Consider the following 72,089-nt stretch of genomic DNA (forward strand, 5'->3'; position numbering starts at 1 on the left):
CCTGTGTGGCGTTCATGCTAAGAAAAATATTGCCTTTGTTATGGCTGTTAGCAGCATCCTCAGATTCTTTCATTCTAACAAACTCACTCAACATGGTGTGAACCCTGCCATTAACCATATAGATCGTGTTGAACACATGTAGATGTTTGTGTCTGATCCCCACCATGTTGCTCTGTTTTCTTCACACAAGTTGTCTGCACATGCCCAATGTTTTTGCATATTTCTGAGCCATGAATTGGCTCGGCATACCTATTACGTTCGCAGTAATGCTGCAACTTCTCATGCGACCAACCATTTCTTCTTATTCATTTATGAAAATTTACTATGTTCATCTTCATGTGGACAGAGTCTTTGTTTTTAAAGAGTTTGTAGTGAAATACACTAATGAGACCCACAATATTTAGTGGAAATGTTAAAGCACAGACTTCTGCTTACAAGGTCCCCCCAAATATGAAACATGGAAAAACGCTAATGAAAGGAAAAACTTTACAGAAATTTTTAACTGTTAAATTAAAATATTTTTAAATGTTGTGTTCATCTTCTGAGATACTAACTAAACTGATCCTGACTGTCAACGATTATTGATTATTCACCAATTTAAGGTTTAAATGAAGCATAAGCAGCTGCGGTGTGGGTACTGTTGTAAGATAAATATTCCCAACTAATTATTGAAAGCCTTTTCTGAGTTAAGTGATGTTGTCTGCTTTAGATCTTTAAAGTTATGACACGGTCATACATGTTTTCTTTCAACAGCCCATTGTTATTCCAATCAAAACTCTTCTTGTTGGGATTGGTGTAGTTAATTTAAATTGAATTACCTTATTTGTCCCCCAGGAGGGAAATTACATTGCACGGGTAGACAGGTGACTGAGGCTGCTGCCCCAATGCGTGGCCTTTTAGCAAAGTAGTAAAATACATTAGGACAGACACACAATTCTCCACTGCTGCCTGGAGTCTAAAGTGTATCCAGCTGTAAATGTCCCATCAGGGCACAAGGGCTCCCCTTTTCCTGGTCTTCTTGTTTAAAACCCAGTCTACCAACAGAGTTTAACACAATTTTCTTCTAATTACTTTTAAATCAAATTCACTCCATTGTCTCCGTTTATCTGAGATAGCATCTTATAGGTAACAGGTCCTGGAGGGACTCCTAGACATCCTCCTGCTCATTCTGGGGGATCCCACACCATTCCCAAGCCAGATATATAGAGACGATATATATATAGTCCCTTTAGCAAATTCTGGGTACTCCCTGGGGTCTCCTCCCAGTGGGATGCGCCCTGAAAACCTGCAAAGGGAGGTGCCCAGGAGGTATTCTGGCATCACATAATCTTACTACATTTGATGAGGAGAAGCAGTGGCTCTACTTTAATCTCAACCCAGCTAACAGAGCTTCCCTCCCACTCTCTATTGCTGAGTATGCTGAGGAAGCTAATTTTGACTGCTTCTGAGATCTTGTTCCTTTGATTAGAATTCTTACCTCAAAGCCATACGTGAGAGTTGGAATATGGATGGACTGGTAAATCGAGAGCTTTGTTTGTTTGCTCAGTTCTTTCTTCACCACAATACTCTGTGGTTGGTCTGCACATCTCTCATTCTATCGGTGAACAAGCCACCAAGCTACTTCTCCGCTTTAGGCAGAGACTGTTCACCAACCCAGAGGGGACAGTCCACCTTTTCCAGTCGAGGACAATGGTCTAAGACTTACAGGTGTCTCTCACCCTGGCCACTTCATTCTGAGTGGTGTATTGCTCCACTGCACAGTGGTGATCATGTCCTGAAGAACCCAACTGAATCACATCATCCAGAAAAGGCAAAGATGAGATCCAGAGAGTGCCAGACACCGTTTCCACCACTACACCTTAATAACTTGTCCATGAAAACCACAAACAGGATCCTACCTGTGGCAGACTACAATGTGTATTGAGAGCAGGCTCAACTTTTTTCCCAAGAATGGAGATACAGATCTTGCTTTGGGCATACAAGGATTATGTGGCCCTCAAAAGCCACCAAGATTCCCCTAACCCCCGAAGGAATGCCAGCGTTAGATACAAGCTTGTAAGCGAGAGGACTTTACTGTGGAAAATCTCACCAGACACCTATATGTGCTCTCTACACTTATCAGTGGTAAGGAGCCAACAATTGAATGTCCAGACCCTAGACCAGTGACTGGCAGCTTCTTTGCAGGTAGGTTACGTTTATTTGGCTTTTTCTCAGCAGAACGAAAACATCATACAGTCCACAACATCCATCATTATTGTGACCGTAAACACACCACACACTGCAAATTTGTACTGAAACAGTATATGAAATGGGCTAGTGGTCTATTAGGTTGTCAGCAAGGGTGTTTATGTGAGCTTCAGTGTTGACTAGTCCGCTTATTATAAGCAACTTTGGGCTTGTTTTTCTCTAAAGTCAATTGCAACTTGGTGAGTCACTGGCTGGGGTTTTGGGCTTGTTTTTGAATGTAAAATCACTTTTTGGGGCTAGTTTTTTCCCCTGGCAGACTGTTTTTTCTGGTTATCGCGCCTCGCAGCAGGAGCTATTAGAATATCTAAAATAAACCCCTCACCCTCCCTGACAACAATTTTGCAATGAGAAAAAAAATCCTGTATAAATAACAGACTGAATAAATGCATTAGTAATTATTAGAAGTGGCCTCTGTATTACCATGTGATTGTGTACTTGGGCTGCTTTGGGACTCGTTTTCATTGATGAACTTGCTTGTTTCTCTTGTAAGATTGGTAATCTTGTTTGTGTGTCTGAGAAGGGATATGCGTGTGTGTGTGCGTGAAAGTGAGATGGGATGTGAGTGATTAAAGCGGGATGATTGATTTTACAGCTTTAGAAAAGACGCAGTTTTTAGGTATTTTTTGCAATAAGCCATATAAACAACTACGTCCAATAACCAAAAGCAGACCAAAAGCAGTGACAGGCAAAACTAATAACCAAAACAGGGAACAGGTTAACTCTAAGTCAGGTGGGCTCAGAAAACCGGAGGCAAGTCGGGTCAGATCTACAGGCATACACCGGAAGGGAGAATGCTGGACTAGACACATCAGAGTACGGAATATTCTAGCACTGAACAGAAACGGGTAAATCAGAATCAGGCTGGCTCAGATATCCGGAGGCAAATGGGTCAGATCGACAGGCAAACGCAGAACACGAAATGCAGTACTAGACTCATCAAAAGGCACTACACAAGGACACGGAATGCTCTGGCAACGAACAGTGTGAAGAGTGAAGCAGGTATAAATAGTGGAGTGAGCAGGTGAACGGAGAGGAAAATAATTACAGGGAAACAAGTGGAACTATTCAAAAGAAGGGAAGTGACTGACAGAGAACCAAACTGATAGGTTGGTGACTGAAGACAGACAGGTGAACAGATCTGACTGGCTAGTGACTGGTGACAGAGGAGTGACAAACTGATTGGAAACAAAGAAGTGAGCTGGCAGGTGAACAGAGCTGAACTAAATGCTTGCTGAACACAGACTAATAAAGTAAAGAAAAGTGCAAAACTAAAACTAACACAAAACCCAAATCGTGACACCTTTCTACTAATAATGCTTTCTTTCCACTCATTTTGAGACCTTTACATTTTAACCAAGATTTAAGCTGTTCTTCGCTGTATCTGTTGAATGAAGCTAAAATGAAGTTCCTGGGACATCTTCCAACATGATTGGTGTTGTCCTATTACACACTGTTTAAAGTTATTTAATGTTTGATAAATAACTCTCTGTTAGGTATTGTCCGGTGAATATCAACGCAAGGACATGTTGAATAGTTGAAAGGAATGATTCGAGCACTGACGTTCTTTTACCAGAAAACTCTGCACACATACAGAATAAATGAGTGACAACTTCTCTTCAAGTTGAAAAATTTATTAACAGAAATAAAATAAACATCCAGAGAACATCACTATAAAATGCTGTTTATCTGAATTAACACCATATTTCAATCAATAAATCCTCTCTACTAGGCTAGTGAAACTTAACTAAAACTACTACGCAAAATGAAGATAAAAAGAAGCTAAGGAACTATATACACACAAAAGAAACAAAAGACAAATAAAATGGTTGATGATCATCAGAATAATTCAGCGAATCCTGGTTCACTGCAGATCTAAGGTAAAGAACCAAAGTTTAATTACATTTAATTTATATAGCGCCAATTCATAAAACATGTCATCTCAAGGCACTTTACAAACTCAAATTCAATCATATTATACAGATTGGGTCAGATTATACTGATTGGTCAAAAATGTCCTATATAAGGAAATCCAGTTGATTGCATTAAAGTCCCGACAAGCAGCAATTACTCCTGGAGACGCGTAGAGTTACAGGGAGAGTCGTCTGCATTGTCCATGGCTTTGCAGCAAACCCTCATACTGAGCAAGCATGAAGCGACAGTGGGAAGAAAAACTCCCCACACTGCATGAAAAGTGAGATTTTCGTCACTATGCGGCACTGTAGATTGTCGTGGAAGTTCAGGTTAACGGCTGTTCACGGCAATTTGCAGGCAACACCGAAAACTGCCGTGAATTGTCAGAAATTGACGTGGGCCTACCTTGGGAGTTGTCCCCCCATGACCCCCCTCCTCCTAATTCTAGGGGAGGCTTTAACATGTAAATGAAAATGCTGTGAGCTAAACAAATGTAAATCAGGGTTGCAGGGGGAGTTTTACCCCAAGTGACATTTCTCTAAAAGGTAAGAAAATCTCTGGTACAAATAGATCAGGCTCTATATAACCTAAATATAGACTCTTACATTTTACCTTGAATTGATTTATTTAATTAAAGTATGCTAGATTACTGTGTATGCCATTAGCAATGGCAAATGTTATGTAAAAAAAATACACAAAATAATTTATTTCAAAAATTTGTTTTAATCAGAATCAGTTGGTAAAATGTGAATCAGAATCAGCAAGGTAAAATGTGCATTCCATGCAAACATTAGAATCAGAATGAGAGGTCTGCAGAGATCACAGTCTCCTAGAGCTCAACTACTGTGCATAGTGGCATGACTACAGTGACCTTTTTTTTGGTCTTACTTAAATGCACAGAGGATGTATTAACTACACATCTCCCAGCAATGCGCTCAACTGGCAGAAATTATGCTGGGTATGACGTGTCTGTTCCCTGCAAGCCCCAAACTTCTATTGGCTTTCGTTCTGCTGACACCAAAACACTGTGCTTCACATAAAGCATATCAGCTGTGTCATTGCATGACAAAGTCCCAACCATTTGTCTTCCTAAAATACTGGCAAATTCTGCACCATATTCACATGTCCATGGCATATGAAGCTGTTGGCTCTGCTGAAATTGCCTCATAATCTGGACTTCAATTGTCCTATTGTTGTGATTAAACTTTCCCAGTATTCCATTAAAACGCTCAAATGAAAGCAGGGTTAACATGGGGTGCAAGTTTTGAATCGCATAAAAATGTGTATGTGTCACTAATTAGGTCAAGAATAGATTATGGGAGTGTGGTATATGGTTCAGCGGCTAAGTAGGTTAAAAAAAATTTACGTTATTCAAGCTAGAGCATTGAGAATTTGTTTAGGGGCAGTTAAATCAACTCCAGTATGTGCTTTACAAATAGAATCAGGAGAAATGCCATTATGTATCAGAAGGCAACAGATAATGGTTAATTACTGGATAAATTTAAAAGGACATAATGAAGATCATCCAGTTATGAAAGTATTAGAAAGTTGTTGGGAAAGACGAAAGGGTCAATTTAATAGTTTTGGATGGATTGGGGATAAAAGAGCAAAAACATTTAATGTATATAACAAAGAATTCAGTCCAACAGTATTGTGGGCTTTGAGACCTACATGGATATGGAAATATATTAATATAGATAGATCATTATTAAATATTAAGACAAGAAATATAATAGATATCTGCCAAGAATTTTACAATCAAATACAGATTAAATATAATGATAATTTGCAAATTTATACTGATGGTTCGAAAAATCCAAAAAATGAAGCAACTAGTGTAGCTGTAGTGATTCCTGAATTAAAAATTAATATTTCAAAAAGAACATCTAATTATTTTAGTATATATGCGGTAGAATTATGTGCTATATTATTAGCTTTAGAATGGGTGGAGGATACAAATATAAATAAAATAATAATTTGTAGTGATTCATTATCTGCATTATTAAGTATAGAAAAGGGATGTACAAAGATTTTTCGTTTTTTTTTTTTTATTCTGGGATCATAAGGATTTGAAGGATATATATTAGGATCCAATAGATGGCAGTAATGCAACAACTATGGATGCAAGCTGTCGTTAAATCCTAAAGAAGAAGAAGAAGAAGAAGAAGAAGACGACGACTTTACTGTTTGGATTTTACTGGTATGCCGGACAACGTCTCGCGTTCAACTCTTCTAGGACGCAATCCACAACTTTCAGCCAGTCCGCAGACTGACGAGAAGAAACTGCTGATTGCTATCAGTGGACTGTCTCGTCAGCTTACTCAACATACTGCCGACATGAATGAGAGGTTCACTCAACTGCAGAATTCGGTAAACTCCAGGTTGCTGTCCATAGAGGACAAGATGGCGGCTCTGCAGTCGAAGAACTGTGCGGGAGAGACTAACTCCAAGAAGAGAAGACGGATGCACAAAAGCTTGCGGTAAGAATATATTTGACTGGTGGCTAAGCTAAAAGTAGCCTAGCCATAACCCAAAGCTAAGGGTGTATTTTTTGTGATTTACAGTACGCCGTCTTCACAACTCGGAGACAAATTGCAGGCGCTATGAACCGGCGCAAGGGTAAGATTTAAAGAATATGCTTTCATTCTGCGATAAAAGGAAATAGATACGGATAGATACCGATCATAACTGTACATTTTGTTTTCACAGACTAAGCACGCCTCATAATGAGGCAGTTACCTCCTATCTGCTCGGAGCAATAACTGCAAGCCTCGATTTACACTATATTGATAAAGACGACATTGTGTGTAAGGGACTTGTTTTACTGTTTCTCCCTTGTTTTTAATGTTACTGTGACTTGCGTTTGGTTTTTATTCATACCACTCTCATTTGTTTTCCAGCCGCCTGTAAGACGTATTACGAGACGGTACGCAGGAGCTTCAGATATACGCAGCCAGAGAACTCAATGCGGGCGGAAGCTGCCAAGAATTCAGCTCGGAGTCGAGCGAGAAGAAAGAGGGTAAGACTTTATTTGGTGACTATTTTTCAGGTGCATTGATAGATGTGTTGTGTCCATACGCAGTGCATCCCATCGCATAATACTGATTCATTGTTTTGTTTTTTACAGCTGCAGGAATCGAGGCAGAGCGTGCTAGCTGATGAGGAAGTGGAACTCTGGATGTCCGCCACCGTCGACCTCATGTCTGACGAGGAAGATGGCGTCGTTGGCGGGGTCTCTGGATGGATTGTACCGCCGTCATTTCGTAGGCCGGATCTCTCTGAACTCTGTGTGAAGCTGCAGTCCCGGTTAGAGGCGACGCCGAAGTACAAAGCTATGCACAGCAGGCGTCTGCACATCGGACCTGCCTCGGAAAGAACGCCGCCAGCAGTTGCCTACAACCCCGAGGAGGCAAACGGACAGTTCACGGAGTTGTAGTTTTTTGGATACGCATGTGTGGGAAGATCCTCGCGTTGTATATAGTTGTGTGTGTGTGTGTGTGTGTGTTTTTTTTAATAAAGCTCTTTCTTTGCATAAACATCTTCCTGGCAAATGTTAATTTCCTGTATAAATTCATTCATGTCCTTGAAGGTAGCCTAATGATAGTGTAGTAGCCTACATAAGATAACATGAATATACAGCATTTTTTTATATATATATATATATACCAACCAATCACGAGTGATTTTACTAGTTTGAAAATAATGGTTTCAGCCAATACTGAGTAAGAACATTCTGGCCTGCCCTGGCCACGTGTGGTTTTGCTGCCAATCAGGAGCGATTTTACTTATTTAAAAATAGTGGTTTCAGCCAATACTGAGTAGGTTATTCAAGCCAGACCTGGCCAGCCGCGCGGGTTCGCTGCATTCATATGCTAATTAGGGCCATTAGTGCAGCTGATCGCTCTCCACATACGTCAGAGTCCGGTTCCGACAATTTGTGGCACTGAAAACGGCGACAAGCACGGGTTGCAAATTGTCGTTAACTGCCGAAAATTAGGGAGATCTGCGGTAGTTTACGGGGACGAAAATCTCACTTTTCATGCAGTGCCATTAACGGGAAGGATAAACCTACAACAGAACCAGGCTCAGTATGAACTGAACTGTCATCTGCCTCGACCGACCCCAGTCAGTCGAGGCAGATGACATTTACATTCACATGACATTCACGTTCTTTAAGTTCATCTTAAAGAATGTGAATTGAGGTTAAATTAGCTTAACTAATTCAGAACAACATTTGGGCTGTGTTTCATACGATTCACAATGCAAATCCTAAGTTAAGCAAAACATTATTTGATGAAATAACATTTTTAAAGACAAATCAGTACTTATAGAAGGCTCAATTTTATTAATGTGATTATACCTCTGGGAGGCTAAGGGTTGCTGTAGCAATCGGTCGCTAAAATCGGTTAATCCTAAAGTCATACAAAAACACAATTAAATAGACATTAATGTTCCATATCAATGCAGCAATAATGCTCATATTACTATCGAACGATGGTGGAGCAAAATGAAACAAACCTTATGTTTGAAATGAACCGTAGTCGCGTATCTGGGAAGAGCAAATGTTACCGCAAGCTAATAGCATTAGGCTAGCGGACGTTCGGCGCTAATTTAAAAAGAATTTCGGCTTTATTTTGGTCGTGATGAGCAGACCGGATAACACAAACTTTAATATCCCATCAATGTATAAAAGCCTTGTGGGGATAAAGTTTGTTATAACCATAAAAACACACTTGAATTATATCAGCTGGTCTCCCCACCGCGGACCCTCTCCTCGAGAATCCACAGGCAATAAGAAAGATCAGTGAGGTGTAGCCTGGTTTCATAGCAGGGAACCCTGCTGTGAGACGCAGTGTCATGTTTCAACTTGTTTATACTGTGCTTGTCCGGGCAAAAATGACACGATTTGAGAAAAGTTCTATTACCATATGGATTTCTTAGCACTTGAAGCAAATTTTCCAACGATAATTCCATAGGGTATTTTTTATACTAGAATGATAGCTGTGATTATAGCTTTTTACCAGATCCTGAAGTATGTCAAGGTATACAAGCATCTTTTCTGGGACAAGGAGGAAAGGAACTGGACTGTTGCTCAGTGTTTTTGTTTCTTTCTTTTGTTTTTTGTATGGTATTGTGTAATTTCTTTAAAGCAGCACTGTATGGATTTTTGCATTTTGCTCACCATTTATTTAGATTTATTTGTGTAGATGAGCCTGTAAATAATATTACTAATCTTAAACCTGTTTCTTTGTTTAAAGTGTAACTCACCCCCATGTGAAAGCATATTTCCTCCCCAAGACAAATTTGAAAAACAAAGTGGGCGTGGGAATACACAGGAACGGGAGGGGACTCTGTTTAGCACGATAGGGAAGCAGCTGCAAGGTTGATTTGCCATATTGAATCATGGAGAGTGAGCAGAGTTATGCTGGTAGGTGCTGGTTAGGGGTGTGCAAAATAATCGTCATGACGATGCATCGCGATTCTAATTTTCACGATCTACTGCATCGATTCTTGATGGCAAGTATCGATTATTAATTTAAAAAAATGAATAAATACAATAGTGTACCGCGCACGTGACATCAGCGTCTCAAGAGAAACGCCCCTTTTGCCGCTTTGGTAGGGCATACAGGTAGAGAACGCCTGTAGCAACCAGCTATTACACGCGCAACAGAAACAGCGATATGACCGACTTTACACCCGTTAAACTTTCCCAAGACGATGTCCCAGGCGCACGGATTACTGGTCGCACTGTCGAAGAACACACCAACCTTCAGCTCAAACAATTGGCTTTAGCGTCGAGGGCTAAAAAAAACGGAAAATGGGCCAAGTTGATCGAATGGTAAGCTTTGTTTTTTTTTCCTGCGCGGCGGTCATGGCGTCGTCGGCCGTTTTTTTTTTTAGTTTGTAATCACCATCCAGGAATCGTGTTTAATGCTTGTCTTATTTGAAATGTTTTTGAGTAGGCTATCCTGGTAGCAGGTTATTATGTTAGCGCCTGCTACCATGATAGCCTATATGCTGTCATGGTAGCAGGCGCTTCATTATTAACATGTCGGCCACCAAAATACTCTTACCTGTTCACTACTTGATGTCGCTGGAATTGGGTCAGAATGTTCTTCGGTTGAGCCCTTTCCTCCGACAAAATGCTTGCTACATATGTACGTGAATTTGGTAACTTTTTCCGGGTTGAACTGTTGTGTAGGCCGACCGCACCGGTGTACCCAGCGCACACATTTCTCCTTGGCAGTCTTGAAGAAAACATCCTTCATATGCGGCCGATCAGCGTACCTCGAGTCGCTGTTGCACGTTCCATAGCAACAATGTTTAAAAACCATGGTCTTAGATTTGGAAAAAGCAGTCGTTTTAACGAGTAAAACCAAGGGTAACGTACGTCTCTTTTACAGCGAAACAGCGGCGGACTATGCAAGTTTGCCCTACTGCGTACCACGTGATGTGACGTTACGTTTCTAAAAATAGCTCGCTCGCAGTACGCTATTGCATGAATGGTTGGCGAACATCTGGAAAAAACAAGTTGAATACAACTTCATTGGGTTAAAGGACAGCTGAGGCCATCTAAACGGCACTTATTAGCCTTATCTTGTTATTTTAAGTTTTATAAATCCTAAGCACTTTTTGTCAGTGTGTCCAGTCCAGTAATAGTAATTGTTTTCATGGCAATACCTCCAAATGTCGTTTCAATAAATGCAGCTATGTGTGAATTCAGTTGCTTTCAGTTATGTATCAATTGAAGACACTATCCAGATCATACACAGCCAGTCAGCCACCGGTAATGGCTTTATTTTTTTTTATAACAGTGTTCAGTGAAAATATCGCAATGCATCACGATAATTCAAGTATCGTGATGCATCGTGATAGAATCGGATCGTGGCATGTGAATCATGATACGAATCGAAACGTGACTTCTTTGGCAATACCCACCCCTAGTGCTGGTTTGCTCTGACTGCAGCAGGCAGGTTTCATTACAAGGGAAGGCAGAAAGGGAAATTCACAGCAACCATGGTGATGTTAGTTCTAGGTTGGACAGTGGACATTCATGCTCTGCCGCTTCCGCAGCGTCTGCCTCCTGTTCAAGCCGATACAGTGAGGCTGATCGTGAGCTGACACTCTCTGTCTGCTGGCTGGCTTTTGAAGCTGCGGAGCGCGAATATAGAATGTCCAACCCAAAACCATCTTTGCCGCGGTTTCACACTACCCATACAACAGGTAAGGACAACGGGAGCTCAGAGACAGAGGGCGGGCAGAGAGACCATGAGTGGGGCAGATGCCACGGCTGGACATGTACCGCTATCGAGTTCAGAGGGAAAGAGTAGAGCAAGAAACTGGGCAGACAGAGCACCAGAGCCGGCCGCAGGACAAAAAATGGACCCCCCAGTAACCCCAACAAGGTGCAGCATTCAAGAGTTGATCACTCCATTCTGTTAGAGCACTGGAAAACTGGGTCAGCCTCTGGTACAGCAGTCAACTGGTTTAATTCATACCTAAAGGACAGGGACTAACCTCACAGTAGAGACCACAAAAATGACATGCGGGATTCCCCAAGGGTCCATCATCAACTCAGATCATAAAAAACATCAGTTACCATAACTATGCAAGCAACACACAGCTCTAAATCACCAGCATGGTGCCATTTTGGCATCATTTGCCATTGTGATGCAAACATTTTCGCCAGTTGAATAAAAACAAAACTAAAGTAACAATGGTGCATTCCTTAAATGAAGGCAAATTACTAAATTTAGAACAGGCAGGGTAACTGCGTCGCGGCCATCTTGTGATCAGACAAGCTACGTAGAGTGGTGAAGCACACTGCTCTCTCCCGAATATTGCATCAGGAAATATAATGGTAACAACTGTGTCTTCGGTGTCTGCCGGAGTGACTCTCGATATGGCCAAGGTGACAATATGAGAATGCCGAGAAATTCCATTGTTGGATATGCCTCCCATCCTACTTTTAGAGACTCTAGGAACCACCAGCAGACCTGCAGTCTGAGAGCGAGGTGCTCTGTTAGGAGCATACGGGGTAATCAGAGCTCTGATATATGATGGAGCTTGATTATTAAGGGCTTTATACGTTAGAAGAAGAATTTTAAATTCTATTCTTGATTTAACAAGAAGCCAATGAAGGGAAGCTAAAATTGAAGAAATATGATCCCGCTTGTTGATTTTCATCAGAACTCTTGCTGCAGCATTTTGGATCAGCTGAAGACTTTGAACTGCATTTTGTGGACTTCCTGATAGTAAAGAATTACAATAGTCCAGCCTTGAAGTAACAAATGCATGGACTAGTTTTTCATCATCACTCCCAGACAGAATGTTTCTAATTTTGGCGATATTCCGGAGGTGAAAAAATGAAACTCTGCAAACCTGTTTAATATGGGATTTAAATGACATGTCTTGGTCAAAAATAACACCAAGATTTTTTACTTTATTACCAGAGGCCAGGTTAATGCCACCCAGATTAAGTGATTGGTTAAGAAGTTTATTTTTTGAGGACTCTGGCCCAAAGATTACAACTTCGGTCTTGTCAGAATTTAGATGCAGGAAATTTAAAGTCATCCACCTTTTGATGTCATCAAGACATGACAGCAGTCGAAGTAATTGATTGGCTTCATCAAGATTTATGGATAAATATAGCTGAGTGTCATCAGCATAACAGTGGAAATTAATCCCATGCTGTCTGATAATTTTGCCGATCGGAAGCATATATATAGTAAAGAGAATTGGTCCAAGGACTGAACCCTGTGGTACTCCACAGGTGACCCTAGAGTTTAAGGAAGATTTATTATTAACATGAACAAACTGGAATCTGTCCGACAGATAAGATTTAAACCAGCCTAATGCTTTCCCCTTAATCTTCACAGCACTGAAACAGATCTTCACCAGAGCTGTTTCAGTGCTATGATGAGCTCTGAAGCCTGACTGAAACTCCTCAAGTAGGTTATTGCTTTGTAAATGTTCACAAAGTTGATTCACAGTTCAGCTGTAACTTTCTTCAGTGTTTATTTGATCACAAGGGATCTGTTTTATATGATCCATTCATGTGGGCCTATAGCAATAAAAAATACATGAACAAGCAGACAGCTGTGACGGACTCAGGAAGGGGGATTTTTAGTTGGAGCAAGCAGACCCGTGACAATCTAATAACACAAAGCAAATATTATTTTCGTGAGACATCTGCAAATTAACATAGAGGTTATTGAGGGATCAATCAAGTTTAAACAGACGTGATTATCCTTTAGCCAAACATCCTCGATCTGTCCGAACAACCCAGTGCTGATGTGTTAAATCTTCAGTTTTAACCCACTAACGATAATGTAATGACCCTCTTTTTTTTCTCCACTAACAAAAATAACGTGTAGATGGTTGTAAATGAGACGGAGTGGGATGGATTCACTCTCCATGTTGCATGCACACTCCCGACATGGGGGACACACAATCTGGTGAGGATAATTCAGAGAACCAGTGTGGTGAAACCACTGAGATTATTAACATTAGATGGAATGTTTAGGTTTATATTTTTGTTTGGAAGAACACTGCAAATGGCTTGGCTAGCTCACATAATGCTGGAATGTGTTAGCTACCACACAGCCCAACCATACTTCTAGCAAAAGAAAACCTTAACTTTCCACTAATACAGCTTTCTTGCCAGCAACTTTCAAGCCTCTGCATTTCAACCAATGTGTCAGTTGTTCATTGCTGTGCTTTTCGATTGAAGCATGTTGAAATGAAGCTCCTAGGATATGCTTATCTCCCAAAATTATTGGTGTTGCAAACATTGCCATTTCTCAGTTTGTAATTTGCTTGTCCAACTGTCTGGGGAACTGGAGTTGATTTCCGGGGGTGGAGCTATTCTGACTGATTTGAGAAATGCCCTATTTTTGGACAAATGGAGAAGCTTCAGCGTCTATAGCTAGTAACCACTGATCAGGCCCGATATCCAGGTGTAGATTACTGGACTCAGATCTCAACCTTCAAAGACATCTAAAGACAATAACAAAGTTGCTCTTCTATCAACTGAAGAACATTTCCAGGATTAAAGGACTAATATCTCACCAGGATCTCGAAAAACTAATCCATGTGTTTACCTTTAGTCAAATTGATTATTATAACAGTATTTTCACAGGTCTGCCAAAAAAGTTTATTAGAGAGTCGCAATACACTGACAGAATGCTGCTGCCTCACTGAGACTAGGACAATAGGACACATCACCCCGATTCTAAAGTCCTTACACTGGCTTTCTGTAACTCAAATAATAAACTCAATGTTTCCCCCTCCTCTGTCCATAACTTCAACATAATCCTGGACTCTTCCCTGTCATTTCAAACACATATCAGCCATATCACCAAATTTCTTCCACTTCTGCAACATTGTCCGCCTCCGTTCATCCCTCTCCCAGTCTGCAGCTGAAATCCTCATACATGCCTTCATCAGCTCCAGACTTAACAACTGTAATAGCCTCCTCTATGGTCTTCCCTTCAATCATCTCCAAAAATTACAATACATACAGTATTCTGCTGCCTGCCTACTCACCCGGTCCAGAGATCACATCACCTCTGTCCTCCAACAGCTTCACTGGCTCCCTGTCCAATATCGTATCCAGTACAAGCTACTTCTCCTCACCTACAAGTCTCTTCAAAATATGGCCCCTCCATATCTGACTGACCTCCTGAAACCCGACCGCCCCTCCAACCCCCTCCGCACTGCAGACACCAACCTCCTCACACCCGTCACCCGAACCAAACACCGGACCATAGGGGACAGAATAACTTATATCTTTACATGCTGCTACTATTCCACTATAATGTGCTTTTCCTCTGTTTCAATGTCTTCTTTTTTATGTTCTGTTCATGTACAGAACCTTGAATTTTCTTGTTACTGAAATGTGTTATACAAATAAAATTGCCTTGCCGTACAGCACTACATAAAGTAAAAAGGCTAAATTTGCTTATGACAGACAATTAATAGCTGTTGGAAACTGTTATAAGTTAAAATGTGTGTGTTTTCTACTTAATAAAAAATCAAAGCTTATCATGAATATATTAAAGCTTTGTTGCTATTATTTTTACATACATTTTATTCCTTTGTAAATTATTAGATTTATAGGTTAGAATGAACTGTAGATGCCAAAGCAAAAAAATGTCACTTTAACACAAACATTTTCATCTAAACCATGTCATTTTGCAATCTACAGAAAGTTATTTAAACAATGTTGAATTATGGTTGTATATGCATTTTTCCAAAGATCTGTCCGAGTAATAATAAGATGCAAAGTAAAAAAAAAAAAAAATAGCAGTAAAATGGTCTTGCAAGTGACCCTAGGGAGCATCTCACTTTGGATACCAAAGAGACAAACATTTGAACCAATGAACACATGCAGATGAAATAATAAATCTAACGCCAATATGCTGCTCAGTCATTAATAGATTAAGGATACGCAAATCTCCACGCTTATTGCTACACTTAGAATGACACAAAAACTGCGCTAAAATCATCACTGACTCAACAAACTTATAAAAAAGTGCAATTGTGTCTTGATTACTGATATTTTTTCAACAGAATTGATGATATGATTGAAGACCAGCGTCTCTGCAATGAATCAGCAGAGCTGCAGCGACAAACTGTGACCTCTTATGCATTAAGTGTTGTTGTCGTTACTTTGTCACTTCTGATAATATGTGGCAATCTTCTTGTAATCATCTCTGTGATTTACTTCAAACAGCTCCACACTCCAACAAACTACCTTGTCCTCTCTCTGGCTGTGACTGACCTGCTTGTTGGAGCTTTAGTTTTGCCTTTCAGCACAATATTGTCTATGAGCTCCTGCTGGTATTCAAGTTACTTACTCTGTAAAATGCGAGGTCTGTTTGATATATTGCTATGTACATCTTCCATTTTAAATTTGTGCTGTATATCAATTGACAGGTATTGTGCAGTGTGTCATCCTCTAACGTATAGAACTAAAATCAATGTTTTTGTTACTCTGGCCATGATCCTGGTGAGCTGGACTCTTTCAGCTCTTCTTTCAATTGTAATCACTGTTCGTGGGAATGATGAAGAAAATCTTAGCTGGAGATGCAAGGTATTCGTAGCCACAAAAGAATCCATCCCTGGACCAATTCTTACATTTTATATACCAACTGTTATAATTTCAACAATCTATCTTAAGATTTTGTTGGTGGCCAAAAGGCAGGCAAGAAACATCCAGAAGACGATAAAATCTGAAGCTGCTCTGGAGAATAAGGCCAACATAACTCTGGCTATAGTGCTGGGAGTCTTCCTTGTGTGTTGGACCCCTTACTTTTTATCTTTGGGTTTATACCATATGAGAAAATTCACAATACCAGATATAGCAATCGAAGCATTTAAATGGCTTGGATGGTCAAATTCTGTGTTAAATCCATTGGTTTATGCTTTCTTCTACAGGTGGTTCAGACAGGCTTTTAAAATGATACTTTCTGGTAAAATATTTCAAGGAGATTTTTCCCACACAAAGTTATTGTGATATATAACTAAACGTATGTAGTGATATGTTCAAATCAATGTTTTTCTGCCTGGTATTTTGATCAGATATTTCATAATAGTATGAATATACTACTTATAGACCAAAACCAGTAACCTTTAAAATATATCTCAGATATAATAAAAATCTGTAAGCTTTAACTAAAGACCAGACTAAACAGATACATATTTTGTTTATTCAAAAAAAATCCAGAATCTTAGCTGCTTTAAGGTCATTAAGTTGTTGCGCAGTTGATAGGAGTAACATAAAAAAGATGCCTCACTATAAACTTTATTTCCCTTTATAGGTACCAAAAGAAGAGACTGAAGTAGTTTTATTAGAGCTACAGTGCTTTTAGGAACAATAGAAAGTAGAGCATACCGACAACCTATTTTACAAGTTACAAAAACATGAGGTAAAGTCTACATTTGACTAAGAGAAAAACAGACACACTCTGGCAATGTTGTTCAATTGATAAAACCATTTTCATGACATTTTAATGTAGTTTGTGAAAATTAGGTTTAGACGAAATAAATCAATGAGGTTTTTGACCCAATCTTAGGGGCTCATTGCCAGTGTTAAAATTGGGCTAAGAGTTTATATTTTTGAATATTTGTGCCAATAACTTTAATTCAAATCTTTAATGACAAAAATAAAAGTTTTTATCTGACTGAGCAGACAGAAGATTCTGTGATATCCATGGAATAATCTGTAAAATTAAGTTAAAAGATGAAGCTATAGGCATGGGGTCATTAAATGGCATAGCATTATAAGTCCCATTTCCACTGCCTTGGTTTGGCCGCTCTACTCTGCTCAGCTCGTTTGCGAGTGTTTCAGGAACTGCTTTTTTTTTCCAGGGTCAGCCCAGTTTTTTCCGGTCCTGCTCAAGAGCAGGGTCAAACTGAGAGGATTCGAGATTTTGTGAGGAAATAATGGACAAAAAATATTTGGCATATTGTGAATGTGTAACGTTCTGTTGTGGTTCAGGTTATTTTCTTTCAGTTTAGCCACTTTTCTGTCTTAGGTTTTATTTCTGTTTTCTTGTTTTGCATTGGATTTATCCTTAGCCGGTTCTAGTCTTTATAAGTTTTTATTTCAGCTAGTGTCTGTTCAGTCTTTGTCTTGCTTTTTACCTTAGGTGTATTAGTCTGTGTGCTCCTTTTATCATTTCCACCTGTTTTGGTTAATTAGTCCCGCCCTGCTCTCCTGTTCCGTTCACCTATTTAAGCCCGCTTTAGTTTTCTGTTTGTTGCCAGGACGTCTCGTGTTGTCCTCACGTGCAAGTTCCCTGGTAAGAGTACCTACCCTTGACTGTCTTAGTTTAGCCTGTCTGCCCGTTTTGCCCGTTTAGCTTTCTGCTCGTCTGTTTTTGGAGTTTGCTTTTTTGTTTTGCCTGAAGCCAGTTCTTTTGTCTCCTGGACCCTTTTGTTAATAAACCCCTTTTTAAGCTTCAGCTCTGTGTCCGGCTAACATTTGGGTTCTCCATATACAATTCATTACAGAAGTGCTCTATTTAAACCTCCCTCTGCCTTCAGTTCAGCACTGTGCCTTCTTCTGCTATCCATCACTCCATGCCAGTCCCTCTGTAAGTCTTTGTGTTCTACTGTTCGTTCCTGGAGAAGCTCTGCTCTTTGTTCAGGTGTCTCCTGAGAACTGCTAACCTGACTAGCCGCCATGAGTCCTGGTGTTGCTATGAGGCCTGCTAGCCGAGCAGCATCTAGCGAGTGTGGACTCTCTCTCTCCGGGCCGTCAGCTCCTGCCATCACATACATCCCTGACGTTCTGCAGTCCTGCACCTCCGGTCTTCATCACTCACCACCCAGCAGACTTCATTTAAATAAAACTCTTAAACTTTAGTCCTGTGTGCGCTTCCTGAGTTCGTCAGTAAACAAAACCCTGACAAACACAAAAAGTGGTAACTCTATATTCTGAAAGACCATGTAACTGTGAATTGGAATGAACACAAACCATTACTATTCCACAAGTTGTTGCTTTTATTGAACCAAAAGCAATTCCCTGTTACACTAATTCTCTGATTCAACAACCATGGAACTCTACTCACTACTAAACCAAACATGCAAAATATATGTGGAAATAAGAGTCAAATGTGTTTAAATTAAGAGGCAGCAAATTTTAGTTCACTCAGTTGTTTAAATATCACATTCAAGATGTCGGCACTGATGCGGCAGCATTAAAAGACAAACAGCTTTGAGAAACCAGCTAGACGCTTCAATGTTTTCCAACAGCTAGCTACAGCTTAGCTATGCTGCGCCTCCCCAAGATAGCGACTATGACAACACGTGACCCTTTACGCATCACCTTGCGTGATGCGTAAAGGGGGAGGTCTTAATGACGTAATCAACGCTTACGCTGATTTCGGGTGGCACCTTGATTAAGAGGCGGTCTGAAAGAGAAATTCGAGTGGAGACAGCGGACTGAGGTTTAACAAAGGTCTGGTTCAGCTCAGCAAGCCATACGTCGGACAGCAGGGGAACGGGGGAGAAGTCCCTTCGTCTCTCTCTCTCTCTGGGCGTTTGGACGCTTTGTTCAGCCAAAACAAAAGCGTGGTCCCTTTTACGATCACCAGGAGATAAACGGCTCTCAGTCTTCGATCGAAGTGGGTTAGGAAAAGTATTTTTTTAGAGTCGACCTCCTGCATCAGCAGTACAGGGGTTGCTTCTGTAAATCTCGGTCCAGCGAGAAGTTCGAGCATGTGGCGCGTGGGGTGGATACCCACGGAGTGAAACAGCTGTGGTGTCTTCCCAGGCTGGTGGGGCGCCAAGTATGAAGAATGAGCGCAGCGCATCCATCGCTTATAAAACCTTTCCCATAGTAACGTTTGTTGCTACCCGATCTGTACCGGTAGCACGATCCGTACCATCAGCTCATTTGCGCACGCGCGAACAGAATAACTTCCAGGTCGCCAAAAAAATTATGTAATTACGGTACTGAAAATACTTATTTATATACTTAAATCATTAAAGAATGCTAAACTATATTGTATAGAAAATATCTAAGATTTTTCTGGAAGAAATTGATGCGTTTTACATTCTGTACGTTGCAATGCTTGACGTCATCATCAGATATGCTCAGAAGTCCGTTTGTCTGTATTGTCTGAATAAACTCTATAAGTTATATTATTTGTTCAAACAGGACTGGAAAAAATATTTTTTTCCTTAATTATAAGGTGAATTTTGTTATTTAAATAATCTTGTACTAAAAATTTGTTTTATTAGAAAGTTAAAACCATATATTAGGAGTTTAGCGCCCTCTGGTGTACAAATCATAAACAAGAGAAGACCCCGTCATTAAAGTATCTGCATTGTTTATTTTTTACAAAAAACGAACAGGGAATAGAACAAAGAACACATAACAAAGCCAAGGCATACTTTTTTTAAAATGCATTTTTAAGTACAAACTACACAAATACATACGCAAATCAAATAAATAATAAAAAAAACCCTGAAGAATATTCAAAATAAAATGCGTTTCTATATTCTATATTCTATATTCTTATTAAAAAAAACTATATATATATATATATATATATATATATATATATATATATATATATATATATATATATATATATATATGCTATATATATATATATATAAAGCCTATATATATATATATATAAAGCCTATATATATATATATATATATATATATATATATATATATATATATATATATATATATATATATATATATATATATATATATATATATATATATATATATATAGGCTTTATATATATATATTTACGTATTTCTCTATTTATTTTTAAAATATGCAATATTTACGTAAATACAAAGATATACAAAAAGAAACACCCGGCCCGAAAAAAGACAAAAGAATGAAAAAGTAAGAAAAACGAAGTATTGCCTACCGGATGTTATTCAGTTCGCGCATGCGAAAATGAGCTGATGGTACGGATCGTACTACCGGTACGAATCGGGTAGTGACAACGTTATCTGTCATCCATCGTTAGTGGCGGCGGCCATTTTGGGCCGTGTTGCATGATGGGAGTTGGCGGCCATTTTGACCACATTGCATCATGGGAAATGCAGTCTGTCACATCCCGAACTGGTGTTACACCACCATCAGTGTCTGAATCCAGGAGGCAAGACTTGGCTAATCCTAATTCTAAAATTAACATCCAAGGTCACAGACATTCACAGCTTTCCCATCTTCTGCCGGGGTACGAGCACCAAAGAACTTTCTTATTTTTTTGTTATTAAATCTCTCTAATTGCTTCTGTCTATGTGAGTCTCTCCAGGTTGAAATCAGTTTAGCCCCACCCTCTGAGAATTAAGTGAAAGGTTTCTTTGCTGATTTAACCTCAGTGTTTACATGTTTCAAACCTGACCTGATATCGAATAATAAATTCAGTTGACATTTTAAAAACATGTCAGGAAGTCTTCATTAATCCTTTGCCACTAAACAGGAAGTGCCAACTTTAGACAGGAACATTGGATTTCAGCCAAATTTTTAACACTTTTCACCAGAGCACATTCTAGCTTGGTGGAGGGTAATGTCCAGGCTTGCTCATCATTCCCTCTAGCAACTTTCGGGATGGCAATTGAGTTCAGCATAGGCGTATAGGTAGCAATGCTGTGCTATAATTGCGGCTTTAATTGTTTTAGCATTTTCTTAAAGGGGCCATGACAACAAATTACATTTTTCTGTGGTTATGGGGTATATTATGGTCTTTGAGGCTGTGTGAATATCAAACGTGGGTCCCAAAAAATCTGCTCATGGGCTGTCAGCATTGTTGCTTTGCTCAAAAATGTTGTTATCAGATTAGAAATAAACCCCCTCCTCCATCCTTTTCTATTTTGGGTTAAAGTTCAAACTAGCTAGGGTTCTAAAGACCTCTGAATCTAACGAGTATTACCCTGTTTAGAGGTCCTGTGAGACCTTTTTAGCTAGATAAGTAGGACATGACTGATCTACTAACCACATCCGTCCTAGGACCACACCCTGTTTCTGTTATGATTTGGGTTTTTGTTATGGTTTATGTTGGTCTTTTTAATTAGTTCACTTTCCTGTCTTAGTATTAGCTCTGTTTTTTATTATTTGCTTATGTTCTGTTTAGTTTTAGGTTTGGTCTTTATGTTGATTTTGGTTCTGTATTAGTCTAGTTTAATGTCCGTTTTGGTTTAGTAATTCTCTTCATGTAATCAATTCTGTCTTAGGTTTAGGTTATGTATTAGTTTTGGTTAATGGAATAGTTTGCGTTTTAGTGTGGTTTGATTTTGTACTTTGTTTTATGTTATCAGTTCCTTCTGGCCTGCTCTGATCAGTTCTGTCACCAGCCTTTATTCAGTTCACCTGCCAGCATTCTTTTGTCTTCCTGTCACTCCCCTTCACCAGTCACATCCAATCAGCTTCAGTTTACTTCCAGCCATTTTGTCCCCCCTGATCAGCTCCACCCAATCTGGTAATTAGTTTCACTCTGTTCACCTGCTCACCCCTCTAGTTATATCTGCCTCTGTCTCCTGCACTCTGCCAGATCATTGTCTTTATGAGCCTTTGGTGAGTTTTGTCCAGCATTCCCTTTGTGTGTTTCTGTCGACATTACCCAATTGCCTCTTTTTTGACTTCTGAGCCACCCTGTATCCTGAACCTTTTTTTCCTGCCCTGTTCCGACTGCCTGCCTGTTATTGACCGACCTGACTCTGTTGCTGGAGAACCTGAGTTTTCCTTATCCCTGTCATTATTTCTGCCGGTTTTGGACTGCCATTTTTGTGTACCGACCTTGGATTGTACAGCCTGTCCCTGTCTTGCCAGACAGCCTTTAGTAAAATTCTCTACGTCTCATCTGCTTGTCCAGCCTGAATACTGGGTCCTCCATCTCCCGTTTGTGACCGTTTCACTGGACAGGTTAGACAACCTAGTAACCTGAGGTCACCTATTTCCCGACTACCACCCTAGGTAATGGTGGCTCCATCTTTTATACAATGGCACTTGTTTCTGGATCGGCACATTTTTAAAAACTCAAAAGTCCCTAAGGCTGTTGTTTAAAGTTTTGGCTACAGAACCATGCACCATGTCTGTTTTACAACCATTGAAGTACTCAAATGGAACTAAAGTGAAAGTTCAACTGAAGAAACTCTGCTTACTTCCATCCAATTGGAGGCCGGTCCGCTTCTGTCACATCCAATCTGCTCCGGGCCACACCTCCACGAAGTCCAATCAGCATCCAGCGTTCTACTTAAAAACTGCTCCATATCATCCCTCAGCCTGCTTCTCAGCAATTGCGAGAAGACTGATCATGTCAGACTTCGATTCGGATGACCCTACCGGGTCCCTTTCGTACATCCCAGGAACCAACCAATCTTCAAACCCTCCAACCCGAAGGAGCTCCCGCATAGCCGCGCTTTAATCTCCCTCCTCCGTTTTACGCTCCAAGGGGATTCTGCCAGGCTCTGACCTCGACTCCGCTCAGCGATTCCCAACTTGCCTCCCTTCTGCCTCAGTATGATTCCTCTCCTTCTGCTCCGCCATCCGCTCCTCCGTCCGTTTCGAACCCAGGTCTCAAGCGGGTAAGCAAGTCCTCCGCTCCCCCCGCCAAACGTGGCAGAGGACGCTCCAGCTTCACACCAGTTCCAGCCGCTGTTGCGCCCGGTCCCTCTCTTCGCTCCGAGGCAAATCCAGGTCCTTCTTCAACTGTTCCCATTATGCCGGTGGCTCACTCCTCAGCGGGACCATCCTTCCCCAATCCTTTTCTCGTCGAACAGTTTTCAGCTTCTCTCTGCTCAACCTTGGACTCTCTCAATCGATCCGTCTCAACTTTGTCAGCTCGCATCGAAGCCATGGGAAATTCCCACACTGCCACGTCATCTCTGCCGCAGCCGGATCCCCTCCCGCCCCCTTCCTCATTCACACTTGCAAACGCCCTTCCCGGGCCAGCATTAGGTAAGACGTATCTAACCATGTTTTTATTTATTTATTTATTTATTTATTATTATTATTTATTTTTTTCTCATTTAACTTTATTCACAACCCTCTCGCTTTTATGTTTTCTGTTCCTGCCCCTTTCCTATTCAGGCACACCTTATGTTCCTATGTTTGCTAACGTTTCTTCCCGCCTCCGCTCAAGTATTATTCAAGGAAAATACGTCAATTTAGTTTCACTTATTCTTCCTTCACCCGAAGTCGATCACCAGGTTGCATCTGCAGGCGATTTCACAGCCATTTTTAAATCATCCGATCCCCGTTTATCTAAAGACCTCACTATCGGCCAGTTCCTCGCAGCATTCAGCATTTACCGAGACATCCTCTTTTCAGTTTATCCGGACCGCAGGGTTAAGCTCGATTCATATCTCGCTTTAATAGCAGATCTCCAGATCAAATTCGGCAATAACCTCTTCTATCAATATCACAAAGCATTTGCTAAAAAAGCAGCTGCAACCTTGGCACAATCCAGGGTCTGCTTGAACTGGTCCATTCTAGATTCAAATCTCCTCATCATGTTAACCCAGTCTATTCCTTGTTCCTCTTGCCATTCTTCCGGTCACCTTAGTGCATTTTGCCCATCAATCCCCTTCCAATCCACTCCGTCTATTCCTCCGCCGCCTCCTCTTACCTTTCAGCCTACTGACTGTAGAGGCAGGAAAATCCAGGTATTCAACTCCAGACCAATTTGTAATAATTTCAACGAAAGCACATGCTCCTTCCCTAACTGTGGTTTTCTCCATATTTGCAGTTATTGCAAGGATGCGCATCCCAGGTCTGTCTGTCCTCGCCGAGCTCTGTTCAAAAGAAATCGTATTTCCAAACCCTAATAGCCCGTCATCTTTCAACCCCCATTATCATTTCCGAACTGGCAGTTTGTCTTCTCTCTCACCCAGACCGCACTTTCGTTAATTTCATCCTCACCGGTTTATCTCAAGGTTTTCTGGTCGGGGTCAGCAACCCCCCTTCCCTTACTCATGTCTCTCCCAATCTCCAATCCGCTCTAAAAGAACCCGTTGTTGTCGACCAGTTACTTCATAAAGAAGTTTCAAAAGGTTTTATGATGGGTCCTTTCAAAACCTCTCCTTTTGCCCTTTTTCGCGTGAGTCCCCTAGGGGTTGCCACACGCAAATATTCAGGAAAAAAGAGGCTCATCTTAGATTTGTCTGCCCCCCATTCTGGTCATCACTCCTCTATAAATAGCCTCATCCCTCTTTCCCATTTTTCCCTTCACTATGCTTCCGTAGATCACGCCATCTCCTCAATTAAGCTTACTGGTCAAGGAGCCTGGCTGGCCAAAGCTGACATCTCCGACGCCTTCAAAATCGCTCCTATTCACCCCTCTCAATGGCACCTATTTGGTGCCAAATGGAAATCTCTGTTCTATTTTGCCGTCCGTCTTACGTTCGGCTGCAGGAGCAGTCCCTGTCTGTTTGATAAAATTTCTGAAGCTCTGTGCTGGATTCTTCTCAATGTCACTAAACTTCCTTGCGTTCTACACCTCCTGGATGATTTCTTACTCGTAGACCCTCCCTCCACCCGTCCTAGTGAATCACTTCCAAAACTTAAAACGCTCTTTACTCGTCTTGGCGTTCCTCTGTCGGAAGATAAAACCATTGGCCCCGCAACTAAAATAGAGTTCTTAGGCATCGTCCTCGATTCTGTGGCCATGATGGCTTCCCTGCCCACAGATAAACTATCTCAGATTCGCGAGATTTCGCAATCATATAGCACCGCATCAGCCGTTTCCAAGCGCCAATTGCTTTCATTGCTCGGTCACCTTAATTTCGCCATGCGCATTATTCCGCAAGGCCGTTCTTTCATTTCCCGGCTGCTTGACCTGGCTAATTCAGTTTTATCCCTCCTAGATCAAGTCTCTCTGGACGACGGTTGCCGTTCAGATCTTTCTTTTTGGGCTAAATTGCTTTCCGAGTGGAACGGCAAATCTTTCTTCTACAACGACATCGTTCACTCTGCCGACATGCTGCAATTTTTTACGGATGCCGCCCCATCCGTAGGTTTTGGGGGGTTCTTTCAAGAAAGATGGTTTGCTGATAAATGGCCTTCATCTTTCAACAACTCTCACCCATCCGCGCTTTGTGAGGTCTACCCCATAGCCGTAGCTTGCCGCCTGTGGGGCCCTCTCTGGAAAAGGAAGCGTATCTCCGCTTTCTGCGACAACATGGCTGTGGTAGATGCCATTAACAAAGGTCGCTCCTCCTCCCAGTCTCTCATGCCCTTCATCAGAAGTATAACTTGGCAAGCTGTTACTAATAACTTCATCATCTCTGCTCGTCACATTCCCGGTCATTCTAACTCTGCTGCTGATGCTCTCTCTCGTCTTAAATTCCAGACCTTCCGCAATCTTCGTCCTTCATCCGACCTTCATCCGACCCCTGTTCCTCCTCTAGAGGAACTCGTTCTCAATTAACCCATACTCTTCATTCTTACTTACTTACTTCCAGTTTTTACATGAAATCAGGTTTACCTCCCTCAACAATCAGAACCTATAATTTCGCTCTGCAACTCTTTGCAAAATTTTGCTTGAGTCTCAATATTCCCTTATATCCTATACTTGTTACTTGAGTTTTGGCTTTCCTTTCCTACTGCTTTGACAAACGCCATTTCAAACTTTCCTATATCCGCGGCTTACTAGCTGGTATCAATTTCTTCTCAAAATGCTATAATCCTGATACTCCTAGTTTTTTCCAAAATTCCTTCGTTAAGCTCCTTCTCAAAGGACTGGCAAAACATTCTTTACGCTCTCCTGATCCACGCAAACCTATAACCTTCCCGATCCTGCAAAAGCTTCTGTCCGCTCTTTCATCTAGCACCTACTCTTCTTACGTTAAATCTCTCTTATCTACCACCTTCTCTCTGGCTTTCTTTGGCTTCCTGAGAGTAAGCGAATTCACTTCAAACAATAGTCATTTCGATCCTTCACAAGATTTGTCCCTTTCTGATCTTCGTTTCTATATCGACCACTACAAAATATTTTGAAACATTCTAAAGGGAAAGGCTCTTGCTCCATTTCCATAGCTCGTATAGACGGTCCCTTCTGCCCATTCATGACCATGTTCAAGTTCGTTCAAAAACGCCACAAGGCTTTCCCTCATCCCAAAGCCCTTTTCGTCACACCCGAGGGTTCTCCTATATCGGCTCGCTGGTTCCAAGACCATCTCAGGATTACATTAGAATCCTGCGGCCTTTCATCCATTCACTACACCAGCCACTCCTTCCGGATAGGAGCAGCCACAACAGCATCCACTCGCGGAATCTCTGCTGCTTCTCTTCAGCATCTGGGCCGTTGGACATCGTCCGCCTTTACTTCGTATATTCGCCCCGAACACTCATCAATCCTAGCAGCTCAACGCTCTCTCTGCCTTTAGGGTAAGCTAACTACAAATACTGGTGGTGGTTATATATTCATCATCCTCCTCGTCACGTGTTTGTTTCATGCCCAGTCTTCACACTGTCATGTGCCCTTCACGAGCTCTGCTGCTCTGGCCAGGCATTCCTAAAGTATTCTGTCAAATTCTCTTCACCTACTTTCATCGTGCACAAGCCACGTGCTATGTTGTGTGCCTTGTCTCGTGCCCTGTCTCGTACCCCGCTCGTACCTGTCTCATACCCCTGCCATGTGCCCTGCCATGTGCCCTGCCATGTGCCCGGCCATGTGCCTGCCATGTGCCCGGCCATGTGCCCGCCATGTGCCCGGCCATGTGCCTGCCATGTGCCCGGCCATGTGCCCTGCCATGTGCCCGCCATGTGCCCGTCTCCTACTCCTCATGTACTCTGTATGTGCCTGTTTCGTGTCCTACATGTCATGAGCATTCATTCTTTCATGTCCCCATGCATCAGCCCCATCCATCAGCCCATGCATCAGCCCCATGCATCACCCCCCTGCATCAGCCGTGCAGCAACCCCGAGCACCGGCCTGAGCACCTCACCATTCATCTCACCTCATCTCACCATCATCTCACCATTCCCCTCACCTCACCTCACCATTCACCTCACCTTCATCTCCCATTCCACATCACTGTTTTGTAGGCCTTCGCGGCAAACGGCCCTGTTTTGTAGGCCTTCGCGGCAAACGGCCCTGTTTTGTAGGCCTTCGCGGCAAACGGCCCTGTTTTGGTAGGCCTTCGCGGCAAACGGCCCTGTTTTGGTAGGCCTTCGCGGCAACGGCCCTGTTTGGTAGGCCTTCGCGGCAAAACGGCCCTCTCATTAAGCTACGCTGCTTCTCCTTTCCATTCTTCTCTGCCTGTCTGGAGCACGCTTTCTCTGTGGCGCGGACCTCGGCAAATTTTGGGGGAAATATCCCTACTCTCATACATCTGTTTTGTATATTAAAATATAAATCAACATTCATGTTTCCTGCCGAGGTCTGAGCGCCAAACTGAATTTGTATCAATAAAACTCTTCTAATTGATTCCCTTTTCTCTGTGAGTTTTTCAGATTGAAATAACTATTGACTCAATAAGTGAATGTTCACAACTTCTAAAAATCTTTTATATGCTTCTTTAATTAGTATGCTTTAGCAGGGTATTAGCAACAGCATTTAACAAATCACAAATAAATTTTTTATCAACTTCCTAACTCTTATTTAAGGCTGCTTACTAATGTGTTCAGGAGGGGCTTTTAAATTTAGAGGAGCAGACTGACCAAAACCGCAAACAAAGTCCCAAAGTGTCTTTGATTTCTGGATGAAGGAGTTGTTCAGCTGAAAAACTTCCCTCCTCTTCATAGCAACCCTGATGTTCTATTAATGTCCCACTCACAAAGACTCACGCCTTGAGCCTCTGCTTTGATGCCAGTGTCCGAGTTATGTCTCTTCTGCTCAACAAGTTGGTTCAGCTTCAGAACTGACATCCCATGGGTGCGACTCCCATCTCTGGAACATTCGGGTTGGTTTCATCAACCAGTTGAAAACCACAGCGATTTTTCTTGACAGACTTGTAGATCGTTGGCCCCAAATTGTGGAAAAACACAAAAAAGTGAGTAATGACTGAGTCTCGGTGGTTCTCAGAGACAGGGGCACCGTGTTCTTCCCTTGGCTCGTTGATTTTCTTTTCCGTCTTGGGTCTTATTTCTTCTGCTCTGTGTTGCGTGTCTTCTGAGATAAGAACTGAGCCCCGAACATCCAAATGATCTTTCCTTTATGTGGTGAGAGAACCGTTGGGAGGTTGCAAACCTCAAACCACCCCCCATCACTGAACACCTGCACCAAGTCCCTCATCACCTCATAACCTTTTTACCCCAGGCAGCTGGTCGGCTGGGTCAAAAGGTCTTGTTCCTCTTTTTCTGAGACACAGACGTCCCACATCCTCGTTTTTTCTCGTCAGCTATCTTATATTGACAGATCAGAGAAAAATGTATCGTTCCACGTAGGTTATCTTTCTACATAATTCAACAGCCTTCTCCACCCTCACCCCTCCTCCCCTGAGGTGATTCACTGGCCGGATCATTCGCCCAACTATCTCCAACTTCCGGTCCTCCTCCTTCAAAATAAGTCTTTGAATTCTGGTGTGAACTGTACATATATGTGTCCACTACAATATTTTCAATTTGAGAAAAATAAATTACAAAGACTGTTATTTTTAGACTGTGATGAGATTATGACTGATATGTTTCCGCTCTGTTACGGACCACCTCAGTGAGTCCGTGAAAAGCAACGCCTACTGCAGCCACAGTTACTCCATCTTGCTCCGGTCTGAGTTCCTTGGAGCTCGAGGAGAGCATGCGGGAGAGGTACGAGTTCACGTGAGAAAAAGAGGATATAAAGGAGCCGGGAAAAAAACAAACTTCTCATTCATCCTTTTAACAGTGTCCGAAAAGTTCTTTGTTGTTTGATTATACATCAACTCGGCATATTTTTACTTCCATTAAGTATGGGTGAGTACATTGGCCACCAAAAAATGTGTATGTTTTTGTATTTATATACAAAGCCTATATATATTAAATGATAAATCTGCTTCCTTGTTCGGTGAAAAACCAGTAGTTTGTATCCAAAATTTAAATAAAACGGTCAATTTTCTCTCGTTACCCAATTTTACATTGACAATCCGGATGTTGTTATTAGCTTTCTTTATTTTTTAGGGATTATTAATTAAATTATATATGTTGGGTATTAAAGGGAAAATATTTAAATGGATTAAAGACTTTTTAACAGATAGGGAAATACAAGTTGGAATTGGTGACGTGATCTCAGGAAAATATATAGTAGAAAATGGAACTCCGCAGGGGAGTGTTATAAGTCTGTTATTATTCTCAATTATGTTAAATGATGTATTTAAAGATATTGGAAAAGGAATGGGGTGTTCACTTTTTGCAGATGATGGAGCTGTTTAGAAAAGACGGAAAAATTTGGATTTTATTGTAAAGAAATTGCAAGAGGTTATTATTGAAATAGAGAAATGGGCGTTGCAATGGGGATTTAAGTTTGCAATTGAAAAAAACAAAAGTAATGATATTTAATCAGAAAAAAATTAACAAGGAAATGAAATTTAAATTATATAACCAAGAATTAGAGCACTTACTGCAATCGTATCAAACCGGTTTGATACGATTGCAATTGTAACGGGGCAGAATATTGGACTTGTTCCGTATTTTGACGGTGAACGACAGCGAGCGTGTCCGCTGAGGGTGATGTTTGCAGAAGTCACGGAGAATATGGAACTGTTCTCATTAATTAAAATAACATTGTTGCTCCATCGGATGGACATGCATGTACATGAACGGAACGGAGCAGTCACAGCGGTTGTGGAATTTGGGGGTCAAGCTCCAACCTTAAACTGGCCCCCAGTACAGGTGGAGGAACTTTCCAACAAAACACACTATTTAAATAATCATTGTATTAATAATCCAATTTTTAAACAACTTGACGTTTTGGTAGGTTTTGCACAAGTCTATGTTTAAAAGGAGTTTGCAATTACCGAAGTAGACGTAATTAGATTTCAGCATATTTTGAAAACAAATTCAGGAAAAACAGCATGAGCCCCAGCCGCTTTGAGAGGTTTTACAGACTTAAGGAGCCGCTTGGTAGTAGTAGACAGATGTTGATAGTTTGGCAGTCTGTTACACAATTTTTTTTTTTTTTTTTTTTTTTGCAAAACAATTTGGGATTTATCAGTATGGACTCTTAACCTAATTATTCTAATGGTTAAAGTTGAAAAGGTGTGGAGTGCAAATGGCAGTCACAATTCTACACTCAGGAAAGAATTTTAAGCCTAATTTGTAGGGTTCATAAACTTCTATTACAAGACAGATTTATTGATTTTGATTTTGTTATCTTTATACAGGACAGTAGATTCAAGGTGATGTATGCCTCATTCATTATTAAAACATGAATTAACTATATGAATAAGCAATAGTGTCAATAAAACCAAGGGATTATAGTTAGTAACTTTATAGTGGTAAATTTGCTTGGTGTCTGTTCATTTGAAATAAATAATCTCTTTATTTGTATTTATTAGATAATTCAGATGCCTTTTTAAAATTACTAAAACCAGGCTTAGATTTGTTTTTTTTAGAAATTATTAATATTTAGAATAAGTCAATTCTATGTGGGGGGATTTCAATTAGGTAAACAATATGCATGAATACAAACCACTTTACAAGAGTATGTAACATCAAATTGTGTTGGACGTTTTTTGACAGATTTAGAGACCTTTGGTTCCTGTCAGCTGTATAGTCCTAATATCAGCTGATTGAGCCGATATTCACTGAACAATACCTAACAGACCGAGAGTTACTTAAAAAAACATTAAATAACTTAAACATAAGTAACTGCACAACAAGATGAGTCAAGAAGCTTTATGATGATAATGAAATGTTTGAGGCAGACACCACCTCAGAATGCACATAATTACATATAACGCATACATAACTAGCGATAACCTTTTCAAATTTTTTAAAACAAACTGTTGATTGCACTTCCCAACAACAACACTTCCTGATGGCCTTAAGTATGCATATAGTCCTTAGCATTTAATTGACTCATGTTGGATAACAGACTGCAATACTGTGCAGTAAATGTATTTGTAAAATGGTGCAATTTGCATAGATGTCTAATCAGACAGTCCCCTAGAAATTAAAGTGTCTGAATACACATTTGCAAGTAAGAGACAGTATAAATGGTTCTCATCAGATCAGAAACCTGTGTAACCAGTAGTGTGTATGTAACAGATTACTAACTGGGTGTGTGGTTTACTGACTTTCAGCAAGGGGTGATAGTCTTTACATGTTTGGGAAAGAAGCTGTTTTTCAGTCTGTTTTTGATTTTGTTTTTAAGCTAGTTTTTGATTTAATGTTCCTGAATTGTTTAAGTGATGGAAGTAGGACAAATAGTGTATTGCCTAAGTGGGTGGGATCTGTGGCAATATGTCTGGTCCTTTTCTGGACTTGTGCAGCATAGATTGTGTCTAGGTTCTATAGACAGCATCCCATATTCCCCTGTGCTGTTCTTACCACCCATGATAAATCCTTCCTCTCCTGAACTGTGTTGCTCTCATACTATTTTGATGTTTGGAGAGTCGAAGAGATCGAGTGCTGGGTTGTTGCTGAGCTGCTGGTTGCTGTGCTTATAATCTGCAAAGGTCATGATGCCTCTCCACATGTTTTCTGGGTTATTGCTGCTGAAGTGGTCCTCTATGCACTGCTTGTACCTGTGCTTTACATTCTGGATGCCTTTTTCAATTCACTTCTAGCCCTGCTGTAGGCCAGTCTGTTTCCTGATATGAATGCTGCATCCTGGACCTTCAGCAGGTACTGCGCCGTTTCTACGCATGGTTTCTGGTTTGGGAAGCATTCGGATTGTCTTTGTGGGTAGGACAACATCAGTGCAAATGTGAATATAGGACAGCAGAGATGATGTTTATTCCTTAGGTTCCTTCTTTAAATACTCAGTCTGTGTGTTCAAAGCAGTCCCGTGAAGCTAAGCAGGCCCCTTAAGTCCAAACCTGAACAGTCTAACAACGGGTCTGGTTGTACAGATCAGTGGTTTGCTGCAGCCTTGTATGCTCCTGGGATGTTGTAGTAGACCTGGTCTAATATACTATCGTCTCTGGTTGGAAATTGCATGAACTTATGGAATTTGGGGTGCACAGATTTTAATTCAACATGATTAAAGTATCACAGCTGCCTCTAGATCACTGTTTATTTGGCTGCGGATAAAACAACATAGCTCCTCCAGGGCTAATTCTGCTTTAGGCTGAATGTATGTTGCAATAGTAATCACATAGCTGAACTCTAACCATTTTGAATGTCTGCCCTTGCCAGACAGATGTTCCACAGCAGGGGAGCAGAAGATTTTGTTGGAGATAGATCTGACAATGGCCAGGAGGAGACTGGACAGAGCTGGCCTATGTGGATTAGCCTTTAGTCTGGTGTGAGGGCCCCTGTGGCAGCCACATCTTCTTCCCTTCCACCTGCGTCTAGGCCTCAGAAGCTTAGACAATGCTTGACAATGGTGGTTCTGTTGTCTGTTGCAGTTCAGGCGGAATATAGCCAGATTTCAGCGATTGGTACAATTCATAAGCTTTGTGGATTTGACCCCAGTCCAAGTAGCTCTCCTCTCCCACTCTGGATTAGAGTTTGGAGTGATTAAAAAATGAAAAAGAAGACAAACATGGTGGGTGCCTCCGGTAGTAGCAGGGTTCTGCATCCATCTTGGAAGGATGAATGGATCTTATTTGGCAGATGCCAGACACATCTCTCTCACACACAGTGGTAATTAGGCTTTAGTACTTTGTTATATTCTAGTTCTCATGGTCCTTAACTTAACATTTTGTGTACTTCATCCAGAAAAAATCTGCTCTCCAAACTTCAGTCCTCTTTCTGGTCTTTAGTTCATTGCCTACACGTTGTCTGCAGTTCACTTGCAGAATCAAGTGAACTACAGACCACTTACCTCCTCTCCCCAGAGACATCTTGGAATCCGTTCCTGAACTCAGAGCACATAAACTCATTATTTCAATGTATAAATAAACTGTTTAAACCTTCCTAAGTCATCAGTAGTTGTTGCCTAAACAAGAATTTAATCACAAAGCGTTATGAAAAACCCTGAGGTCTGGCGTTGAATATGAGTAATTTCTATCCCCTGATTTGTCTAGGCTTCAAGTTCTTCCGCCAAAAAGTAAAAAAGATGAAAACTGTTTTCATGCTTGTGTTATGTATTTAAATGCCCAAGGAACCCGTTCAAAAAATGTTTTAATGCACTTTGTTCTTCTGTTTTATGAGATGCAAACCATGACGAGGGCTAAGTTCACTTCATTCTATAAATTAGGCTATATTAACTCAGAGCTGATTTACAACTTGTGTGGAAGTCTACAGAAAAACAACTTGCAATTCATTGCATTCTATTACAATACAACAGTATGATAACAAAAATGAATATTGCTCCTCAAAATGACACCAGGGAGCATCTCTCCTTGGATACCAAAGAAGCCCCAGTCACATCCATGAACAGCCAATGAACTGATAGACATGGAATAATAAATCTAATGCAGGTAAGCTGTGTGGTCATATGGAGTTGGAGGACATCCATCACTCCACGTTCACTGCTTAACATAGAATAAAAAACCCATTGTATTAAAATCCTCTGCCTTTCTTTAATGATGTAAGTTTTTTAGAGGGTTGGTGATATGATTGAAGACAAGCGTCTCTGCAATGAATCTGCAGAGCTGCAGGGACAAACTGTGACCTCTTATGCATTAAGTGTTGTTGTCGTTACTTTGTCACTTCTGATAATATGTGGCAATCTTCTTGTAATCATCTCTGTGATTTACTTCAAACAGCTTCACACTCCAACAAACTACCTTGTCCTCTCTCTGGCTGTGACTGACCTGCTTGTTGGAGCTTTAGTTTTGCCTTTCAGCACAATATTGTCTATGAGCTCCTGCTGGTATTCAAGTTATTTACTCTGTAAAATGCGAGGTCTGTTTGATATGTTACTATGTGCATCGTCCATTTTAAATTTGTGCTGTATATCAATTGACAGATATTATGCAGTATGTCATCCTCTAACGTATAGAACTAAAATCAATGTTTGTGTTACTCTGACCATGATCCTGGTGAGCTGGACTGTTTCAGCTCTTATTTCAATTGTAATCACTGTTCGTGGGAATAATGAAGAAAATCTTAGCTGGAGATGCAAGGTATTCGTAGCCACAAAAGAATCCAGCCCTGGACCAATTCTTACATTTTATATTCCAACTGTTATAATTTCAACAATCTATCTTAAGATTTTGTTGGTGGCCAAAAGGCAGGCAAGAAACATCCAGAAGACGATAAAGTCTGAAGCAGCTCTGGAGAAAAAGGCCAGCATAACTCTGGCTATAGTGCTGGGAGTCTTCCTTGTGTGTTGGACCCCTTACTTTTTATCTTTGGGTTTATACCATATGAGAAAATTCACAATACCAGATATAGCAATCGAAGTATTTAAATGGCTTGGATGGTCGAATTCTGTGTTAAATCCATTGGTTTATGCTTTCTTCTACAGGTGGTTCAGACAGGCTTTTAAAATGATACTTTCTGGTAAAATATTTCAAGGAGATTTTTCCCACACAAAGTTATTGTGATATATAACTAAACGTATGTAGTGATATGTTCAAATCAATGTTTTTCTTCCTGGTACTTTGATCAGATATTTCATAACAGTATGAATATACTACTTATAGACCAAAACCAGCAACCTTTTTAAATATATCTCAGATATAATAAAAATGTATAAGCTTTAACTAAAGACCAGACTGAACAGATACATATTTTGTTAATTAAAAAAAAAAAAAAAACTCCAGAATCTCAGCTGCTTTAAGGTCATTAAGTTGTTGCGCATTTGATAGGAGTAAGATAAAAAAAAGATGTCTCGCTATAAACTTTAGTTCTCTTTCTAGGTACCAACAGAGGAGACTGAAGTAGTTTCATTAGAGCTACAGTGCTTTTAGGAAGAATTGAAAGTAGAGCATACCGACAACCTGTTTTACAAGATACAAAAGCAAGAGGTAAAGTCTACATTTGACTAAGAGAAAAACAGACTGTCACGGTTTTGTTTACCGATGAACTCAGGACGCACACACGGGACTAAAAGTTTGAGTCTTTATTGAAGGAAGTTTGCTGGGTGGTGAGTGATGACGACCGGAGGTTCAGGACTGCAGAAGGTCAGGGATGAATGTGATGGCAGGAGCTGACGGCCCGGAGACAGATAGTCCACACTAGCTAGGTGCTTCTCGGCTAGCAGGCCTCATAGCACTCTGGGCGGCTAGTCAGTTTAGCAGAACTTGGGAGACACCAGGGCACAGAGCTGAGCTTCTCCAGGGCGGCTAGTCAGGTTAGCAGAACTTGGGAGACACCAGGGCACAGAGCTGAGCTTCTCCAGGGCGGCTAGTCAGGTTAGCAGAACCTTGGAGACACCAGGACACAGAGCAGAACTTCTCCAGGGACAAACAGCAGAGTATCAGTCAAGAGAAACTGGCAGGACTAACCTTAAACGAGAAAAACAATTCTTCTGAGGCAAAACCGGGGACTGGCATGGAGAGGTGTGGAATGATGACGGCCCAGTGCTGAACTGAAGGCAGAGGGAGGTTTAAATAGAGCACTTCACAGGTGGAACAAGGGTCTGGCTAATTGACTGGTAAATGATTATCAGGTGTGACTGACTGCTGAGGAGGTGAACTGAAAATTGACAGAAAATAACTGATGACTGAAAACTAACAATAAAAAACATTGTTCAGAATTCAAATGATGGGAATTACAGTTATATTTTTGTGGGTACCAGCACATATGGGAATAAAAGGAAATGAAAAGGCAGACAAGGTTGCAAAGGAGGCTACAATTAGAGAAAACATTGATATCTCAATTAAAGTTAGTAAAATGGAAGTAAAGAGCATTATTAAACAGAAGATGAAGGAAAGGTGGCAAAAGCAATGGGAGGAAGAGAGGAAAGGACGGTGGCTGTACATGATTCAGAGGAGAGTGGGAGAAATGAGTTGTGCAGGGAGGAGCAGAAGGGAAGAAACAATCATATCAAGACTTAGATTTGGGCACACTGGATTAAATGGAACATTATTCAAAATAGGGAAGCATAACACTGGAAGATGTGAGTATTGTGGGGAACAAGAAACAGTTGAGCATATTATGATGTACTGTAAGAAATATGAAGAAGAAAGAAGGGAAATGGTTAAAAATTTAAAAAGGAAAAGAATAAAATTTGATTTAATAGAAATGCTTAGAAGTAATTCAAGAGATGAGTGTTATGGGATTATGTTTCATTATCTTAGACTAAGTAATTTAATTGATAGGATTTAATTTTTATTTTATTTATTTATTTATTTATTTTTTTTTGGGTGTTTGTTTTATTTTGGTAGGTTGGTTTAATTTATTTTAGGTAGTATAAGTCATTCTGATCCACACTCCAAACCAGTTGGTGGCGGTAATGCACCGTTTCGTTGCGTGCCAACCGCCAGAAAAAACCATAAAGAAGAAGAACTAACAATAAATAAAGTCAAACCTAACCCAAAAGAGATGAAAAAATTAAAATAACAGAAAAACAAAGCCAAACCAAAACTCAACCATGACACAGACACACTGGCAATGTTGTTCAATGGATAAAACCATTTTCATGACATTTTAATGTAGTTTGTGAAAATTAAGTTTAGACGAAATAACTTAATGAGGTTTTTGACCCAATCTTGGGGGCTCATTGCCAGTGTTAAAATTGGGCTAATAGTTTATATGTGTCTGTGCCAATAACTTTAATTCAAATCTTTAATGACGGTCATTAAATGGCATAGCGTTATAAGCCCCATTTCCACATCCTTGGTTTGGCCCGCTCTACTCTGCTCAGCTTGCTTGCAAGCGTATCAGGAACAGTATTTATTTATTTATTTTTTCCAGGGTCAGCACAGTTTTTTCCGGTCCTGCTCAGAGCAGGGTCAAACTGAGAGGACTCAAGATCTTGTGAGGAAACAATGGACAAAAAATATTTGGCATATTGTGAATGTTGTACTGCGTGAGTTTTTTTGTGTGAGAGTAAAGCTCTACAGAGCATTGATCATGTTGTGACTTGGTGTGTTTGCTTTCTCATTGATCACTTAATTATTTGACTTACACTGTAGATATCAAGAGTTAGGGGAGTTTTTAGTGGTACTTAGGTATTTCAGCAGCACAAGAACATAATTAGCATAGACATGAAATTTATGGTGGTTAAGAATAAAAATACTGAATAATACAACAGAAAAACTAAATGAAACAACTAGAACTGCAAGCAGTTATTAACGGGTTCCAAGCCCACCCACGCCCCGCCCCTTTGAGCATGCTCCTTGACTCCAGTTCAGCGTTCAAAACCATCATCCCACAGCATCTGGTAGGAAAACTGAAACATCTGCACTTCAGCACACCCCTTCGCAACTGGCTGCTAGACTTCCTCATCATCATCATCCCGACCGGGATAACTGAGGTTGTCCCGGTTGGACAGAACACCTCTGATGTCATCACCCTCAGCACGGGCTTTCCTCAGGGCTGCCTCCTGAGTCCCCTGCTGTTCAGTCTGACACACGACTGCGGTCCCAGGTTCACCACCAATCACATTGTGAAGTTTGCAGACGACACAACGGTGGTGGGCCTGATCAGACACAACAAAGACCGGGACTACAGAGAGAACATGGAGCAGCTGGTGGGCCGGTGCAGAAACAACAGCCTGATCCTGAACGTGGAGAAAACAAAGGAGATCATTGTCGACTTCAGGAAGAACCGGCCGCGCCACGCTCCACCTCTCATCAACAGCTCAGCTGTGGAGGTGGTCAGCAGCACCAAATTCCTCAGGGTGCAAATAACAGACAGCCTCACCTGGTCTGTGAACACCATGTCACTGGCGAAGAAGGCACAGAAGTGCTTGCACTTACTGCTGAGGATGAGGAGAGCCCACCTGCCCCTGCCCATCCTCACAACCTTCTACACAAGTACCATAGAGAGCATTCTGACCAGCTGTCTCTCTGTGTGGTGTGGAGGCTGCAGCGCTTCTGACTGGAGGAATGTGAGGAGAGTGGTGAGGACAGCAAAAGGGATCATCGGGGCTCCCCTACCCTCCATTAAAGACATTTCATCCCAGCGCTGCATGTCCCGAGCCCATAACATCATCAGAGACCCCTCACAACCCCACCATGGACTGTTCTCCCTGCTGCCCACTGGGGAAAGGTTCTCCAACATCCTCTGCAGGTCCACCAGGTTCTGCAACAGCTTTTCACCCGTTGCCATCAGACTGTAGAACTCTAAACTGGACTCTACACCATATTTGCACATTTGGATCATTAGGCCCGTTTACACTACACTTTTTTAACCGACCCGAGACCAGTCCGAGCTCGGTAACCGAGATAACTCTTGTGTGTAAATGGTCAGCAGACTAAACTGGACCGCGCTAAACATAACCGGACCGCGCTAAATGCAGACCAGTTCCTGGGGAGGTCTCGGACTGTATTTTTTTTTGTTTTTGTTTTTTTTATCCCGGTTATCTGATAACAAAGAGCGCATGAGCAGACCGCGTCATCCCCTTACAGTCAGCTGACTGTCCGTGGTTTTTCCGGCATGTCTGGCTGCAAGTCCGGATTCACACTCCATTCAGACAAATTTCAGACATTCATAATAATACTAGCTTCCTTACCGTGCCACACGGTTTCCAGAGATGATTCTGTTTACCAGTGTGATGAACCTCAGCGTCTGTCGTTGTTTCCTGCGCCTGTTAATCCTTATTAGACGTCCGTTTGTCTTAACCACGTCCCAAAAGCCGACTCTGTCTTCTTCTTTGTCAGGTGTTTAATGGTGGTTGGCAACAAACTTTTAGCAGTATTACCGCCACTTACTGATATGGAGTTTGGTTCTTGATGGATTATCTATCTATCTATCTTAGTATTCTACTCATTTATATAATTCACACCTTCTATAATCAAATTCTATGAAATAATTTAGTTCTCTTTAAATATTGAATAACTATTTGTTAGGGCTGGGCAACGATTAAAATATTTAATCGCGATTAATCGCCCTGATTAATCGCGATTAATCGCGATTAATCGCATTGTATTTACAAACTCCAAGAATTAATTCAAAAGTAGTGTAAAGAGCACTTTTATTTTAATGTTCTGCTGCCATATGAACAAAAGTGTTGTAACATTTGTAGCACTTATTTTATACTGGATATTTTCAACCCATCTATTGAATTTAGTGCACTAGTTGATCTTTTCTTCATAAGAGAACAGCAAGCACTGCAGCCAAAATATGGCCTTTTTTGACCTGCTGTATATTAGCCAGTCCCTAAGCTTGATGTATCATGAAACTGTTGACCTTTTGGGTTTTGTGTTTTTTATTTTATTATTACAATTAAATAATAATAATAATAATAATAATAATAATAATAATAATGTTATGTTCAGTGTTTTTTCGCTAATCCACCTCTTATATATTTCAATCCTTATGTAATTTTGTCTGTGTTGTGTGCACCTGCCTGTTGCTTTAATCCTATAAATTTCCCCGTCGTGGGATAAAAAAAGGATTAGCTAATGTTATCTTATCTTAAATAACACTTTTTAATATATGTACTGGGTTATTTCAAGGTCTTAATTACATGTTATGTGTGGGCTCCAGTAACATCCATCCATCCATCCATCTATCCATCCACTGATCTACCTGGATGTTCCATGGAGGACTGAAACGCCTCAGTCAGAGACGTCTGTGGGTCTGTCAGGGCAGTGAGAGAAGTTTCGTCTCCTCTCTCCGTTTCTGGGGCTCGACGTTTTCATGTTTTTTCACGTGCTTAGATAAATTTGTTGTGTTTCCACTGAAATGAACCGGCTTTTTACAAAACATACAGCTTGATTTCATTTACGGTATTAAAATAAAGCCAAATGGTGCTACTTCCCCTGTTCGTGATTTTTCGCTGCTGCGGTCTCTCTCAGCTGTTTGTGTATTAAGTTTGTGTGAGAGCTGAGTGGGCGGGCCAGGCTGAGCCTGCGTGCTGATTGGTTGGCGCCGCTGAGCCATGTACGAGAGGGGAGGGGGAGCGGCAGAGTGCTGCCGTGACAGCGCGCTGCAGTCAGCGCGCCTGCTGACTGACACTGACTGAAAGCATGTGAGCAACATGCGTTAATGCGCGATAAAATAAATATCGCCGTTAATAGTCTAATGAATTAACGCGAAATTAACGCGTTAACTTGCCCAGCCCTACTATTTGTATATGTTTAATCCCCAAATGCTTCCTCAAAATATCTAATAAATGTATCTTTTCCTTAATACATTGAAACTCTTTCCTCATATATCTTCTCTCTTTCATATTTATTACATTCTAATATAACATGTTCTATTGTTTCATACTTTCTACAATAATCACATTTACCAGTATTATGTTTTTGAATTTTAAAAAGTGTGTAATTAAGTCCTGTATGCCCAAATCTTAACCTTGTTATAACCCTATCCCCCTTTCTATTTCGTCTTCCATTTCTTCTTTCTCTTATTGTCTTCTGAATTTTATAAAACCATCTTCCTGTTTTTCCTTTTTCCCACCTTTCTGCCATTTTTCTTTTCATCAGTTTTTCTTTAATAATACTCTTCCCCTCAGTCTTACTTATTTTAACTGTAAAATTAATAAGCTTTTGAGTCGCCCTCTTTGCCAATTTATCTGCCTTCTCATTTCCTTCAACCCCAATATGCACTGGAACCCACACAAATATAACTATTAAACCTATATTTTGTATTCTGAATAATGTATGAAATATTTCTAATAAAATGTCCATCCTACTATCTGATTTATTATATTTTTAACTTAATTATGCAGAACTTGAATCTGAACAAATGAATGTTTTTAATGGTTTTAAGTCTTCTACCCATTGTAAAGCTAATAATATTGCCAACATTTCTCCTGTCTATACTGATAATCCGTCTGTAATTTGTTTTCCCATTCTTACATTGAATTCTGGTACTACAAATGCTATTCCAATTTTTCCATTTATTTCTTGTTTCTTTTCCATTATTGCCATATCTACTATTGCTTCTGGTAAAATCCATGGTGGTATAATTGATATTGGTGTTGTGTGAGTAATTTCTAAATCATTCATTTTAAATTATTTTCTTTTCTTTTCAATTGTCCATCCAAAACTCCTCATTTCTTTTTTTTTTTCCCAACATGGATTTAAAATTTCCCAAGTTGGATGATCTAAGTTTTTACCCTTTAAATTCAGCCAATAGTTTATTTCTAGTTTTATCCTTCTTAAATCTAATGGCATTTCTCTGATTTCTACCTCTATTGCTGCTGTAGGTGTGGTTTTAAATGCTCCAGTACATAATCTTAATGCCTGATGTTGGATAATGTCTAATTTAGTAGGATGGGTTTTAGCTGCTGAACCGTAAACTATACAACCAATAGTGATTGCCTATATGCTCCCCAGTCACTGCCAGCCAAGCATCTCATAATATTTAGGATTTACTTACATTTATAAATAACTTTTTCAATAAGTATATTCCATTTTCGACATGCACCGACAACCTTGCGGCCACAGCTCCGACTAGCCGCCTCAGCAATAGAGGCGTGGAACAAGGTCCATTCAGACTCAATGTCCCCCGCCTCCCTCGGGACGTGTTTAAAGTTCTCCCGGAGGTGGGAGTTAAAGCTCCGCCTCACAGGGGACTCCGCCAGACATTCCCAGCAAACCCTCACAGTGCGTTTGGGCCTGCCCGGTCGGGCCGGCTTCCTCCCCCGCCATCGGAGCCAACTCACCACCAGGTAGTGGTCGGTGGAGAGCTCCGCCCCTCTCTTCACCCGAGTGTCCAAGACATGCGGCCGCAGGTCAGATGAAACGACAACAAAGTCGATCATTGAACTGCGACCTAGGGTGTCCTGGTGCCAAGAGCACATATGGACACCCTTATGCTTGAACATAAGGGTGCAGAAGGCTAGTCGGAGCTGTGGCCGCAAGGTTGTCGGTGCATGTCGTGGTGGCAACCCTCGAACCCGCTGGTGGACACCAGCGGTGAGGGAAGCCGTCAAGCTGAAGAAGGAGTCCTATCGGGCTTTTTTGGCCTGTGGGACTCCGGAAGCAGCTGATGTGTACCGGCAGTCGAAGCGGCAGGCGGCTCGGCTGGTCGCCGAGGCAAAAACTCGGGCGTGGGAAGAGTTCGGGGAGGCCATGGAGAAAGACTTCCGTACGGCTTCGAAGCGATTCTGGTCCACCATCCGGCGTCTCAGGAGGGGGAAGCAGTCAGTACCAACACTGTTTACAGTGGGGGTGGTGTGCTGCTGACCTCGACTCGGGACGTCGTGCGTCGGTGGGCGGAATACTTCGAAGACCTCCTTAATCCCACCAACACGTCTTCCATTGAGGAAGCAGAGCCTGAGGACTCTGGGTCGGGTTCTCCCATCTCTGGTGCTGAGGTTGCCAAGGTTGTTAAAAAGCTCCTCGGTGGCAAGGCCCCGGGGGTGGATGAGATTCGCCCTGAGTACCTTAAGGCTCTGGATGTTGTGGGGCTGTGTTGGTTAACGCGGCTCTGCAACATTGCGTGGACATCGGGGGCAGTTCCCCTGGATTGGCAGACTGGGGTGGTGGTCCCCCTATTTAAAAAGGGGGACCGGAGGGTGTGTTCCAACTACAGAGGAATCACACTCTTAAGCCTCCCTGGTAAGGTCTATTCAGGGGTTCTGGAAAGGCTGAAGAAGGAGCTTCCCGGATACAGAACGAGATCCCGGATACAAGCGGCTGAAATAAGTTTTCTCCGTAGTGTGTCTGGGCTCTCCCTTAGAGATAGGGTGAGGAGCTCAGTCATCCGGGGAGGACTCAGAGTAGAGCCGCTGCTCCTCCACGTCGAGAGGAGCCAGTTGAGGTGGCTCGGGCATCTGGTCAGGATGCCTCCTGGACGCCTCCCTGGAGAGGTGTTCCGGGCACGTCCCACCGGGAGGAGGCCCAGGGGAAGACCCAGGACACGCTGGAGGGACTATGTCTCCCGGCTGGCCTGGGAACGCCTTGAGGTTCCTCCTGAGGAGCTGGCCCAAGTGGCTGGGGAGAGGGACGTCTGGGCCTCCCTACTGAAGCTGCTGCCCCCGCGACCCGACCCCGGATAAGCGGAAGAAGACGGAGACGGAGATATTCCATTTTAGTTTTTTATCAAACTATAGTCCTAAAAATTTTACACACTTTACTTGCTCTAATTCTTGGTTATATAATTTAAATTTTATTTCCTTGTTAATTTTTTTCTGATTAAATATCATTACTTTTGTTTTTTTCAATTGCAAACTTAAATCCCCATTGCAACGCCCATTTCTCTATTTCAATAATAACCTCTTGCAATTTCTTTACAATAAAATCCAAATTTTTCTGTCTTTTCCAAACAGCTCCATCATCTGCAAAAAGTGAACACCCCATTCCTTTTCCAATATCTTTAAATACATCATTTAACATAATTGAGAATAATAACGGACTTATAATACTCCCCTGCGGAGTTCCATTTTCTACTATATATTTTCCTGAGATCACGTCACCAATTCCAACTTGTATTTTCCTATCTGTTAAAAAGTCTTTAATCCATTTAAAGAATTTCCCTTTAATACCCAACATATAATTTAATTAATAATCCCTCAACCCACATCATATCATATGCTTTTTCTATATCAAAAAACACTGCCACTACACTTTCTTTATTTACTTGTGTTTTTCTAATTTCATGCTCTAAACATAGCGTTGGATCATTAGTACTCTTCCCTTTTCAAAAACCACTTTGATATTTTGACATGTATCCTTTATTATTTAAATAATATACTAGTCTATTATTAATAATTTTTTCCATTATTTTACATAGATTTGATGTTAAAGCTATTGGTCTGTAATTTTGTGGGTTTGAATTATCTTTTCCTGGTTTAGCTATTGGTACTATAATTGATTCCTTCCAGTTAATCGGTAATTTTCTCTCCTCCCAAATTTTAATATATATTTGCAATAATATATATTTTGATTTTTCACTAAGTTGACTAATCATTCTATGCCAAGTTTCATCTTTACCTGGTGCTGTATTTTTTCCTCTTTCTAAGTGTATCATTCAGTTCAGCTTTTGTAAACTCAACATTCAACAAATTATTTGATTCTTCAACACTCTCTAATAAATCTTTATATTTAAGTTTTGTATCTTCTCTTCCTTTTCTTCCCTCTTCACTAATATTATTTGAACTGTGGATTTTACTAAATGTTCCTGCCAATATTTCAACTTTATCTTCATCTTTTATTATATTTATATTATCTATTTTTAATATAGGATATTCAAACTCTCTCTTTATTCCATTCATTCTATTAATTATTTTCCATATTTTTTCTATCTTTGTGTCTCTCCCTATTGTGCTACAAAAAACGTCTCCAATACTCTCTTTTTAGCTGACTCTGTCCAACCATAACATCCTGAATGTTACGGGCGCCGCCATTTTGATTTCCTTTGTCCTGCCTTCAATCCCAGAGGGCAGCAGTACTGCAAATCATCACTTGGAGGCGAGGAGCAACCAAGGAACCGGGATAGCGTGGTGTGTAAACGGTCGTCTCGGCTTGGTTAACTGATCCAAGCTCAGACTGGTCTCGGCTCGGCTCGGTTTAACAAGGGTAGTGTAAATGGGGCTTTAATCTGGCATTACCAATGTTGCCAAACTTTTCTTATCCTTTTAAACTTACACAACGTTAATGCATTTTTGCACAAATGTCTTTTGCATCATTTTTGCACACAAACAACGGTTGAACATTCTTCTGCACACTGTTCTTGCACAGTTTATCTCCTAACAGGAATTTCAGGGAAAACAGGGAACAACAGTAGTATTTTCATTACAAGGTTATACTGTATGTGTAAGAAACAGTTATACCTTTACTTAGTCTGAAACAAAAATAATTATTACTTTTACAAAAAGAACTTCCCGGCAAAGATCCATTTATACGTGTTGTACCAGTCTTTAGAATAGATACAGGTGTGCCATAACTAAAACTTCTGCCATTAATAATGTAGACATTTGGTAACAATGACTTAAGAGTTAAGGGATGTGGACTGTTGTTACATTTTTAGCAACAGTTGGAATTATATAAATTTATATATAAATTATAAAAATTTATAAAATTATATAAATTTATATAAATGTATTGTTATAACATTGAATCTGCAATATAAATCAAGCAGTACAACAATAAAAATAAAATTGATAGGTACATGGGTGCTTCAGTTATTGTTAGTAAGCTTGTAATAAGTTATGTGTTTTGAAGATGAACTTAAAATATGAATGGTCAGAGTTGTTGTAGTTGCAAAAAAAAAAAAGCCACCAGATGGTGGGGCTACACCCACTTTTGTGAAGTTGTCCATCTTTACAAAATGTTTTATTTCAAATTAAATAAAGAAAATTAATTAAAAATTAATGGTTTGCTCTACAATTCTGAAATTATTCACAGATGTCCAAAAATGCTTTCTCTAAGCACTTGATTTTTTTGTATTGTTTGAAGAAAAACATTGTCAGAGAAATTTCTTTTTTATACGTTATAGTGCTGTACATTTTTATTTCAATGTCTTGTAAACAGCTCAAAAATGCCTTGATTTTTACCAAATTGATATCAATATTAAGTCTCCATGTGATCAACAAATGTCCACATTTTTATTGGTCTAGAACATTTTTTGTGGAAAATACATTGATTTCTCCATTTTCCAAACAAGAGGAAACATGTAGATGTTGAAGATGAGAGGACCAAGGATGGAACCTTGGGGATCTCCACAAATTATTTCATTCAGCCTAGATCTGTGGTTTGCAGACTCTGCGTATAAGGCTCTCCACTCATAAATTCTGCTGCTCTTTATCTGAGCTTCAGCTTTCCCCCACCCCATCTCCTCCTTCACGCTCACAAGCTTCATTCTTATTATTTCTCCCCTATGGCCTCCACCATCAGTGTCTGAATCCTAATTCTAAAATGAACATCCAAGGTCACAGACATTCACAGCTTTCCCATCTTCTGCCGAGGTACGAGCGCCGAAGAACTTTCTTATTTTTTGTCATTAAATCTCTGTAATTGCTTCTGTCTATGTGAGTCTCTCCAGGTTGAAATCAGTTTAGCCCCACCCTCTGAGAATTAAGTAAAAGGTTTCTTTGCTGATTTACCCTCAGTGTTTACATGTTTCAAACCTGACCGGATATCGAATAATAAATTCAGTTAAATGCATTTTCAAAACATGTCAGGAAGTCTTCAATAATCCTTTACAACTAAACAGGAAGTGCCAACTTTAGACAGGAACATCAGATTTCAGCCAAATTTTCAACACTTTTCACCGAAGCATATCCTAACCTGGTGGAGGGTAATGTCCAGGCTCGCTCATCATTTCCTCTTGTAATGAACGGGGATGGATGGACCCAGAATTCAGACCGACAACTGGTGGATAAAAAGAAGGATTTATTAACCTCAGACTGGCAGAAAAAGGGACAGGCAGGCTCAGTGATCACAGTAAACAGTTCCAGTCAGTGCACGAGAGAGCTGAACCCAAAAACAGGTAGGAACAAAGAAAAACTCAGAGAATCCAAAACAGCGGTCCGGTCAAGACAAAAACAAGCAGGCAATTCAAACAAGCAGGGAAAAACAGGTACAGAGTAAGGCTGGCTCAGAATCCACAAAGCAAATAAGGTCTGGATCGACAGATAGGAAAAAAAACACTGGATACAACTCACCAAGTAAGCTCGTGAGAGGATCTAGCACTGATGTTGGGTCTGGGAGCTGGTTAAGTAGTGGTAGATACAGGTGGAGCATGTTAGAACTAATTGCGGCAAGGTTGGAGATGAGCAGGTGTGTGGAGTAAGTACTCAGAGCCGACATCAGTACCGAGATCCCAACAGAACTGAGAAAACAAATGAACTGCAAATAAATAATACTCAAAACAATGACAGATCTCAAACACCAACAGTACCTAAACTAAAAACAGAACTCAAACTATGACACCTCTAACAACTTTCGAGATGGCAATTGAGTTCAGCATAGGCGCATAGGTAGCAATGCTGTGCTATAATTGCGGCTTTAATTGTTTTGGCATTTTCTTCAAGGGGCCATGACAACAAATTACATTTTTCTGGGGATATGGGGTATATTATGGTCTGTGAGGTTGTGTAAATATCAAAAGTGGGTCGCAAAGAATCTGCTCATGGGCAGTCAGCTTTGTTGCTTTGCTCAAAAATGGTCAGATCAGAAAACTCTTTCTTTCCACGCAGGTTATCTTTCTACATAATTGATATTCTCCAATCAGTGCACACCATTAAGCAAACAGCCTTCTCTGACGCAGCAGAAAAACCAATCAAGAAGAAGCTTTGCTTGCGGACTTACAAACAAATATTGGCCGTTTGAAAAGTAAGTAAAACATTTTTCGTTAGTTATATATATGGTACTGGTGTACCGCTGTGCCAGAGAGTGGGTTTACTGACACCTTCAAGTTTGTTAACCCTGTGAAGAGAGAAACATTGCATTTTAGGTTTGCGAGTCAGTGGTTACCATGGAAACGAGTCAGAAAATTTCGGATAACTTGCTTTGCTTAGCGACAGTATGGTGCATAAAACGGATAATTAATCACTCAGAACCTCCCGAATTTAAAGTTATTAAGATCAAGACTGGCAACTGGATTATACTTGGTTAAATTGTTTAAATCGTCTCCATAGTCTCACTGAGTTGCTCTTTACAGTTAGCGTCTTTTTTGAAAGCTACTTTTTCATTTGTGGGGCTGCACAGTGTGGCAGTGGGTAGCATTGCTGTGTGTTTAGCACATTATACATCAACAACTGCCATGTATGAAACCATTTTTTAAGCCAAGGTGGAAAACATTGTTAAAATCTACCTTATGTGTAATGATGGTGCAAATAAGGCTGGACGATACAGAAAAAAGGCATATCGATAAAATATAAATCATATTGTTCGATATGGATAGTTATCAAAAAAATCAAAACATCCATTTTAAGTGTAGCCATGACCATTTTATGCTGCTGCTTAGTGCTGAAATAAATGGATTCAAACGCAACCCTGCATTCAACCAACATTTTACTAAAACTGTAAGTCTGAAAAAAAAAAAAAAAAAGAACATGTGCTCGAACTTTTTGAAGACTGGCAGAGCTTTCCTAGGTTTGCATTTGTGATTGGTTGGGAGGATGTAATTTTCTTTTCTTCTATTGAACTACACTATCGATCAATATATATTGTTAGGTGCAAATAGTCTGAGTATGTGTATTAAGACTAACTGATTCTTCTTGCCTTTTACCAGGTTATGTTTTGTCCATTTTGTGGTGGGAACCTTCATGTTGTTCTGTCCTACTGTGGCTCATGCGGCAGAAATATTCAGTTTTTAAAGACTCATCAAGATGACAGTATGTTTTTCTCTGAAAGTTGTTGATATCATATAAATTACTGACTTTGTACTGTTTATTCATCATTCAGTAAATATATATTCTTAAGAGTGTCTTATTCCTTCCCCTCAGATCCTCAAGCCACAACAGCAGATGATCTTATCGCGAAGTAGTTCACGGAGGGCCACAGTTATGAAGTAATTAGAGACTTCCTTGCTGCCAAACACAATATTTCAGTGAGTCTTAGCACTTTTAAAAGAAGATTACAAAGTGCAGGCCTGACCAGGGGCACAACTTACACACCAATTGCTACTGTGCATGCAGCTATTTCTGAAGAACTTAAGGGATCAGGCCAACTGCTGGGTTACCAAGCAATGTGGCAGACCCTCAAACAGAAGTATTCTACTATATTATCTTATGACAAATTAAAACCCTATGGAATTGCAATAAGTGGCTGCATTGATGGGTTCTCCAGAAAAATACTGTGGCTCAAATGTGGAAAGTCCAACAATGATCCTAGGATTATTGCTCAAAATTATTTGGAGTGCATTTCTGAGTTTGGAGTTTTTCCAATGCGCCTCCAGACTGACTGTGGAACAGAAAATGGTTTGATGGCAGCACTTCATAGTTCCTTTAGATCAGTGCACACAGATGGATTTGCAGGAGCCAAAAGCCACATGTATGGGACCAACGTATTGAACGTATTGATAGCAGGTGGTCATACTTTTGGAAACAAAGGTTATTGTCACATAATTCAATTTGTTGAAGTTATTATGAATTAATGCATCTACTTGACATTTCTGTGACTGTTACATGTGATTATTCTGGTCTATATACACACATTTAGTTCTGGGTTTATCATATACACTAGTGTCGGCCTGAGACTGGTTGTGTTAATTTTAAAATTGCTTTCATATAACTGCTTCTTTAACTATTGAAAATTGCAGTAGGTCTCTAAAAGCAACTTCAATTATTATTTAGTGCTTTCTTGGGGCCAAAGTCCATGTTAATAAGACGCTTACTTTAACTAGGAGTCAGTTCTGGATGGATCTGCTCAGTGACTTGAGGGAAAGGCACCTCTTCAATGGCAGCAGACAACACATGTGTCTGGTGCGATACTGTTTCCTGGGAGTTCTTCAGAATGAACTGGACCAATACAAACATCTATGGAACACTCACACTATTCGCCCTGTTCGCCAGTCCAAGTGCCCATCTGGGAAACCAGAGGCTATGTATCACCTGCCTCACAGGTGTGTATTGCATTTTAATGTTAAAACAGAAAGATAATTGGATAATGCTTTTTATTATAAAGCATACATCTATTTTATGTTCATAGGGACAGATACAAGAAACATAGATCAGGAGAATTTGATGACAGCATCACATCATTTGTAGCCATAACTAATTTGCAACACCATCCCTAGAAGGATTTTTAACAGTTTGTTTACATAAAAAGTTAAAACTGAAGCATGCAACGTTTATGGAAAATATGTTTTTTAGATATTTGTTGAAATTATCATTGTGTCATCACAGCATAAGACAGGTAATCTATGAAAGAAATTCAGGCTCCTCTGCCTTCTCCCAACATTAACTGCAGCAAAGAACATACTTTTGTAAAACTTGCATACTGCAGCCTTAAGACCAACAGTAAATACAATAAAATGACCCAACAGATGTAAAATAATGTTTTTAAAAATATTGAATCAAAATTAATTAAAATATTTAAAAATTAGAAGTTTCTGGTCCACCATCAGCCAATTCTTATGATTTGAAGTCAATACATTAATGTGAGTTGAGATCTTAAAATGAGATGGTAGTGAGTTCCAAATGTCACAACTAAGCTTAATTTTTGCAACTGTCAGTAAATGTGGACTTTTTTTCGTACTTCCTCAGATTCAACAGGAGAGTGGATTCCCTGCATCTGCACAAGCCTTGAGCCAGTTAAACACACTCATGCCCGCGGCAGGAACTCAAAGTGATGATGATGACGAACAGGAAAATTGCTTTGAAGAACTGCAGCGACAAAGTGGTTTGTCACCACCTCTTCAATGGGAAGCTGCTGTACAAATATACATCACTCTGAAGAACATGGCTGATCTATAAAATGTTAAGACTGTAAAATAAACAACAATGTAAATAGAAAAGTCATTCAGGTTTGTATATTTATTTTTAAAAGCAATACAGCAACTGTTGCTTAAATTGACAACATAAAGAATGTTATAAACAATTGGTTTCAACAATATGATTGTAACATTGTGTTGTCTTTCAGACCAAACTACACAACAAAACATAGAAATTTGGGAACAAACTAATGCAGTAGAACTAATATATGTATATACACACACACATAGAACCCACACAACTACAATCCATAACTTTTACAGATCTTGCCCAAAATAACAACAGCTGCATACTGACTAAAGGCATCCAAAGCCAGGGGAATTCTTAATCCCAAAGTTCAAGTTGTGCTTAAATGTAATGTAGCTGTCCAAGAGGGGCAGCTTTAAAGTGTTGGCACATGTATTTGCCATGGGGAATTTTGAGGTGTAAATATATTCAAGACGTGGCAGAGGGTCCATACCAGCAGGAGGAATAGATGGCACACCTGTTGCAAACATAAGTACATCCTCCAGGGTCACCTCACTGTTATTTTCTGAAAGTAGAAATAAATAACAACTCCGATACATCATAAGTAGTTAATTTTCATTGTAATTAGTGTGATGTGGAACAAATAAACCAACCTTCACAGTCAAGAAGGTTGTCGGCCCAGAAACTTGTTGTTTTGTTCTCCTGGGCTCTCCGGTTGCTGCCATCTGGACTAAGCTCTGGTCGGAAGAGATTTTCAATGTCCCCAGCAGATAACTTTCTCTCAGAATGGCACAAGACAGGAGTCAGCGCCATAGGATATTGCTGCAGGGCTGTTAAAAACTGCAAAGTAGCAAGTCCATTCTTGAATCTGAAATGCAATAACAGGTTGCTTAGGAAATTAAAAGTACAATTTGTATTAGCTACTAAGCATTCAAATGAAACACCTGTTTTATACCACTCAGTTATTGCATTTACCTTTTAAAATCAAAATCACTTTATTAATCCCAAAGCGAAATTATTTTCGCGACATGCTCCAGATATACAAAAAAAAAAATTATATATATATATATTATTTTTTTTTTATTATTATTTTTTTTCCACATCGTCACTATCACTTTAATTTAGATCTATATATATAGATCTAATTTAAAGTGATAGTGACGATGTGCAAAAAAATAATAATAAATGAATAAATGTCAATACAGAGGGGTGGTGTCTGAATCACTGAGGGAGGCGTTATAGAGATTGATGACCACAGGCATCAATCTGGCGCTCTGTGGTGCATCTGGGTAAGAGGAGTCTTCTGCTAAAGGAAAAAGCAACATCGGCAATAACAAAAAACAACTACCTTTCGATTGCGCTGTGATTCCTTTCAATTATGTACCACCTGAGGTACTCATTCACTATGGAGTGCTTTTCCTCCAATGAATTGACACGGTTTAAGCACCCTGCTGTCAGCAACATGGTACTGTGCTGTACCACTAAGTCTCTGAGGGTCTGCAATGAGGAAGCATTCTGGATCTGAAAAAATAGAAGATGAACTTTACTACTATCAGATAAAAGACGTTAATTATATATAAATACAAATATCAGAATAATCATTTGAAATAACATTTCAAAAGAGATAAAAATGCTAACATTTATAGCACACAACCTCAAGTATTGACCATCATACCTCTCGTAACACTTTCCCTATTTCTTCATCTGTAACGTCTGTTACAGATGAGTGGAAACTGGACTGCCCTGAGATGTAGTTGACCTATCCCTTGAAAGGAAATTTGGACCAGGTCCACCATGTACTATGGACATGGCAATCATCTTCCCTGCCAAACTATACTCATCCTCTCTGATTGCTGCTCATGAAAATGCAGAATAATTTAGTGGTCAATCATTTTAAATCACACAAATATGGCATTGTTGAATAATTTAGTTATTTTAAAACATTCCACACAAAATAGTACCATTGGAATTGTAGACAAGGAAGCGACTTTCTGCAGGTCCATCATATATGGATCGTTCCTTCAGAATTTTCATCAGGAGTGAGATGAATTCCCTTTTTGGTCCACCTGTATCAAGACCATCCTCAAACCTGCCAGCATCATCTGAAAACTTCACTTGGAGATCCTTCTTTTCAGAGAATGTTGCCCTTTTGAATCCTCTGACGGCTCCATCCCAAATGTCCGACCGGCAGATGTTAAGTCTGTTTACAGCATGGCGGTCAATTTGGAGTGCCAGCAGTAATCTGTAGGACGTCTCCTTAAGAAGTTTCATATGAACTGTCAGGGGGCAACCAGTGCATCCATCCATCCATTCATTAGTTTTCTAACAAGGTTATCCCTGCTGGGGTCATCAGGGGTGCCGGTGTCTATCTCCAGCTGTCAATGGGCGAGAGGCGGAGTACAACCTGGACAGGTCGCCAGTCTATCACAGGGCAGAAATAGCCCAGTTTTTTGCCCAATTTACTGTGATATCATCAAGACCTGCTGTGCTAGGATAGCACAGGCACGGCGCGTATCAGTTTAGATTTTTTATCGGCTATAACTTATTAATGTGCAAGTGAAAACGTGGGAACATTGTTGTTTTTTTAGATCACTGCTATGTGTAGAAACTTATCCAAGTGCAAGAAAGTTGCCCCCTGACAGTTCATATGAAAAGTCGTTCTACAGATTCTGGCCCACGGCCTAAATGATGATCCTGTAATCAATCATACCACTTCAAATCAGGAGAGAAAAGAATACCTATAGCACGTAGTTCCTATTGCATCCATTGTATTTTCTGGGTCCTGTTCTCCACCAGAAAGTAAGATCTGTATAAAAACCATAAGAGGGATTAGACTTGGCAAGTAAAAGCACTTAAAGGTATAGTTAATGGTATCAGACCTATTCAGAACGACATTGCTCTAATGTAAGCAAATATGGTTGACGATGAAGCCTTTTTTCCTGTTACTTTATGTACCATAAGACAAATTAATTGTAGATTTTTTTAAAGACAAGGCTACATATGAACAAGACATATTACAGTTAAAATGGCCTAGTCACATATCGTGACTTTACAAATTTTACTCTGGTTGCATACAAAGTCTTTCCAATAAAGTGTGGTACACTGTTGGCTTATTGTATTCTATTTTTGCATTCTAAAGTTTTTGTTTGCTTCATTTCTTGCTTTAGTTTTTCCTGTATTTACCCTAATAAGATGACCAGTGTGACCAGTGTGACCAGTTATGATATTGCGCATTCTTGCAGTGACTAAACAAGGAAGTAATGGAGCCAAGCAAGCGAGCATCTTCCCAAGGGCTGTGTGAAAAGAAAGTGGAGAAGTCCAAGATCAAGCGTGATAAAGCACAAAAAAATACAAATGACATTGTTAATGTCTGCCTATTGTGCCCCGTGCAAATATTTTGTTCAGGCTCAAAGGGGATGATGTGAACACTATCGGGACGAACACTTGGCATAGTTCAGCTTATTTTATCATGAACAGGTGTTTTTTGCTTTTTTTGCTTTGTTTTTTATAATCATAGTACATGATTGGGCCCCTGAAAAACTCATATTACCGGAGTTGCTGAATCCAAGTCTGAAGATTCCCTGCCATGATCACTGGTGCTGTGCAAGTTGGGTCTAAATGGCTGGATAAAGAAAAGAAATATGTCTCATAAATGCACTTAAGATTTGTTTAACAGAACAGTATAAGCATAGTCAGTATTCCTCATGTGTTTAACATCCTGCCAAAAAATGGTTATGTAAATACTATCTCTGACTTGTAAGCACATGTAAAATAGCAAATATTACACTTACTACTGTATCAGCCAAATTAAATTCTTTAGTACTTCTGCTTGTTATAATCACTTCAGAATCAGAAGAGTCTGAGGTTGATTGCGGTGCTGTAAAATACAAAATCAGACATGAGGGTATAATTTGTTTAAATTGGATGATGGAACAATACACCTAAGACACAAATAAGTTCAAGAGAGACTTTTTGTAATGTTATTTATTTAAGAGTAACTTACATTCAGTAAGGAAATCTTCAACTGTGCAAAGGTAAACTGTGATGCGTTGATAGGCTTTCCCTAGTGCTTCTTTGTACAGTTTCAGAGAGAATGCTGTTTCTGTCCCTGGTATATTGGTTATCTTTGTACCGTCAGGGTAGAGCAGAAAGTAAGGGCCACTTCGAAAATGTTTGTTAAAGGCCATCATTTTTGTTCTGCTTGCTCTGCTCCAAATCCTGGTGGCACAACAAGGGGAAGTACCATTCCTCTGACTCACTGCATGAAAAGTGTGATTTTCGTCACTATGCGGCACTGTATATTGTCGTGGAAGTTCAGGTTAACGGCTGTTCACGGTAATTTGCTGGCAACACCGAAAACTGCCGTGAATTGTCAGAAATTGTCGTGGGCCTTGCTTGGCGTGGTCCCCCCATGACCCCCCCTCCTCCTAATTCTAGGGGAGGCTTTAACATGTAAATGAAAATGCTGTGAGCTATACAAACGCAAATCAGTGTTGCAAGGGGAGGTTTCGCCTTTCTTAGCAAGACAGAGCCACATTTCTTCCTTAAAGCCGGGCGTACACTGTACGAGTTTTTCCCCTTTTCGGGCCGATTCTTCAGTCGTGCGAGCATTTTTTGAATCGGCCGAATTTCAGCTTGATCGTAGAGGGGGGGGGGGGAGGAGGGGGGGCTGGCTTCTCACGACTACCTCCCGATCAGGAATCGGACGATCGGTGAAAATCAAACATGTTTGAAATTCAGTCGGCTGTCGTGAGGTTTTCGTGAGCGCATCCTGCTGTTCAAGCAGAGCTACGAGGGAGCGCCCTCCCCTCCTCTCCGTCCCCGCCAGCGGAGGGAGGGAAGCGGGCGTCCCTGAAGCAACCTCCGGCCGGTGTTGGGGAGGGCGAGCCGTCCGGTCCGCGCAACGCGCTTGCTGCCTGTTTCGGCACTCCTCCGCGGTCCGCCTGTTTCGGCACTCCTCCGCGGTCCGCGCAACGTGCTGGCTGCCTGTTTCGGCACTCCTCCGCTTGCTGGGGGGGCGGGCCAGGCGACCTGCCGTGCAGCGCGGCCGCCGGTGCGTCTCGTCCCTCCTCTCTCTCCCCTCCGTTCCCCTGACGCCCGGTGCCTCCTGCGGGCCACGCCAGAGCTGGGCTCGAACCCCTGCTCTGGGTCCCTGTCACCTACCGTCGCTCGCCACCACAGTGAGCGGTCCCAGAGGGGACACGACGTACAGTGTGAGCAGTCCGGTCTCGTCCGAGCGTCGCGCCGCACAGATCGGGAGCGGTGAACTTTTTAAACCCCGCGGTTCCCTCGCACAGTTTGAGATGTATATAAGTACCACGACTGAAAAACTCGTACAGTGTACGCCCGGCTTAATGCAGACTTTAGCTGTGGGTGATTGTAGAATGGTATGTGACCACAAGTCTTACAAACCTTTGTGCCATCCCGTCTGAGCTCGTAGGTTTCAGTAAGCATGTATAGTGATATATATTTTGGACAAACCACATACTGTAAGAAGTTGTCACGGAGGACACATGTCCATTTCCTCAAGGAGAATAAAGTCTTTGGAATATTGCTTGCAAAGGCAGTGAGGGAATTAGCACACACAGACAAGATTTCCAAGTATCCACATGAAATGTTTGATGCACAGAAGAAGTGATGTGATGGCATTGTCAGAAATCTTGAAGGATGATTGCCATGACAAAAGCATCATGGCCAGAAGTTTCATCAACAAGTCTCCTGGTTTTTCACTTGTGGACTGATCACTTCGTAAAATGTGTTATTTAGTTAGAAGTTATACATTTACTGAAGGCTGTGGCTGGAAATAATTGGGGTGCAGATAGACAATCATTATTAAACATATATAGGGCTCTCATGAGATCAATAATACATTATGGCAGTTTCATTTATGGAGCAGCAGCTAAAACAACATTACAAAGAATAGATGGATTACAAAGTAGGGCTTTACGTATATGCACAGGAGCAGTGAAAACAACACCTATCAACGCTCTTTTAGTAGATACTGGAGAAACTCCACTGGAATTCAGAAGAATGAAATTAGGTTTAGTATATTGGATGAAAATTAAAAGTAGTATGGATGAAAATGTAAGTTCAACAATTTTACAAACTTGTTGGGGATAAAAGGACAGGCCAAGAATGGAGTCTTAAAGGATTATTGGGAAATAAAGGAAATATAAAGGATATTTATAGATTAAGGAAAGCATTATTTATTTATTATTTATTATCTTCAGAATACAAAATTAACAAATAGAATTTAATAGATGTAAAACAGTGTTGCTACACACTCATGAACAGTAGGTGGCGGTATGCACCTTAAAGTTGCTTGCGATCCGCCATGATAGAAGAGAAGAAGAAGAAGAAAAAGAAGAAGAAGAAGAAGAAGAAGAAAAAAAAAACGTGCTGAGCGCTCCGCTCCTGAAGATGAAATAAAACCACAACTGCTGGTAAGTGATTAATGGCTGGACGTCTCGCGTTCAACTCGCCTTCAACTTGCAAGAACAAGCTTTATTAAAGTGTATTTTTTGTGATTCTCAGTAAGCAGTACGCCGTCTTCACAACTCGGAGACAAATTGCAGGCGCTATGAACCGGAGCAAGGGTAAGATTTAAAGAATATGCTTTCATTCTGCGGTAAAAGGAAATAGATACGGATAGATACCGATCATAACTGTACATTTTGTTTTCACAGACTAATCTCGCCTCATAATGAGGCGGTGACCTCCTATTTGCTCTGAGCAATATATGCAAGTCCAGATTTACACGATGTTGATAAAGACGACATTGTGTGTAAGTGACTTGTTTTACTGTTTTCTCCTTCCTTGTTACTGTGACTTGCGTTTGATTTTTATTCATACCACTCTCATTTAATTGTTTTCCAGCCGCCTGTAAGACGTATTATGAGACGGTACGCAGGAGCTGAAGCTGCCAAGAGTTCAGCTCGGAGTCGAGCTAGAAGAAAGAGGGTAAGACTTTATTTGGTGACTATTTTTCAGGTGCATTGATAGATGTGTTGTGTCCATACGCAGTGCATCCCATCGCACAGTACTTATTCATTTATTTATTTTTTTTATTTTTTTTTACAGCTGCTGGAATTGGGGCAGAGTGTGCAGGCGGATGTGGAAGTGGAACTCTGGAAGTCCGCCACCGTCGACCTCGTGTCTGGCGAAGAAGATGGCGTCGTTGGCGGAGTCTCTGGATGGATTGTACGGCCGCCGTCATTTCGTAGGCTGGATCTCTCTGAACTCTGTGTGAAGCTGCAGTCCCGGTTAGAGGCGACGCCGAAGTACAGAGCCATGCACAGCAGGCGTCTGCACATCGGACCTGCCTCGGAAACAACGCCGCCAGTTACCTCCAACCCCGAGGAGGCAAACGGACAGTTCACGGAGTTGTAATTTTTGGATACCTATGTGTGGGCAGATCCTCGCGTTGTATATAGTTGTGTTTGTTTTAATAAAGCTCTTTCTTTGCATAAACATCTTCCTGGCAAATTTTCATTTCCTGTATAAATTCATTCATGTCCTTGATGGTAGCCTAATAATAGTGTAGTAGTGTAGGATAACATGAATATACAGCATAATATGAATAAATAAATATATATATATGAATAAATATATATGAATAAATAAATATATATATATATATATATATATATGAATAAATATATATATATATATATGAATAAATATATATGAATAAATAAATATATATATATATATATATATATGAATATATATATATATATATATATATATATATATATATATATATATATATATATATACCAACCAATCACGAGCGATTTTATTCAAGCCTGGCCTGGCCACGTGTGGTTTTGCTGCCAATCACGAGCGATTTTACTTCACTGAAATAGTGGTTTCAGCCAATACTGAGTAGGTTATTCAAGCCAGACCTGGCCAGCCGTGCGGGTTCGCTGCATTCATATGCTAATTAGGGCCATTAGTACAGCTGTTCGCTCTCCACATACGTCAGAGTCCGGTTCCGACAATTTGTGGCACTGACAAACAGCGACAAGCGCGGGTTGCAAATTGTCGTTAACTGCCGAAAATCAGGGAGATCTGTGGTAGTTTACGGGGACGAAAATCTCACTTTTCATGCAGTGACTGGTTTCAGCACTCCATCCTTTAGCTGCATTATCCCTACTGAAATCTACAAGAAAACATAGAAGTAGGCTACTGTAAACAGGCTTGGTGAGAAATTGCAAAAAAAAAAAAAAAATGCAAAGAGGATTTACCTTTACGGTGTTTTCCTTCAGTGTTTCTTTTCTCTTTTTGAAACATGTTTGTCTCTCCTTCTCTTTTAATCTTCTGAAGTTCTGGAATGAGACCAATGTACTACTTCCTGAGCTTCCTGCCTCTGAGAGTCCAATAAAATATGATTAAGGCAGTGAATGGATTGCTGTTAATCATTTCATTCACTCATGTAGTGGTGGCTTCTAATATAGGCGACATGGGTGGCTGCCCAGAGCGCCTTCAGAGAAACCTAAATTACAAATCATAGGTACCAGGTGGGGCGGGGGGCTGTTCTGGGTACATTGCTCACCTAGGGTGCCGGACAGGCTAGGACCTCCCCTGCATTCAGTATTCTGATCTACAGTACAGACTAAAAGTTTGGACACACCTTCTCATTCAGAGTTTTCTTTCAAATTTGAGATCTTTGGTTCCAACCATCATGTCTTTGTGCGACGCAGAAAAGGTGAACAGATGGACTCTGCATGCCTGGTTCCCACCGTGAAGCATGGAGGAGGTGTGATGGTGTGGGGGTAAAAGTTCTTTGTTGTTTGATTACACATCAACTCGGCATATTTTTACTTCCAATCAAATATGGGTGGAGTATCATTGGCCACCAAAACTGTGTATGTTTTTTGTATTATATACATGAGCATATATAATATATATATTATATATATTATATATATTATATATATATTTATTAGATTATAATGTAATTATAAATATATATATTATATATATATACCTATGTTAATACATATGTATATATCGATCACATATATATATATCTATATTCTATATACACAGTATCTATACATACATCTATATATCTATATCTATATCGTATATCTCTCTCTCCTATCTCTCTATATCTCTTCTCTCTATGGCTTCTCTATATATATATTCTATATTATAATATATACTCTGTATTTACCCTATGTAACTATATAACTTCTACTCGTATCTATCTCTATATCTATATTCAACAGTATATAACATCATATAAAATATATATATATTATAATATATATATATATATATATATATATATATATATATATATATATATGCCAACCAATCACGAGCGATTTTATTCAAGCCTGGCCTGCCACGTGTGGTTTTGCTGCAATCACGAGCGATTTTACTTCACTGAATAGTGGTTTCAGCCAATACTGAGTGGTTATTCAAGCCAGACCTGGCCAGCCGTGCGGTTCCAACCATCATGTCTTGTGCGACGCAGAAAAGGTGAACAGATGGACTCTGCATGCCTGGTTCCCACCGTGAAGCATGGAGGAGGAGGTGTGATGGTGTGGGGGTAAAAGTTCTTTGTTGTTTGATACACATCAACTCGGCATATTTTTACTTCCATCAAATATGGGTGAGTACATTGGCCACCAAAAATGTGTATGTTTTTGTATTTATATACAGAGCATATATATATATATATCTATCTATATATATATATATAGTATATTATATATATATAACATTGTATTATCTATATCTAGATACACATATGTATATACATATGTATCTATATCTATATATATATATCTATATATATCTCTATATATATATATCTATATAATGTCTATACACAGTATATATACATATCTATATATATATATATATATATATAGATCAGTCATACATACATATATATATCTATATCTATATATATATATCTATATATATATATATACAGTATACATACATTATATATATATATATATATATATATATATATATATATCTATATCTATCTCTCTCTATAGATATACAGTAGATCTATCTCTCTATCTATCCTCTCTCTAGTCTCTCTAGAGATATCTCCTCCTCTATCTAGATTCTCTCTCTCTATATAGACACCGTCTATATACCTCTCCCTATCTCTATATATATATCTATATCTCTATATATCTTCTCCCTATTCTATCCCTATATATATATCTCTATCTCTATATATATCTATATCTCTCTCTCTATATATCTATCTATATATATATATATATCTGCCCCCCAATCACCGCGATTTTATTCAAGCCTGGCCTGGCCACGTGTGGTTTTGCTCACGAGCGATTTTACTTCACTGAAATAGTGGTTTCAGCCAATACTGAGTAGGTTATTCAAGCCAGACCTGGCCAGCCGTGCGGTTCCAACCATCATGTCTTTGTGCGACGCAGAAAAGGTGAACAGATGGACTCTGCATGCCTGGTTCCCACCATGAAGCATGGAGGAGGAGGTGTGATGGTGTGGGGGTAAAAGTTCTTTGTTGTTTGATTACACATCAACTCGGCATATTTTACTTCCATCAAATATGGGTGAGTACATTGGCCACCAAAATGTGTATGTTTTTGTTATTTATATATATATATATATATATATATATATATATATTCTATATCTATATATTATACACATAGGTATACATAGTATATATATATTATATAGATATACATATGTATAGACATATGTAAATATATATATAGATATATACTCTATCTCTCTCTCTCTCTCTTTCTATACCTCTGTATATATCCTATATATCTATATAATCTCTATACACAGTCTCTCTATATATCTATCTATATCTCTATATCTATCTATACTCTCTACCCACGTCTATATATCTATCTCTCTCTCTCTCTCTCTATCTATATCTCTCTCTCTATCTATCTCTATCTCTATCCTATATGCCAACCAATCACGAGCGATTTTATTCAAGCCTGGCCTGGCCACGTGTGGTTTTGCTGCCAATCACGAGCGATTTTACTTCACTGAAATAGTGGTTTCAGCCAATACTGAGTAGGTTATTCAAGCCAGACCTGGCCAGCCGTGCGGTTCCAACCATCATGTCTTTGTGCGACGCAGAAAAGGTGAACAGATGGACTCTGCATGCCTGGTTCCCACCGTGAAGCATGGAGGAGGAGGTGTGATGGTGTGGGGGTAAAAGTTCTTTGTTGTTTGATTACACATCAACTCGGCATATTTTTACTTCCATCAAATATGGGTGAGTACATTGGCCACCAAAAATGTGTATGTTTTTGTATTTATATACAGAGCATAGATATATAGATAGATATATATATATATAGATATATATGATATATATATATATATATATATATAGAGCATATATATATATATATATATATATATATATATATATATATATATATATATATATATAGATATATATATATATATATATATATGGCTGCACAGTGGCGCAGTGGGTAGCGCTGTTGCCTTGCAGCAAGAAGGTCCTGGGTTCGAGTACACCCCTGGGTCTTTCTGCATGGAGTTTGCATGTTCTCCCTGTGCATGCGTGGGTTCTCTCCGGGTACTCCGGCTTCCTCCCACAGTCCAAAAACATGACTGTTAGGTTAATTGGCTTCTCCAAATTGTCCTTAGGTGTAAGTGTATGTGAATGGTTGTTTGTCCTGTTTGTCTCTCTGTGTTGCCCTGCGACAGACTGGCGACCTGTCCAGGGTGTACCCCGCCTCTCGCCCAGTGAACGCTGGAGATAGGCACCAGCACCCCCCGCGACCCCATGAGGGAGAAGCGGTTTGGAAAATGGATGGATGGATGGATGGATATATATATATATATATATCCATCCATCCATCCAAACCAGTTGATTGCATCAAAGTCCCGACAAGCAGCATTCACTCCTGGAGAAGCGTAGAGCCACAGGGAGAGTCGTCTGCATTGTACATGCCGTTGCTGCAATCCCTCATACTGAGCAAGCATGAAGCGACAGTGGGAAGAAAAACTCCCCATTAATGGGAAGTAAAAACTCCGGCAGAACCGGGCTCAGTATGAACGGTCATCTGCCTCGACCGACTGGGGGTTACAGAATACAGAGCAGAGACACAACAAGAGAGACAAAAAAGCACAGAAGCACACATTGATCCAGTAATCTGTTCTACATTAGATGGTAGTAGCGGGTGAGCCGTCTTCCCTGGATGATGTCACAGTTAACAGAACGCCAGACCAGGTGTACCTACTATAAAGATAAAAGAGAGAGAACAGAAAGTTAAAGCAGAAATGACAACACATAATGCATAATTGAAGAACAGTAGAACTCTATAAAGTGAGAAAATTAGATCCTGATATCCTCCAGTAGCCTAAGCCTATAGCAGTAAAACTATAAAGGTAGCTCAGAGTAACATGAGCCACTCTAGTTATAAGTTTTGTCAAAAAGGAAAGTTTTAAGATTAGTCATAAAAGTGGACAGGGTGTCTGCCCCACGGACCAAAACTGGGAGTTGGTTCCACAGGAGAGGAGCCTACATGCACGTACAAGAACGGAACGGAGCAGTCACAGCGGTTGTGGAATTTGGGGGTCAAGCTCCAGCCTTAAACTGGCCCCCAGTGCTGGTGGAGGAACTTAACTTTCCAGCAAAACACTATTTAAATCATTGTATTAATGTCATGTTTGCTTTTAGATGTTTGGCCCACATGCAGAATACAGTTTTATTCTCAAAGGAACAACAGGGAGGACGAGGGCTAATCTGCCACAGCAGACGCTGGGGCACACGAATGGGGACCAGGGAACCGGAACACACTAAGGAGGAGAACAAACGGTTAGTCCACGGAAGAGAGCCGGCGGAAATCTTCTAGGAGCGTAAGCTTACCATGAAGCGCTGGGAACCTGATCGGGGAGGGGGCAGTGCGGTCTCAGCCTAGCACACGGTGGAGGAGACAGGTGTCCGTGGGAAGCTGGGGCAGGAACGGGTCCGAGCAGCACCGGGGAATCCAAGGGATCAGAACAGCGGGAGGAACCAGAAGATCGTCGGGGGGGTGCCTTGGGTCCGGAGAAGGGGGGAGCCGACTCAGAGGGAAACCAGTGGAGCACGAGAAGGATCACGGGAGCACGGGAAAACTCGCAGGAGCACGAGAGGAGACGTCTGAGCTCAAGGAGTGAACCTGGGAGACACAGAGGACTGTCTTAGTCTGCAGAAAAGGTAAGAAGGCAAAAAGCCATGGCCGATTGGTCATACCACAACGGTAACACTCTGGCATCCTCCCGCTGTTCGAGCGCAGTTCTTATAGAGGGCTTATAGTGACGAGGGGCTTGATCTGAGAAACGTGGAACGTGGGAATGACTCGGGAGTGAGATGGGAGGCGGAGACGGACGGTGGTGGGACTGACGATGGAGATGATCTCATAGGGGCCGGTGAAACGTGGGACAACTTTCGGGAGGCAGCTCTAGAGGGGATGTCTCTGGTGGACAGCCAGACTTTCTGACCGGGGTGGTAGGTGGGGGCTGGGACTCGCCTCCGGTCAGCGAATCGGCGGTTTTGTTCTGCTATGTGTTTGAAGGCTTGGATGGTCTGGGTCCAATCGTGTCTGCAGCGGGTGATGTGGTCGTTGACAGAGGGGACGGCAATGGGTTTATTGTCCTCGGGGAGTAACGGGGGCTGATAGCCATGGGAGACCTCGAAGGGGGACAAGCCTGTGGCTGTGGAGATGTGGGAATTGTGGGCGTATTCAACCCAGGGGAGAAATTTGCTCCAATCTCTGGGGTTCTGAGAGGTGAGGCAGCGGAGGGCGGTCCCCAGCTCCTGGTTCAACCGTTCTGTCTGACCGTTGGTCTGTGGGTGATAGCCGGAAGTGAGGGTGTACCAGGCCCCAAGGGCCACGGCAAACTCTCTCCACACCCGCGAGATGAATTGGGGACCACGGTCAGACAGAACGTCCTGCGGGATACCATGCAGGTGAAACACGTGTTTCACCAGGAGCTGGGCCGTTTGGAGGGCAGAGGGAAGCTTTCTGAGGGGGATGACATGGCATGCCTTGGAAAACCTGTCCACTACGGTGAGTATTGTGGTCATTCCTTGTGATGAGGGGAGTCCGGTGACGAAATTGAGGGCAATGTGCGACCAGGGGCGCTCGGGAACCGGCAGGGGCTGAAGGAGGCCAGCGGGGGGTCTGTTCGACGGCTTGTTCTGGGCGCAGATGGGGCACGAGAGGACAAACTGTTTTACGTCGTGGGACAAGGTGAGCCACCAGAAGCGTCGGGAGAGGAAAGTCCGGGTCCGGAGGATGCCAGGGTGAGCAGAGAATCTTGTAGAATGGGCCCACTGGAGGACATGAGGTCGGGCTGAAGAAGGCACGTAGGTACGGTTTGGAGGTCCGGTTCCAGGGTCTGGCTCGGTCTGAAGGCCTCGGGAGATTAGGTCCTGGATCCTCTAATGGCGGGCTCCGATCACACATGACGGCGGGAGAATCGGTGCTGGTTCCTTTTCTGAGTCGGGAGGAGAGTAAAGGCGGGACAGGGTGTCTGGTTTCTGGTTCTTGGAACCGGGGCGATAGGAAATGGTCAAATTAAAACGGGAAAAGAAAAGGGACCAGCGGGCTTGATGGGGGTTCAGTCTCTTCGCCGTCTGGAGGTAGGCCAGGTTTCTATGGTCTGTCCAGATCAGGACGAGCTGCTCGGACCCCTCGAGCCAGTGACGCCACTCCTCCAGGGCGAGTTTTATTGCCAACAGCTATCTGTCTCCGACGTCGTAATTTTGTTTTGCCGGGGAGAGACGTCGGGAGAAGAAGGCACATGGGTGTTAATGTTCGGCTTGGTTGCGGGAGTAAATGAGGATATCGTCCAAGTAGACAAAAACGAAGATGTTTAGGAAGTCGCGGAGAACGTCATTTACCAGGGCTTGAAACACTGCAGGGGCGTTACACAGGCCGAAGGGCATGACCTGATATTCAAAATGCCCCAGGGGAGTCTTGAAAGCCGTCTTCCACTTATCTCCCCGGTGGACCCGCACTAAGTAGTAAGTGTTACGCAGATCTAACTTAGTGAAGACAGTGGCAGATTGAACTGGCTCTAAGGCGGAGGAGAGGAGTGGGAGTGGATATTTATTTTTAACAGTTATAGCGTTTAGGCCACGGTAATCGATGCAGGGGCGAAGTGAGCCGTCTTTCTTTGAGACGAAGAAGAACCCGGCACCGAGTGGGGAGGATGACGGACGGATTAACCCAGCTGCTAACGACTCTTTGAAATATTTTTCGAGGGCCTGACGTTCAGATTGGAAGATGTTATGGAGGCGGCTGGTCAGCAGCGGGGCACCAGGCAGGAGATCAATAGTGCAGTCGTACGGGCGATGCAGCGGGAGCGAACACGCCTGAGCCTTGCTGAAGACCTGTTTTAAGTCATGATAGGGCATAGGAGCCAGTTTTAAGGTCTCGTGATCTACCTAAGGTTGGGGCAGTGTGTGCACCTGACAGGGGGGTACAGCTGACTGCAAGCAGTCAGCATGGCACTTAGGTGACCAGGTCTCAACCCGCCGGTCGGCCCAATTAAATCAGTGGGTTATGCTGTTGCAACCACGGGAAACCTAAAACTAGTGGGGCATGCTTTACAGGAAAAACTAGAAATGAGATCTTTTCTCTGTGATTGCCAGAGACCACGAGTTCTAAAGGCTTGGTTCGATGGGTTATTTTTGGAAGCACCCCTCCGTTCAGGGCAGAAACCTGAAGGGGCGTTTCTAGGGGAACCGTCTCGAGACAAGCGCGGAGAACAAAAGAACTGTCGATTAAATTAAAATCGCACCCCAAATCTACTAGGGCGGACAACTTAAATGCATCTCGCACGGAGACGATCACTGCCTTTAAGCAGAGGCGTGGAGGAGTAGAAAGAGACAAGTGAGATCGGTCCGCCGGTTCCCCCTCTGCAACCGACGAACCTAATCTTTTGGCCGGTCTGGACAATCTTTAATAAAGTGGGTAGGAGAAGCACAATAAATGCATAATCTTGAACTCATTCGCTGTTGACGCTCAGAGGGTGTGAGCCGAACCCAGCCCAACTGCATAGGCTCCGGGGGCCATGGAAGAGTCACGGCGGGTCGAGAGGGGTGTCGCTCGGGCAGAGGTGGCCGATTAATGAGAGGTCTATCTGGCCGGTTTATGCCCCGAGCCCGAAGCCGGTTATCTAGCCGGACAGCGAGGGTTATGTATTCATTAAGAGTGGTTGGCTCCTCTAGACGTGCCAGCTCGTCCTTGAGGGACTCATCTAATGCCTGAAAAAACACGGACTTCAGCGTGCGCTGCTCCCAACCCGCAGCCGCAGCCACCGTACGGAACTAGATGGCGAAATCAGCCACTCGTCTGCCCCGCTGCCGAAGGGCCAACAACCGCTGGGAACTCTGCACTTCGTCTGATTCGGCCGCGAAAACCATCTTAAACTCGGTTAGGAAATCACTAAAAGAGCAGCCGAACTGTTGGCAGTCAGGGAAGCGGGTCTCCGCCCATCTAAGGGCTTTTCCAGTAAGAAGCCGTAAAATAAAAGAGATCTTAGCGTAATCGTGGGTAAACAGACTGGGAGAACGATTAAAAACTAGGGAGCACTGGAAGAGGAAACCCCCACAGTCACCACTCTCCCCGGAGAATTTCTCCGGATTAGGGGATGAGGTTTCGGGGATTCCCGATGACGTCACTACTGACCCGGGCTCAGGGGAGGGGCTGGGAGACGCGGAAACAGCTGGCTGGCGGCTAGCGCTCAACATACCTGTCAGCTGGTTGATCTGGGCAGCAAAACCCTGTAGCTGGTCCTGCAACTCGGATACTGCGGCTTCTAGCCCCCAGATCTGATCCTGTTGGACGGCTAGAGCCCCACCGAGTGTACTCGCTGAGTCAATCTGGCAAGAGTGTTCTTCTGTCATGTTTGCTTTTAGATGTTTGGCCCACATGCAGAATACACTTGGTGAGACAGATTAGATTTCACGGGTTTTATTCTCAAAGGAACAACAGGGAGGACAAGGGCTAATCTGCCACAGCAGACGCTGGGGCACACGAATGGGGACCAGGGAACCGGAACACACTAAGGAGGAGAACAAACGGTTAGTCCACGGAAGAGAGCCGGCGGAAATCTTCTAGGAGCGTAAGCTTACCATGAAGCGCTGGGAACCTGACCGGGGAGGGGGCAGTGCGGTCTCAGCCTAGCACAGGGTGGAGGAGACGGGTGTCCGTGGGAAGCTGGGGCAGGAGCGGGTCCGAGCAGCACCGGGGAATCCAAGGGATCAGAACAGCGGGAGAAACCAGAAGATCGTCGGGGGGGGGGGGGGGGGGGTACCTTAGGTCCGGAGAAAGGGGGAGCCGACTCAGAGGGAAACCAGTGGAGCACGAGAGGGATCACGGGAGCACGGGAGAACTCGCAGGAGCACGAGAGGAGACGTCTGAGCTCAAGGAGTGAACCTGGGAGACACAGAGGACTGTCTTAGTCTGCGGAAAAGGTAAGAAGGCGAAAAGCCGTGGCCGATTGGTCATACCAAAACGGTAACACTCTGGCATCCTCCCGCTGTTCGAGCGCAGTTCTTATAGAGGGGCCCGGTGCTGCTCAACTGCCCGCAGGTGTGCGTGCTCCGCACAACAGTCAACCCCGAACACCTGTGGGAGAAGCAGAGATGGCAGAGCCGGCAGCGAGCTGCCCAGCCCTGCCTGCTGAGTCCTGACAATTAATAATCACATTTTTAAACAACTTGACATTTTGGTAGGTTTTGCACAAGTTTATGTTTAAATGGAGTTTGCAATTACTGAAGTGAACATATTTAGATTTAAGCATATTTTGAAAACAAATTCAGGAAAAACAGCATGAGCCCCAGCCGCTTTAAGAGGTTGTACAGACTTAAGGAGCAGCTTGGTAGTAGTAGACAGATGTTGATAGTTTGGCAGTCTGTTACACTAAGGTTTTTTTGGGGGGGAGGGATTTATGAGTATGGACTTTTCACCTAATTATAATGCTGGTTAAAAGTTGAAAAGGTGTGGAGTACAAATGGCAAAGTAACAATTTTACACTCAGGAAAGAATTTTTATTTTTATTTTTATTTTTTTTTTGGGGGGGGGGGTTGCAGCTCTAGTGGCTTGCATTTTCTGAAAGTAGGCTGACAGGAAGGGGGTGGAAGAGGGGGAGAGACATGCGGCAAAGAACCGGGTAGACCGCGTCGAGGACTAAGGCCTCTGTATATGGGTCGCGCTACCTGCTGTGCCAGAAGGGTGCCCTCAGGAAAGAATTTTAAGCCTAATTTGAAGGGTTCATAAACTTTTATTACAAGACAAATTTATTGATTTTGTTATCTTTATACACAACTGTAGATTCAAGGTGATGTGACTCATTCATTATTAAAACACAAAGTATATAAATAAGCAATAGTGTCAATAAAACCAAGGGATTACAGTTAGTAACTTGAGAAATTCATAGTGGTAAATTTGCTTAGTGTCTGTTCATTTGAAATAAATAATAAATATCTTTATTTGTTTTTATTTGATAATTCCGATGTCTTTTAAATTAATAAAATCTAGGCTTAGATTTTTCGTATAAAAGATTATAAATATTTAGAAAAAAATCAAACATATGTGGGGGGATTTCAATTAGGTAAACAATATGCAGAGGTCAAACCACTTTACAAGAGTATCAGTTGGAAACCTGAACAGTCTAACAACAGGTCTGGTTCTGCTGATCAGTGGTTTGCTGCAGCCTTGTATGCTCCTGGGATGCTGTAGTAGACCTGGTCTAGTATACTATTGTCTCTGGTTGGAAATTCTCACAGCTGCCCCTGGATTACTGTTCATTTGGCTGCTAATAAAACAATATAGTTCCTCCAGGGCTAATTCTGCTTTAGGCTGAATGTATGTTGCAATAGTAATCACAGAGCTGAACTCTAACCAGTTTAAATGGCTTGCACTTGCCAGACAGATGTTCCACAGCAGGGGAGCAGAAGATTCTGATTGCTTTTGCAGCTATGCACCAAGAATTGTGGATGGATATTGCTAGACCTCCACCTCTGCTTCTCTCTGCCACTCCAGTCTGGTCTGCTCTAAACAAAGAGTGACCTGCTAGCTCAACTGCAGTGTTAGGCACATTGTTGTTAAAGCATGTCTCCGTAAAGATTGCCACACAGATGTCCGTCTTACATGAGGCGATCCTCAACCTGATGTCATGCAGTTTGTTGGGGATAGATCTGACAATGGCCAGTAGGAGACTGGACAGAGCTGGCCTATGTGGATTAGCCTTTAGTCTGGTGTGAGGGCCCCTGTGGCATCCACATCTTCTTCCCTTCCACCTGCATCTAGGCCTCAGGAGCTTAGACAATGCTTGACAATGGTGGTTCTGTTGTCTGTTGCAGTTCAGGCGAAATAAAGCCAGATTTCTGCAATTGGTACAATTCATAAGCTTTGTGGATTTGACCCCAGTTCAAGTAGCTCTCCTCTCCCACTCTGGATTAGAGTTTGGAGTGATTAAAAAATGAAAAAGAAGACAAACATTAAAAGCTGGTTGCCTGCGGTAGTGGGAGGATTCTGCATCGCCATCTTGGAAGGATGAATGGATCTCATTTGGCAGATGCCAGACACATCTCTCTCACACACAGTGGTAATTAGGCTTTAATACTTTGTTATATTCTAGTTCTCATGGTCCTTAACTTAACATTTTGTGTACTTCTTCCAGAAAAGACCTGCTCGCCAAACTTCAGTCCTCTTTCTGGTCTTTAGTCCACTGCCTAGTTTAGTCCACTGTAGCTCAGTTGTGGAATCACTTTGGGATTCCCACTCTGGGATTCCCACTCCAAGAAAACTTTTCTGCTCCAGCTTCATCAAGTTTTCCTCCTGGAATAGAGAAACAAGCGTCATCTGCTAGCTGCTTAGACCACACAATCTGCTAACCTCAGCCCCAGTGGATGTATCCACCTCTTCTTTTCAATTACATTCAACTCTGCCAACAGTAAGACTCCAGTTTTCTCATGACCGTCAACGCAAAATTATCCTATTTCACTGCACATCATAACCACTTACCTCCTCTCCTCAGAGACATCTTGGAATCCGTTCCTGAACTCAGAGCACATAAACTCATTATTTCAATGTATCAATAAACTGGTTAAACCTTTCTAAGTCATCAGTAGTTGTTGCCTAAACAAGAATTTATTTGCAAAGCGTTACAAAAAACCTTGAGGTCTGGCGTTGAATATGAGTAATTTCCATCCCCTGATTTGTCTAGGCTTCAAGTTCTTCACACTAACATGTAAAAAAGATGAAAACTGTTTTCATGCTTGTGTTATATATTCAAATGCCAAAGGAACACGTTCAAAAAATGTTGTACTGCGCTTTGTGCTTCTGTTTTATGAGATGCAAACCATGACGAGGGCTAAGTTCACTTCATTCTATAAATTAGGCTATATTTGATACTCAACTCAGAGCTGAATTACAACTTGTGTGGAAGTCTACAGAAAAACAACTTGCAATTCATTGCATTCTATTACAATACAATTGTACAAACAGTATAATCACAAAAAAAGAATATTGCTCCTCAAAATGACACCAGGGAGCATCTCTCCTTGGATACCAAAGAAGCCCCAGTCACATCCATGAACAGCCAATGAACTGATAGACATGGAATAATAAATCTAATGCAGGTAAGCTGTGTAGTCATACGGAGACGGAGGACATCCATCACTCCACGTTCACTGCTTAACATAGAATGATAAACCCATTGTATTAAAATCCTCTGCCTTTCTTTAATGATGTAAGTTTTTCAACAGAACTGTTGATATGATTGAAGACAAGCGTCTCTGCAATGAATCAGCAGAGCTGCAGGGACAAACTGTGACCTCTTATGCATTAAGTGTTGTTATTGTTACTTTGTCACTTCTGATAATATGTGGCAATCTTCTTGTAATCATCTCTGTGATTTACTTCAAACAGCTCCACACTCCAACAAACTACCTCGTCCTCTCTCTGGCTGTGAGTGACCTGCTTGTTGGAGCTT

General features: G+C 41.4%; 3 protein-coding genes and 3 long non-coding RNA genes across 7 annotated transcripts in view; 5 read left to right on the forward strand and 1 right to left on the reverse strand.

Annotated features, from left to right (window-relative positions):
* Positions 1 to 6,384: 6,384 nt before the first annotated feature.
* On the forward strand, positions 6,385 to 7,392 carry LOC118566051. The gene is made up of 5 exons (XR_004932743.1): positions 6,385 to 6,638; positions 6,723 to 6,777; positions 6,868 to 6,965; positions 7,059 to 7,177; positions 7,286 to 7,392. It is a non-coding gene; the product is annotated as an uncharacterized LOC118566051 (long non-coding RNA).
* Positions 7,393 to 15,742: 8,350 nt separating this feature from the next.
* On the forward strand, positions 15,743 to 16,678 carry LOC105921813 (trace amine-associated receptor 1-like). Its single transcript, XM_012857673.2, has one exon. It carries the CDS (start codon positions 15,743 to 15,745, stop codon positions 16,676 to 16,678), a length of 936 nt encoding a protein of 311 aa, XP_012713127.2.
* A 17,603-nt stretch (positions 16,679 to 34,281) lies between these two features.
* Positions 34,282 to 35,217, forward strand: LOC105921815 (trace amine-associated receptor 1-like). Its single transcript, XM_021313611.2, has one exon. It carries the CDS (start codon positions 34,282 to 34,284, stop codon positions 35,215 to 35,217), a length of 936 nt encoding a protein of 311 aa, XP_021169286.2.
* A 16,189-nt stretch (positions 35,218 to 51,406) lies between these two features.
* LOC105924700 lies at positions 51,407 to 54,947 on the reverse strand. Of its 2 annotated transcripts, XR_004932747.1 has the most exons (5): positions 54,872 to 54,947; positions 54,631 to 54,702; positions 53,819 to 53,886; positions 51,734 to 51,948; positions 51,407 to 51,645 (listed from the first exon to the last, which is right to left on the reverse strand). It is a non-coding gene; the product is annotated as an uncharacterized LOC105924700 (long non-coding RNA). The 2 variants fall into 2 exon arrangements; XR_004932748.1 differs by lacking the exons at positions 53,819 to 53,886; positions 54,631 to 54,702; positions 54,872 to 54,947 and adding an exon at positions 52,429 to 52,531.
* Positions 54,948 to 57,511: 2,564 nt separating this feature from the next.
* Positions 57,512 to 57,994, forward strand: LOC118566057. The gene is made up of 3 exons (XR_004932746.1): positions 57,512 to 57,676; positions 57,767 to 57,864; positions 57,957 to 57,994. It is a non-coding gene; the product is annotated as an uncharacterized LOC118566057 (long non-coding RNA).
* A 13,776-nt stretch (positions 57,995 to 71,770) lies between these two features.
* Positions 71,771 to 72,089, forward strand: part of LOC118566054 (trace amine-associated receptor 1-like) — a 1,351-nt gene continuing 1,032 nt past the window's right edge. The window contains exon 1 of the mRNA XM_036147083.1: positions 71,771 to 72,089. This exon is cut by the window's right edge and continues 1,032 nt beyond it. Coding sequence (XP_036002976.1) covers positions 71,873 to 72,089 — 217 coding nt within the window. The 5' untranslated portion in view covers positions 71,771 to 71,872.

Source organism: Fundulus heteroclitus, chromosome 15, assembly GCF_011125445.2.
Source record: "Fundulus heteroclitus isolate FHET01 chromosome 15, MU-UCD_Fhet_4.1, whole genome shotgun sequence".
In the NCBI taxonomy this organism is placed as follows: Eukaryota; Metazoa; Chordata; class Actinopteri; order Cyprinodontiformes; family Fundulidae; genus Fundulus; species Fundulus heteroclitus.

Coding starts and splice junctions, on each gene's coding strand:
- LOC105921813 (XM_012857673.2), top strand. CDS start 15,743: ATGATTGAAGACCAGCGTCTCTGCAATGAATCAGCAGAGCTGCAGCGA.
- LOC105921815 (XM_021313611.2), top strand. CDS start 34,282: ATGATTGAAGACAAGCGTCTCTGCAATGAATCTGCAGAGCTGCAGGGA.